The sequence below is a fragment of the Mya arenaria genome, chromosome 14, assembly GCF_026914265.1.
Source record: "Mya arenaria isolate MELC-2E11 chromosome 14, ASM2691426v1".
In the NCBI taxonomy this organism is placed as follows: Eukaryota; Metazoa; Mollusca; class Bivalvia; order Myida; family Myidae; genus Mya; species Mya arenaria.
Window position 1 is genome coordinate 13,478,660 of NC_069135.1, and position 72,089 is coordinate 13,550,748.

The 72,089-nt window shown below is 36.8% G+C and overlaps 2 protein-coding genes across 7 annotated transcripts; one reads left to right on the top strand and one right to left on the bottom strand.

Annotated features, from left to right (window-relative positions):
• Positions 1-28,414: 28,414 nt before the first annotated feature.
• Positions 28,415-43,938, bottom strand: LOC128215790 (uncharacterized). Of its 6 annotated transcripts, none has more exons than XM_052922385.1 (21): positions 43,822-43,938; positions 37,799-38,200; positions 36,940-37,036; positions 36,649-36,758; positions 36,299-36,386; positions 36,107-36,203; positions 35,726-35,909; positions 34,923-35,062; positions 34,106-34,178; positions 33,745-33,867; positions 33,215-33,289; positions 32,425-32,534; positions 32,093-32,133; positions 31,944-31,970; positions 31,518-31,698; positions 30,466-30,631; positions 30,233-30,329; positions 29,575-29,932; positions 29,189-29,290; positions 28,753-28,987; positions 28,415-28,574 (listed from the first exon to the last, which is right to left on the bottom strand). In XM_052922385.1, the coding sequence occupies exons 2-21, from the start codon at positions 38,186-38,188 to the stop codon at positions 28,482-28,484; spliced, it is 2,787 nt and encodes a 928-aa protein (XP_052778345.1). In that variant the 5' UTR covers positions 38,189-38,200; positions 43,822-43,938; the 3' UTR covers positions 28,415-28,481. The 6 variants fall into 6 exon arrangements, with proteins under 6 accessions (XP_052778345.1, XP_052778341.1, XP_052778344.1 ...); XM_052922381.1 differs by lacking the exon at positions 43,822-43,938 and adding an exon at positions 42,940-43,144; XM_052922384.1 differs by lacking the exon at positions 43,822-43,938 and adding an exon at positions 41,685-41,851.
• A 6,729-nt stretch (positions 43,939-50,667) lies between these two features.
• On the top strand, positions 50,668-57,949 carry LOC128216657 (peptidyl-prolyl cis-trans isomerase-like 1). The gene is made up of 4 exons (XM_052923277.1): positions 50,668-50,807; positions 53,074-53,228; positions 54,272-54,340; positions 57,641-57,949. The coding sequence occupies exons 1-4, from the start codon at positions 50,737-50,739 to the stop codon at positions 57,862-57,864; spliced, it is 519 nt and encodes a 172-aa protein (XP_052779237.1). The 5' UTR covers positions 50,668-50,736; the 3' UTR covers positions 57,865-57,949.
• Positions 57,950-72,089: the final 14,140 nt, after the last annotated feature.

Sequence of the window (72,089 nt, forward strand, 5' to 3'; positions counted from 1 at the left end):
AAACGCAGCAAAACAAATTCCAAGGTGAGAATACGAAGGATGAGGCTCCTTCAGACCGCTGGATGTACACAACAGGTGGCCCGTGTATTCCTTTAGCAATGCTCAAGTTGCTCCTAAATAAAACCGACAAATCTGAACCGATGTTTTTCAGGGATGCCATCGCCAGACCTGATGCAAATGGCATTTGGTTCATCAATTCGCCTCTGCCAAGGCGGTCTTACTTTAATTGTATAACTGACATTTGCAAAGTTTTCGATTAGTGCAGACGTTTTAAAAATTGCTCTAACAAAAACTGGATTTATAGCTCTCATTTAAACAGAGCATAGACATATTATATATCAAAATATGTGGATTTATATGTGTTAAACAATGACATGGCTATTACTTAAAAATACGGATGTATGTTATTAATGAAAATGCGATAAACAATAGACATTTGGAATTATTGTGTTCACTACGTGTGACGGACACTGTACGTGATTTTCGCTCAATACAATGGCCAACTACATGGATTTACTCCTGAGCCCCTCACAGCCAAGTGGTCCCCAGGCCACACAGGTGTCACTGATATCTGATGACCAGGACATCGATAGCTCGCCCGATTTGACGGCTTTAACCAGTGTACCCCTTTTGCCTAGCGAGGTGACTCTAAAGTCCTCTCTTGATTGCAACTACGGATTTGATGGCTCGTTTTCGCAATACACAAATACGGTGTCAATAGATCACGCAACTAATGATCACGACGGGTCAAGCCAGCCAAGATGTAATCAGGAGTACTACACGGTCCTTGATAATATACTCACATGATTACCCAAGTCACTGTATATTTACAAACTAATCCAAATGTGTAATGAAAATGATGATGACATTTGTCTGTATCGCAGCATTTTGCATAAAAGAGCACAGGAAAAACAAAACTGTCCTCAAGGTACCCTTATGAATCGACGTACAACAGAAAACGAGAAAAGTTGTTCAAAATACGCAAAAGACTGTCACGCCCTTCAAAATTTTATAAACAACAGAGACCCTAAATGTCTGTCTGATACGTTTACCAAAAACAAACTGTATACAAAGACCAGGGACACAACCGCAAAAGAAGCCAGCTTGACACTGATGCAAAATGAATTAGCGACAGTAATGACCAGAACAAGTCTCCTCACCCAAAAGCTCTCTGAGCTTAAAACGAAAACCGCCTCTCAAGCAGACACTATATGCAAATTAAATACAGACTTAGCGGAAATGAAAAGCTATTGCGCTGATCTCGCGCAGGCGACCAATCGAACAGTGAATTATCATATGCACCTTATACAATATTTAAAGAGTGAAGTAGATACACTGAAGAAAAATGCGTCAGCTCAAAGCTCAGTAAGACAAACGAATATGAATGAACAAGAAAAAGTCCCGCAATTCGAACATTAACCGCCAAAAAGGTAACGCAAATAGAATCGCAAGAACAAACTCAAACTAGAATTGTGGATAAAACACAGGAATTGTTGTATGCTACTGCTCTGAAAAAGTCAGTGCCAGCTGAAAAAGTCACAGCCAAACAAATAGCAGTTCGGGTCACACAACGTTCCCCAAATCAAACCGCCGAACTACAACACAAAAGTGTAGAACCGAAATCTACGCAACAGGAAATACACAGAACATCATATGAAACAACTTTGTCCGAAAAAACCAAGACAAAACACACTTCACGGCGTTCGGACAAAACTCATTACGAACAGAGTACAGATACTGAACCAGTTTTTGAAAGTGTACAATCGGGTCGCACAAGAAGGTATTATGTGAGAGGCATTTCTTCTAACTCCAATCGCTCCGCAGTGTTGAAGTTTTTTACGGACTGTGGGATTAAACCTACTGGTGTACGGTTAATTGACACTAAACGTGGCAGCCTCGCTGCTAAGGTAACCCTTTTCCAAAAAGACTGGCATAAGGTTGAAAGTAAACGGTTCTGGCCGCGTAAAATGTACTGTCGACGCTGGTACTCTGAAAATGAATGGGATTCTCTTTTCTACACCACGGCCGAAAGGGAATATGAACAAAAAGAGAAATTAGATTATTGTTGGCAGTTACAATGAAGTGTTTGATTCCTATCCTTATATTAACAATGTCAATTAATGAATCAAAATCAGCGGTATGTAACATTCTTAATTGGAACGTAAGAGGTGCTATGTCCTCGGCTGCTAGCCTAAGTTATCTTCTAGATAAATATTCGATCGATTTAGCAGTCGTTACAGAACATAAATTGATGGAAAAATCAAAAACATTTTTCAACTCAGTTCATAACGGCTACACAGCAGTGACAGTTTGCGAAAATGTTATGAACGCTCAAGCTAGAAGCGGAAAAGGCGGAGTTAGTATCTTGTATAAAAAGTCGCTCTCATTTGCATCAAAACAAATAATAATACCAGAATGTAGCAGAATTTTTGGATTGAAATTATTCTCAGAAAACAGATTACTTATATTTATATTTGCAGTGTATATGCCCTCTATAAACTATGACATTCAAGACTATATAGATTGCCTAGACCATATGCAAGGTCTGTTTAACAGATACACAGCTGAAGGTGTCGTCATCTTCGCAGGTGACATGAATGCTGACGTCACAATAGGACCTCTTTATGAAAATTCATGTGCACGGGAACTTAAACGGTTTCTAAACAAAAACAACATGTCACGAGTATTATGCAAAGACAATTCTGCATACACCTTCAGACCAACGCTCCGAACCCTCGACTACTTCCTCACCGGGTCATGGCAGTTGGACCTATTTCAAACGTGTGACGTCATCTGTGACGAATGTTGTAGCGTCTCCGACCACCTCCCATTACGGACAGTGTTAAAAATACCGGTGACACATTTCGAAATAAGTGATGTCAATCGGATTGCTTGGAACAAATGCTCAGATAGTCAGCTAACAAACTATTCAGATTTGCTTGACGCATACCTAAAATGTTTAGATGTAACGAATCTTATCGCCGATGAAAATAATATTGAAATAATATACAAACATATAGTTAAATCGATCGAACGCGCATCTCATGCATTACCACGAAGCAAGTTTAATAAACATGCGAAACCATATTGGAATAACGAAGTAAAAGAAGCACATTGCAATCAACGAAAAGCAAGGAAAGAACTTATATCGAATGGCAATATACGCACAAAAGGCAACGTGTATTTTGAACATTACAAAGACTCTAAACGCATGTTTCGACAAACACAGAAACGCGCAATCGCATCATGCAACGAAAAGTTTTACAATGAACTTAATAACGCGGCTTCTTGCGACATGCGGCTCTTCTGGCGAATGATACGCCTTAAGCAAAACAAGGAAAAAGAAACGATAAATGAAATAGCATCAGGAAACAAAACAGCACGTAACCCTATAGACATTTCCACGGCGTTTGGCAGCTACTTCGAGAACGTGTTCACTCTTAAAAGTTCTCAAACTTTTAACACAGACTTCCATGCAGATCTAGACAATAGAGTGCAGACCTTCTTATACTTAGCTGACCGTACCACTGATAACATTCTAGATCGTGACGTCACCCATGATGAAATAAATACTCTTTTTCGAAATCTCAAAAAGCGTAAAGCGGGCGGCCATGACAGACTTGTCAATGAACATCTCATCTATGGAGGTCACACACTTTGTGTCTATGTGCAAAAGTTATTAACAATGATATTGACTGCATCTTACGTTCATATAGACTGCAAAATGGGGATCATTATTCCTATTCATAAGCAAAATAAGCCAAAGAATGAGTGCAAAAGTTACAGGCCTATAACTCTACTACCTGTCATTTACAAGGTATTTGAAAAACTTATACACGATCGACTCACGCGTTGGTCCAAAGTACATGGTAAAAAGTTTCCCAATCCACAACAGAACGCATATCAACGTGAACTGGGTTCGCTGACAGTGTCTTTTAGTCTACAAGAAACAATTGCATCAAATCAAGAATACGGCTCCCCGTCCCATGTGGCCATGCTTGACACTTCCGGTGCCTTCGACAACGTCCTTCACTCCGCACTATTTGTTAAGTTACACGAGTACGGAATACGCGGGCAGACACTACGCACGCTCATTAACTGCTATACTAACATTGAAAGCGTTGTTATTGCAAATGGCGTCCAGTCATCACCATTTCCGGTACTACAAGGTGTCCGCCAGGGTGGCGTACTGTCAACCTGGCTCTACCTCCTGTTTATCAACAAACTATTATGTGATCTGGAAGAATCTCCATATGGATCCTTTATTGGTGACATGAAAACGGGAAATCCAACCCTAGCTGACGACTTAACTCTAGTTTCTACAAATAAATCGTGTCTGCAATCCCAAATAAACATCGTTACATCGTATGCCAATGAATGGGGATACAAACTTAACGAATCAAAATGTGCATATATTATCTTTGGCGGACGCAGGAATTACATCGATTCTGTACTAATTAATGAAACTATTCTCAATTCTTCTGATAGCGCCACCCACGTCGGAATAGTTATACATAAGTCAAACTAATGCAGTTATGCTGTTGACGCAAGAGTGCGAAAAGGGCGTGCATCCATATTTTCCCTGATGACCATCCGTGACGCAAATTATAATGTCAACCCACTTATCATGTCGGATTTGGTCCAGAAGATTACAGTCCCATCTCTGCTATACGGGTCCGAGCTATGGTCGACTCTTACTGTAAACGACATTCTAAATCTGGAACGTGTATTAAGACTGGCTGCAAAGATGTGCCAAAACGTTTCATCACGAACACGCACTGACATGGCTTTGGGACTTCTCGGGTGGTACCCAGTGATTGCAAATGTCGACAAACGAAAGCTGATGTTCTTTCACAAGCTTTGCTGCATGAACGCTAACTACACAGCTAAGAAAATCTTCGACTACAGATGGAGTTCATTCATGTTACGTAACACCACTGGTCAACGCGGTGTTATACCGGATTTATACAATGTGCTGAGGAAGTATGATATGCTGAACTATCTGACCTCTTACAAAGAAACATTCTCGATGCCGAGCAAAACATCATGGAAACGCATTGTCAGCGCACGTGTTAGTGACTATCACAAGCAACAGTGGCTTATTCGTACCAGCGGAGACCCTGACTTTACTCGGTTTACAACGGTCCATCCACTTCCTAGAAGGGCGTCTATATGGGCCGCCGCCGACTCCCCGACTGAAGTACGCAACGCCACGGTCGTGATTCGTTTACTGACGGACACCCGGACAAACGCTCGATCGTTGTGCAGAAGATGCAATGTTGTTACAGACAATGTTTGTGATCACAGGATCAACTCGTGCAACTATTTCAACCAATCAAGGAACGAACTGATAAACAAACATCCCATAGTGTGCGCCGGGTCAGACGTTGATATTATATCACATATGTTTAGTGAACGAACGCTACATACACTTGACCACCATATGGAACAGACATATATAAATGATATGTGCAAATACGTATCATCAGTAATCCGTGGAGAAATAGACTAAGATGTTACAATGTTACTATTGCAAACTGTATATTGACTAGATCACAGTCTAAAACTCTGAAAGACGTATCACCTTATAAATGCTTGTTTTTGCATTATGTTGATATGAAATATTCTTCACATTAAATACATGTTACATGTGTTACATGTTTGTTCGTAAATTGAATAAGCTTAACAATTAAACAATTCATATTTAGCTGATCTCATTAGCAACTAAATATTGTGCTCTGTTTTGTTTGCTCTATAATAATGTAAAGCAATTTGTTTGTCAGGAACATATTTCCTCTTTTATTATTTCTATTTTTAATTTGGTAATTACAAATATTTTAATATTACTAATAAAATCATTATGGGAACTTAAACCATTCTTCCATATCAACATCAAACCACTTTAATTAAAGTGAGACGTATCACAAATACTATTTTCTTTTTACAATGTTTTCAACGTAGATGTTTAACACCGCACAACCTTCACTTGTATTTCGTTTCGATAAGTGCGGGTATTAGTGCCTAACTCATCTAATATTATTTCTACAGTTATCATCCCTTGCCAAATCATCACCAATTTAAGTTATTCGGCAAATCTACCTTATCAACAACACCATTATTAACCTAAACTTCTGTACTCTAGCCATTGCCTTTTTACGATAAACGAGTACTCTTCTTCCTATATTTCCTTTGCATAAAGTTTAATATTATATAAATATTCTTACTTTTGTGTCACCAAATACTAGTATGATTGTGTTTGAGAGTGTGTAATAATGTTATAATTTCTTCATGGCATATTATATATTATATTGCATATAATTTATGATATTTCTATGACTGTTTATTATGTGTAACACTTGTACTATTTATATAATTTGTATTATTTATATAATTAATCACTGTAATGGTGGAAATAAAGAGAATATGAATGAGGCTTCCCTATCGTCATATTTAAGAGCACCCGGGAACGTCCAGAAGAAAGATATCAGTTCAACACTAGGTCTTATTGCATCCTCAGGTTCTACTTCCGCTAAAACTCCCATTGATAAACGCGGTTCCCCACCCCCAGCCTCTGTCGCTTCATCCGATGTTAATATCCAATTTGATGACAATGCACTTGCTGATTTATCGAACAACGATTTTATTCCAGCATGTTTCGTACACCAACTTCTCTTTCAACAAAACGCTTAACAAGTATATTGACTAAATTTGAATTTCTCTCAATCTCACAAACGTTATCATCGCGTACTTCCGCGATATATAATGAGAACGTTGTAGGAGGCGATATTGTTGCTGTTTTTCTTGTCATTGTTACTCTTTCATAACTCCATTTGTATTTTTCTAGCTGTAATACAGTAATGATACGTTTTAATATTATACTTTTCGTTGAAAATATAGAATTAAGACTTATGAAAAAAGATTTTTTCTGCACATTCGCAATTTATTGAGTTAGGTTACGGTAACTGTTCAAATTAACCCAAAGATGAGAACAACGACAGAATGAAACAACGAGAGTTCTTTTTAGAATAATCAATAATCTTTTCATTTTAGCCTAAACGAATATTTGGATAAATGTAAAAATAGTATTAATATTCGACATTTTGCACTTTCTTGCGTTATGGTATTCAATGGCACAGTACAAAATGTTGATGGACATTTTAACATATCTTATGTTCAACACATTGTCATTATAATTTGCAAATGTGAAATTCATAACAAATACAATAGAAAACATAGCTTTTATTTGTTTAATGGAAGAAACAGCATATAAACTTAATTTGAACACGTTTAGACAAAACTTTTGGCGAACTTTAATTTCGCCGTGTGTTCCTGTTTTAATCGATTTAACGTTGTTTTCAAATTGTGTTAGGAATATCACGATGAAAATAGTGTACCGCCCTAGTCAGAATAAATGAGACGTTGACAGTATAGCTCTTGTTAATGCTGTCAAATCTGAAACCGTGTATATCATTAGTGCATCACAGGGTTCTCGTGTCAACAGTATATAATAGTAATTTAATAAGGCACACGACCGCAACGTCGGAATTTATTCCGCTGTATAATATCAGTGTCTGGAGAACAGACGATGTAAAAACTGCAATTACTGTTAAGAAGATCGAGACAGTCAATCAGCTCAACTCGCACCAAGGACATCCTTTTGAGGCATTTTGTTATCAGAGGTAATAGGATTTAAAAAAAAGATATATCCGTTTAACGGCTAATTTAAGTAAGAGATCAATGTCGTTTTTAATCAATTTTGTTCAAACTAAATGAAGTAAACCTGCATTTGACGAACCGAGGGGAAACGTGCAATCTTATTGTCAATGACAATGTCCTGTTGAAAGAGGGAGACGTTTAAACTAGAAGTGTGATCCTCTATATCAGATTTTACAACACATAGACCCCTTATCCTCAGGCAATTGTTGGCACTTACAAGTTCAGCTTTAACCAGGGAAGCATATAATTTCACGAACGCTTAGCGAAAGAACATTTGCTGCTCGGCAAGTTTACATTTATGGACATATCAGTCAATTATGATAAACTGAAACACATCAGCAAGATTAGTTAAACCACCGGGGTTCCACTGGTCAACTCATAATTGTATGCGTGGTTGCTGTTTCATAAATTGGTAATGAGAGATTATAACTTTCTCAAAACACGGAATTTAAAACAAAATATGATACTTACTCCCTGCGGTACATTTGTTATTATTGGCTATCTGGCGATTTTTGGTCAAATATTTCGATACACTTATAATGTCTCGACTTGTGGGCAGATAACTCCTAATCGGAAGTTGATACTCCATGTAATGTGTGTCATTTTCGTTCACAAGAACAAAGTCGTATTATACGTCAAGTACATGAGCTGCGTTCCTCTTTCTATACCCCGCCGATGCAGAAGTTGGGGGTATTATTTTTGCGTTACCCATCATTCAGTCCTACCGTCCGTCCGTTTATCCTTCCGTCCGTTTGTCCGTCACATTTTTGTCTGTCTGGAACTATAGGTCAGATAATGTTCAAATTTTAGTCGGATTGTCCACTTTCATAAAATCTCGACGCTTGTAAATGTGTGTCACATGGGGTTATAAACTAGGTCACTAAGGTCAAATCTTGGAGGAACAATCAAGGTATTTTATCTATGGAAAATTCTTCCACTGCTATAGGTATCAGAAGGTAAATATCTTTTTGATATTATATGTCCATTGGTCTGTTTGATCATAACATAGTTTTGCTGTCCAGAGCCAAATCTTTTTATTGAAGGGTTAGCGAATAAACTTTCACTTTGAAATCATTCAAATTCATAGCCAACTGTTTCAAATAGTACTCTTTAAACATTACTGTTATTTCAAATAATTACAAAGAAACTCAAACTCATTTCCAACGTTAATAAAAGTCCATCTCTCTGCAGTCATATTACATATTGATGTGGGAGTTTTCCACCTTCTATTCATTTCCAATCTATGAATATGTCTAATCAGGTGTGTTTGCTTTGAAGCTAAACGCTGAATTCATATAAAGTACACTGTTTGCAATATATATTTATTGCCCGGTTGTTTGAACATTGCGTTGGGCGAAGAAAATGACAACATCACAGTAAGTGTGCGTGCTAAACTATATTTTTACTAAAGAAATAAAGAAGCTTAATTAGGTGGCCTGATTGGACGATATATATATACTCCCTTAAAATAGCTAGTTTCCAGTAAATAGATTAATGCTCAATGAAACATACTAGTGCAATTAACCAATATAAATAAAAATTGATACAAATTACAAAACAAAATGAGACCTGACAACCGTACATGAGGTCACATTAATTACAACGTATAAATAGATTTTCGTCAATTGTCAAGTCATTAAATAAGACAAATGCAAATTATCTAGATAAGTCGATCTTTATACCATAGTATGTGAACTCGTAATGGCAAAGTACACTATCAAATTGTAAACGCCTGCTTGGGAAACAAATTCGCAAACAAAAGTACTTTTTGGTCCTTGTACTCCTAAATCGATTGACAGTTTAGTTTAAAAGCATAATGGCGCGGTATTGTTCTGCTTTTCGATTATCCTTTTTGTGAGATTAAATACTACTACTACATATTTAAGACGACCTGGTCGTACTGGAACAAACATATGGTTCAGGAGTGGGCGCTCTAGGTGCGTAACCAAACCCCCTTAATTGTTCAACATATCAGGTTGATATGCAAGATATAGAACAGAACAGAAGTTTATTTTGATTTAGACTTCATAGTCTCTCATCATACACACAATCACAAAAGTGTACATACACACAAAAACAAACACATACACATACAAATAATACATTCAAAAAATAAGACAAAACATAATAATACAAAGAAAACAATGTGGAGGGTAGTCATAAATAGTTCAAAAAAACTTATGTTACTCTATTTTTATAGCATATGTATAAATCAACAGAAACCATATTTTACTTTAGGTATTGTTTAAATTATTTCTAATTTTAATCACACAATTTATATAACAAGAAAGGTTGTTAAATACATTCTTATTTTTACTTTTTAACAGTCCTATAAGCTTATACATACTTGGATTCTGCCAGTTATAACGACTAATGTATCTTTTTATTATGTTTTTATATATATTACACTCGAAACTCATCTTCAAAATCCCTGCTATCACAAAATACACATACACGTATTCGATCATGTCTCTCTTGTCGATTTCTCCCGTAACGACCAGTCTATATAGCATATTGATTATGTCAGAATAGACCATTTTAGACCATACAGCATTATTAAGCGCAGCAGTGTATTGTATGCAGACTAGTTATGGTCAGTGGGTAAGCCCTATTGATTCTTGGGTCAGTAGGTTAAATGTAAAAGCCGTGTTAACTTAACCAGTAAAACGATTTTCTTTGCAATAACTTCTGAAGAACTTCTCATGTCTTTATACCTTGCATGTATCGTGTGCTGGCCTTTAGTTAACCCTACTGACTTCTGATCCTATAATCCGTGCCAGGAATATTGGTGATGACCAAAAAATACCCGTTTTGATTTTGACATCAGTTTGGCATGGGCTACGGTCAAGGTAATATTTATTTCATAAAAAGTTGCCTTTAATATATCCAAGATTAATCCTAGGGTAATCAAATAAAGGATTATTGTCGGGTTTATTTTGAGATAAGCAGGTCAAAGTCATATTGACCTTTACTTGAATAACGTCAATTTACCCAAAAAGGTTGATCAAACGTTGGGTTCAAGGTTCAATCACCATACTCACTGTAGATTGAAAATGAGACCGGTAGGGCTTCATTATTTATGGCTTTAGTTTAAACATATTTATTTTACAACGATTGTGAAACAAGTTATTACAGCGTTACATTGATCACTCTCGTTGGCACGATTTTACGCGAGAGTGTGGTATTGTGTTGTGGGGGAAACAGGAGATCCCGGAGTAAACCCACTTGTCCGGCTTGGTGACAACATACCAAACTCACATGCGCCCAAGCCGGGAATCGAACCCGGGTAGCTAAAGAACTTCAGCGAACACGTTATATATTACCTTTTTGGATGTGTTCGCTGAAGAGAACGCCGTATCCAAACCCTACCAGAATTAGTGACATTTTTATGTCACGCTGTTATTTCACTTGTATGCATTGTACAGACAAAATAACTGTATCATCAGGTAAATGAAGTGAAATGTAGTTCACAAACACATTTTCAAAACCAAAAAAACGCTTTAAAGATAGTTGATTTAGCATTTTAATAAATCCTATTACAAGCATTCCTTATCTAGGTCATAGTTGTGTTCAAATTTAATCACGTGACACCAAGATTTTCAGAAAATACCTATGTGACCTACATTTGACCTCACAAATGTAGTGATTATATTGCTGTTATTTTTTCTATTCCGAATAATTAGTAAATTACTAATAACAAATTTGGAATAAATAAATTGTTTTTACTTATCAAAAGGTATTTTCAGCCTTACTGCAATTGGATTCAACTAAATGAACAATGTGAACCTTATGCTATAAATAGAATCCATCGACGTCATCATGGTCATGTGACCGCATTGCATCATCACACTCAATTGATTCTGGTTGACTTTACTATGGGGGTTACGCCATAACTTTAATGTGTTGTAAACATCAAAAAAATAAATATCAACATTAAAGTTATGGAAGCCAGAACTAGAACCCGGGTCGCCTAGGTGAAAAGCGAGTGCGCTAACCACTGCGCTAACCGGACAACCAATTTATTTTGTTGTTTTGCGTAAACGTGTTTAAAAAGCAATAAAACGTAAAAACAGATTTAAGAAACTTTTATTTTTGCAACAATACCTTTTCCAAAGTCTTAAATGGGAAACAAATATTTTCACCGTAGATATCTACAATAGTTTTAAAGAAACATTAAATTTCCAATCGTAATACTTTTTTAGATATCTACAAAACATTTTATCTCCAATCTAGTTCAAACGTAATGATATTCTAAAACAATGCATCGCCGTCGCTTGGATCTGAAGTGTCATTTTGAAATACACACTTAGAAACATGCCTTTAATGCCATTCATGTCGGCATGAAAGTAATTTAACGACACTATATTGCAGTTGTCATATAGAATATAATACAAATAACAGTTTCATTTGTGTTGATACACAATGTTGCGCGTATATGTGGTCTGCTTATTACGAGGAGACTAGAGTACCTGGAAGAAATCCGGCTCGGTGACAACGATCGACTGGCATACGTCCTATACGAGGATAGGAATAAGTGTATCAAAAGCTTTATAGAAAATCAATAAACAGTGCTTTGGTATTATTTTATATCTAGTGATATATGTTTTATATATGGTACGCTTCCAGTTGTTGAAAAGAGACATGCTGCATTTGAACCAAGCCTTGTTCTTTGCACATTTCAAATTTGTTTTATCCGCGCAGACAGCCACATGAGGGCTTTCTTATACTAGTTTATTTAGGTCAAACAATTTGCCACCTAGGGCAAATGTTTGTGTACAAAGGCAGATATCCAAATGGATGAATTTACCCTCTGGGACAAATGACACATGACAGGCAGTTAGGTAAATCTACTCTCTAAATAATTACCGTCGACTGATTCGTGTGTGTCTCAGATTTAAGGAAGGGTTAAATATTAAAAAATTCGACAATTGAGCAAATGGTTTATTCTGTATCGGTATACCCGTGATCTTCAAGATGGAATAGCCCTTCGGCTCCCTTCCGTCGCAATGACAGGAATCCAATTACAATTTGCCTAATACTGTCAAATAACATCAACAAACTGCTCACGATTGGAGTGTGAGTGGATTGAGACTAACTTATATATGTATAACCTTTTACACAGCCTTGACTAGAGAAGTAGTGTTTGCAAACATTGACCATATGGCTAGTTCCCTAATAACTTAAAGCCTCAGTGCAAGTTAGGATTATATAATTAGAGATAAACAATAAATGTGAGTAAATAATTATGATAGAGTCTCATATAATATCTATTTTATTTCCGAGGTCCACACGATGTGTTAGTAAAAGGAAATGTTTGGAAAATACCAACGAAATTCCAAATTGGGTCACTGACTCACTATATGCTAAAGCGGTAGATAAGTGGGCGGAAGATATCGCTTCGTTAACAGAACCAAAGAAGTTGCCTTAATCACGCCTGCGAAACAGTGGCTCCAGCTCTTTTAGGAGCTGTGTATAAAAAAGAGCCAATGACACTTCCGAGCTAGAGCAAAAGAACGGATATCATCTTAAAACGTAAGTATGACTCGTTATTTTATCTAATATCACAATTATGAAGGCTTAATTGAGAAATCGGGGAATGCAGTGCCATTTAAATATGTTTAATCTTCACAAGTATTTCGATTATTTTGTAAACATATTGTTTATGGGTTTATAAAACCGATTCTCCCATCAAACACATGCATGTTTACAAACGAAAGTAAAACATTTCCACCAATTTTCAGCTGAATTTTTCTCAAGAAGCTTACATTTAAGATAAAACCAGTATTATCGAGTGCTTTTATTTTGTCGGGAATAAAAAGACCGCCTGTTTACCGGAATAATCATGTTTATACTCTTTTTCTGGGTTGAGCTGGAGCCAAAAGCCAGGGAGCTGGAGCCAAAGCGTGGAGGCTGAGCCAATACGCTGTATAATTATGCACGTTTTGATGGGAAATATCGGCAAATTCCGAACGCTAAATTCTTTATCAATAAAGATCACTTAATAAAAAATGTCATATGTATTACTCCTCAATATGTTCCAGGTCAGACGTGCAGCAAAAACTGGGATCTATTTTGTTCTGTAAGATATATGTGATTCATTTATTTTCATATAAAAAAACTGGGCTAAGATAGTAATAAGGTGTTTATTTCTTTATGTTATCGTAATAATAATGCAAACCCGTGTTGTGTTATATTATGATAAATTGATTAAGCTTGGCAATATCTGCATTTTAAAAGGGTTAAGGGATTCTAAAAAGTGTTTTAATCAAAGTCGGATGGTAGAGAGAGAAAATGCGATGAACTTCCATGTACAACTTTTGAAACGTAATGTAAACAAATACATTAGTTTTTCAATGACAAAAAATGTACACTTGAACCAGTTAGTGAATCGTTTTAAGTCTGGCGTTGTGGCTGTACTATCGGGTACCATCACTATACCCACAATGTCTAGCTACTAACTTTGTCAATCCTAAATGAAAGACCACACACACACACACACACGCACACGCACACGCACACGCACGCACACGCACACACACACACACACACACACACACACACACACACACACACACACACACTGATATATATGATTTTTTTATTTATATATTTAGCAAATATTAATCAAATGTACAGAAAATAAAGAAAAATAACACTAACACGTATTCAATCCGATTGGTGTACTAGCGGTCATTTAATTTCTATGTTGATGTAATTGAGCACATAGTTTACCAGTTTTTCGTCTGTTTAATCTTTGTTAAATGACACACTTTCCTTGATTCACTACAATTAATTTATTTTGGAATCTGATTGGAGTAAAAAAACTGGTCAAGAATCAGTTACCATATAATTATAAAGATGTTGTAAAAGGATTGTTTAGCTCCATCGACATTTCTGAGATTGCAACGCCCATTATCAGATGAATTGCATAAAATATTCATAAATAATTATATATTTTAAAAAATACAACAATATCTTAATACTTGTTATAAATCCAGAACTTAAACTATTCCAAATATGCCGAGTTGAGTGCATTATTATACAGCGTATTGGCTCAGCCTCCACGCTTTGGCTCCAGCTCCCTGGCTTTTGGCTCCAGCTCAACCCAGAAAAGGAGTATAAACATACTTATTCCGGTAAACAGGCGGTCATTTTTATTCCCGACAAAATAAAAGCACTCGATAATACTGGTTTTATCTTAAATGTAAGCTTCTTGAGTGAAATTCAGCTGAAAATTGGTGGAAATGTTTTACTTTAGTTTGTAAACATGCATTTGTTTGATGGGAGAATCGGTTTTATAACTCCATAAACAATATGTTTACAAAATAACCGAAATACGTGTAAAGATTAAACATACTTATATAGCACTGCATTCCCCGATTTCTCAATTAAGCCTTCATAAGTGTGATATTCGATAAAATAACGAGGCGTTCTTACGTTTTACGATGATATCCGTTCTTTTACTCTAGCTCGGAAGTGTCATTGGCTCTTTTTTATACACAGCTCCTAAAAGAGCTGGAGCCACTGTTTCGCAGCCGTGTGAATGGACTGGAGAAATAACTTGAGATATACTGATCATTTTCAAATGAAGTTTCACATAAAAACAAGAAAAAAATCGATGCATAGTATCAGGTCGGCGCAATGAAATTAAAAGGAAAAACGTGCATGCAGATAACCAAAAACGGTTATTATTTCAATGATAATATTTTGATTTATGTTGGGTGTACATAGGGTGCTCGAAGGACATTATGGTGAATAATATTGTTACAATAGTTTAAGCCCGGAATTATAGATATTCTGGGTTTTTTTCCCCAAGCTAATCATCCTGTTAAAACTAAATTATAACAAAAATATACATACGTTTCTTCGGATGAAATAGCATGAAATTCACCTTTTATTTGTACCATATATACATCAAAGGGGAATTATCTTGAGTTCATTCTTTCGAAGGACATTTTCAAAACAAACAATTAAGCTCAAGGTTAATTTTTCAAAACTCGTCATTTTTGCTGTCACCAAGGAAGATTACTGCGTAGGATGTTTACAAACATAAAGGATATTTTAATAGTACCGTGTAACCTTCATCTAATTGATATCAATCGGAACACCTCGGCCTGTATCTATCTCGGAGATGGCCGAGTTGTTATTATGATTGAGTTGGTATTTATAATCAAAATTTTCAAAATGATAAGCAGGGCTATTATAATTTAAGTTTTCATTATCAATTAAAATGTAAAGTTTTATAAAACAATTTAAACTTCATATTTAATCATGCAACGTGGAAACTATTGAAAGCATTGTTCTGCAATTTATGAACTAGTCCCTAAGTTGGAATATTTCTAAAGTAATATCAAATATAGTCGGCGCCCTTCTGGGCGCCGACTAAGAAGGGCGCCTACTAATTAGACCCCTGATACAAAAATAAATGTGAAGTTTTTTCGAATGAAAAAAAAATCAATGTTATCTAATGAAAAATCGCAGATTGGTTCTCGCTCATCTTTGTTTTGTAAAATGCACTTTTTTTATATATGACGAGTGTAAAACCCAAAACATCTTAGTTAAAAATGCAAATGATAAGTATATGAAGCATTATCAAAATATTCCCGCAATCATTGCTCTAGAATATAGTTGATTGGGCCACTACTTTTATATAAATTGGTTTACAAAACCGGCGGGTCTAATTTTCCGAAAAGTACAAAAAAAAATAAAAAAATGAATTTCACTTTTTTTTTCAAAATTATTTTCCCGACCGTATTGATTTTGGTGCGAAACGAAAAAAAAACGAACAGATAAGAGTTCGAATGCAGTAGATATCGACTGGTTTGTTGTTCCGTAGCCGTATTCGCAGATTTATAGTGATAGCATGTGAGCCAGTCAACTGTTATGGCAGCGCCGTTGGCAATGGCGGAATTGACGATAGCAGTCATTCCTTTTATGAAATAATTAAGTTAAATATGTAGGAGTTGTTAAAATAACAATAGCAAAATACATTGGCAAATTTAACAGCCGACACAAACAATAACTGTCACGTGATTGTTGTTTTTCCCCGCAAATTTAGGTCATGAAAATATTGTTGTTATAGATGAAAAATAAGTGGCAGCGGCTGCCATCGAATAAGTAGACACAAATATCTGTAAATTATGTGTGAGAAAAAATATTTTTATGACATTTTATGTTTAAATATCAAATAACAGTGCACTTAGTGTGAGTGGTGAAATCGAAAGTAAAATTTCTAAGTTGACACCGGTGACCTAGTTTCACAAGTTCGGTCGGTTGTGTTTATGGATTTTAAATCACAAACTGGTTTGGCAATACTTGTCATTGAGTCAATGTTAACCTTGTGTTTATTCTAGATTACATGTTTATTCATGTTTGGGTTAATAGTAGAGTAAAAACAATGCAAGAGTTGAACACATGTGTCAATGACATTTACTAATGCCAGGAGTTGTGTGCAAATCATTAAGATAAAACAACACGGAAAACTATTTTGAATAAGTCCATTTTAATTTGTAATGAACTTGATATTTCACTATAAATGAGATGTGTTGTTGTAACCAAGGAATACTCTTTAAAATGAAAAAAAAAACACTCATGAAGTATAGATGCCCTGTGAACGCATGATACACAAATTGGCGGAGTTGGGAGAAGATGAAAATATCCGATACATAATTATGGATTTCACTGTTACTACATATGTATCATTGGTACATAAAGTTAAGTCACATGCTAAATTTATTATTTTGCTATGTGATTTTTATGTACTGATGTGGTAATTTGCTGCAAGATTTGAATTTGAAATGGATTTGCTGAACATCGCATGGTAAATATCCCGGTCCGAAAATATCCGGACTTAGCATGGATTGGGTTACACACAACTAGGACCCCGCATGGTAAAGGTTATTAAAACTCAAATCTAGGTCTAGTTTGGTTTTAAGTTTTTCAGGAATTGTTTGCACAATATTAAAGCACAATGTCTTCATACAATATTACTTCCTTATTTACAAAATGGAAATTCACTTTATTGACATTTTCCAATATTGAAATAACTGAAACAATGCTTAGAAAATGTAATGTGTTGTCTTAATACAGTGCAATTCTTGTGTATTTTAAAGCGTTAAATTTGCCTTCCCTTTTTTTCCAATTTTATATTGGTCAGTTTTTAAGTGTTCTGCATTCACTTTTGCTTTAGCATACCCTTAAAGCTAAACAAATGTCCTGCCGAGTAATATTCAATGTATCTTTGATAAAAAGTGTAGTTTATACATGTAAACATGTTTTATAGTCAATTTCATTGATGTTTTATATGCACAGTATGTAAGATTTAAACTGTGTGTTTAATTAGAACTTTGAAACTTTGAGTGTATTAAAACATGCATTAATAGCAGTTTAAAAATGTAAAATGTCAAGTAAATGATATAAATTTTCAATGTGTTTATGTTGTTCTCTGATTTTCACCCTTTAAGAGTATGTTTTGTGACTTTTTTCCTCTTTTTTTTTCTTTTTTTTTTTCGACCACCCGGTGGACATTTTTTCCAAAAATTCTTGTAAACCAAAAAATAAAAAAGGAGTGACCTTGGGTATAAGATCGCACTTCCTGAATCTGTGTCAGGAATCCAGACGGAATTTTTATGATAACTGGTCCATCAACGGAAGCTCGCACATATTTCTAAGACAGTAAGTTATCAAATGCAATTTATAAACCACAATTACATGAGGTAAATGGTGGCCACAAATAATAAAAGTACTGCTGTTTTGATGTTGTTAAATCTAAAAGAAATAAAACTACAGAATCGTCAAGCCAAATGGCAACCTACAATCATAAAAATGGGTCATGTTGTCTAGTGAACGGATTACTAAAACGAGAATTCGACTTAGATATAAGAAAAGCATAAAATAGTGCCGTGACATAGCTTATAGTCCAGCATTATATAATATATTATATAAAATAAAATATATATTGTTTAGTAAGAAGCAGAAATAAAAGATACAGTCTTTTTATAGCAAAATATGTTAAATAACATAATTTCCTGCATCCGTTTCTCTGTAGTTGTATTAATGAAATAAACTTCGAACATAAGTCGCCGGTGTGACTTCATTTTGAACTAAAATGGGCATTTTAGCATTTAATGCTAACTATAACATTGTAATAAGCTCATTGTTATTAAAACGATTAAAATTGTAGATACTAATGTTGTTGTTTTAATGCACGACATAAAGCCCGTTCGCCACGTGACACGAATAAATCATCAACAATGTCCGTTTGAAGCGCACAGGGTACTGTTACAAAATATTACTCGAAACCCGGCTTCGAACTTTTAAAAGGTTTTAAAATCAGTAAGTACCCGTAAGTGCCGTTAGCAAGCCGTTTTTAAAAATAAACGCTTTGTTTAGTAGTTCTATAATAAATTCAAGAGCAAATGATATACAATAAAAATGTAGATTTCCTTAATGTACAAATATGTATTCTTGGGTATTAACTTTTCATAGAATGTGGCTTATCTTAATAATCTAGTATGTGTCAAAACATTCGTCAAAGGATAAAATGCATGAATCGCTGCGGATTGTCATTGTCTTAAAAAAACAGGCTGAACAACCAAACATCAGGGGAACGTTATCAAAATATATTGTTTCATTTTACCTTCGCATAGTACGAATACTCTTATTAAAACAATACATGAAATAATTAACAGAAGAAAGACCCCCCCCCCCTTAATATACTACGCGAAGGGAGCATGGCAACACGTTAGAAGCGATATGCATGGTTTACACCAGAATCACAGATTACATTTTCCACAATTCATGATTAACATTATTCGAAATTGTTTCGGGTAAATCGTTAATCCTTTAACCACGTTCAGATTCTTAAAGTTTTTTTGTTGATGCAGGGGACACATACAGATATTCAAAGTTACGCATTAAAAGGTGCGCCCCTAATAATTACCGACATAATGGTTTAAGGATACAATAAAGTGTCAAAAACGACAAAATAACGTGCATTCATTTAAATATATTTAACGTTATGAAACCTACATGTAGTTATACATGTGTGTCGCCTGCGTCACACACTTTGAAATCACCTTGGCCCTCCCTGTCGACAGCACACTTTTGTTCCCCATCGGTAACGTTTGAATGACTTGTTGAAAAGTTTTCGTTCATGATCAGAAGAAAAGCAGATTTGGGGATCAGTTACCTAAACCAGAAATGGGTTTCCGATCACTAATGTTTTTAATAACTGGTGTCATTTCTTCAAGCTGCACTCTCACAGATTGAACGTTTTGACCATTTCTTTTTTGTCTTGGAACGAGCCAATTTTCGAAAATCCATGGAAAACAGTTATATAAGACTGCTTGCAAAAATTAGATCGCATATTTTTATATTTAAGTTTAAAAAGTGTTATGCATTTTTTCTTAAACCGTTAGTAACGCTTTAAGCCATAAAACAATGAATTTCGATCGGAAAATCTACGATCTGATTTTTTGTCAGCAATCCTATATCATTGGTTTGCAGATATTTACGCAATAATTTCCTTTTCCAAGACAAAAAAAAGTTGTAAAAATGGTATATCTGTGAGAGTGCAGCTTTAAAACTGTCCATGCCCCTTGGTCTTGGTCAGAAGACTACCCATATTGATACTGGCACGTGTTGGTCAACGTTTAAGGCCACGATGTCCTTAATTACAAAACTGGTGTCCGGTTGGACGACGTAATCAAACGCTGTGTAATCAGGTCAGCCATGATGTCCATAAATGGCCTCTACTGATTTTTGGGTTCTGGTGACCTGGATAACGGTATCCGAGTATCAAAATATCCAAACGGCCGGATCCTACGGTTTTCAGACAAAGAGTGATTACAGATTATGACTAGTTGATTGAGTGACCCCTATTTTAACGCCTGTCTTAGGACAAGAATGTAAAGATGCTCCAGGCTGTAAGGCCAATTAATGGAATTAAATGCTCCGTTAAATATGGCTAGAACGTTTTAATCCTTTAGTCTTTTAAGTTAGTCAATGGTCAAGGTCATTGTTACATTTCAATAAACAAATTATTTATCAAAGACTTGATCCTAAAGCACTCAAATTTAGTAAGAGTATAGAAAATTATACAAGTCAAGTCAAGTCAAGTTTCCTTTATTTCACTCATTCCAATACAAACATGGATAAATGAGGTAATATCAAATGATAAATGTCACAAAGGCAAACGAGTGAAATGGGTACATTTAAAGGTTTGTTTTCTTATATTACAAACGTTTGACAATGAATATTATATATAGTAAATTACCAGTGTAATCAATCTGGTTATTGTCACATACATTAGTGGATAAATAAATAAATGGAGAGTCAATAAAATATCGTAGCAATTAAAAACAAAATGGCTCAAATTTTGTATAAGTAAGTAAAGTAAGTAAGTAAACTGTTTATTATTGTGACATGTGCAATTCAAACAAAGTAGTAATAACATATATACAAACATTTGCCCCGACCCGTTGGGTCTATAGGTCACCATATGTAAAGTGTAATATAAGTAACATAAGGTATATAACATAAATTGACTAGTAACATAACAAAGTTGGTATTACAGATACAATGTGAGTTCCAGGAGCGATAGTTAAATGATCAGAACAGAACAGAACAGAACAGAATGTTTATTTAACTTAAGCATATACAGCTCATCGTTATAAACACAAAAATAAATACACCTAATCAATTCAATATTCATAATCAAATCAATATTTCATGCATGAAAAAACAAAAAAAGAATAATTTGCATTCTATTACTTACAATCGAGTTACACAATACCACGAGAGAGAAAAAGCAGACTTTAAATTACTAATTTAGCAGAAGTGAATGTGAGGAGGTCTTTAGGGGTGAATTATACATTCAAGTCTCTTATTTTAAAAGCTTTGGTACAAAAAATAGCTAATCTTACTAACAGAGATTTATTGTCAGAATTGAGTAATGATATAAATTTTACCATACTAGGATGTCTGACATAATATCTAGGAATATAATTCTGCCTTATATCATTATAAATTGGACAAACTAATACAAAATGAAATTCATCTTCAATATCGTTTAAATTACACAGTGTACATTTTCTATCTTGTCTGTGAATATTGTTATGTCTCCCAAGTTCAATGTTTAGATTATGGGAGGATAATCGGAGCTTAGCTAAAATATTTCTATTTTTGAAATTTTCCATTAAAACAATGTAAGTTGATATTTTAAATGTTTCCTTGATTTCCTTAAACAAAATCAAATATCACATTAGGCGTACATCATAGTTCGTCTTTTCAGGTAGGCATTTACAATGTATTTGGATAGTTTCCTAGAGTTTGAGGACATTAGAATGGATAATTTACTGTCTATATCATGGTTGACTAGTTGTCGTTCAGGTGTAACAAACGTAGATCACTGTAGCGATTGCATTCAAAAAGAAAATGTTTCTCGTCCTCAATATGATTTTGCTGGCATAATCTGCATATTCTCTGATCCAGTGGTTCCCCAATATAACGTCCAGTTTCCACTCTCAATGGCAAAATTCCAGATCTAAATTGACATAGTAATGATCTTTCATTCTTTTTCAAGTTAAGGCTTATGTATTCCTCTAATCTAAATGACGTTTTGAAGAGTCTATGCGTACATAGTTTGGGGACGTGCTCGATTTCTCTCTTCCATACATCTGCATAATGGGAATGTATCAAGTCTTTTGCCTGGGGTAAATTCACAGCTGATTTATTGTCAAACGTATTTGAAAGTCCCACTGCATAGAATATTTCCTTTATTTCTTTTGTCCAATTATTCCTATGCATATGATTGTTGTAATCAGCGTTAAACACTTTTTTGGTAAGTCGCGTGTCATTCATTAGCACAAGCCTGTTCCAGAATCTGAACACAGAGTGCCAGCGCCGGTACATACTTGGGAGCCAACCCGTGTCACCGACCATGGCGAGTATCGGCGTGAAGCGGTGAACACCAAGGAAATATCTCATGGCCCTCTGTTGGACGTTGTCGATAGGCTGGTACTTTTTGTAACCCCATATCGATGAACAATAATCCATGATTGGGATGACGCACGAGTTATAGAGCTTTTCATATGTTTTAAAACCAAGGTCTTTCAAATGATGTACTTTGCTGATAATGCCGCCTAGCGCACGACCAGCGGCCTTACCTAACGCATCACAATTGTAGAAAAAATCACTTTTTTCGTGAAATATGATCCCTAGATACTTGTATCGATCGACAGTTTCAAGAATATTTTCACCAATTTTAACTGGAATATCACCCTTTGTTCTACCGTTTAGAATATATAAATTATTTAACTGGAGGAACTCAATAAATCGGTTTCCATAAGTATTAGCAGATTTGTCACAACTTTCTCTGTTTAACTCTACATGTTTGGCGCACTCAAATTGATTTATCTCGTGTATATACTCATCATATATCTCTTCGAAATGGTTAACTTTAGACAAATCTTTGTCAACTGGGATAATATCGTATATATTTTTAGTTCTACTATTGTTATCCCCAAATATACATATAAGCTTATATTTAGAGATCAATTCATTTAGCTCTAATTGAATATCATTAAAAGGGTCTTCAACAGAGTATAAAGAATATTCAGGGGGGACATAAACAATACCACATAAAATATCTGACTCAGAATTTGCATACTCTTTGTCAATGCTAAACCATAAAACCATTTTACAATCAGTGTCAATAACATGTACAGACTTAGAAATACTTTCTTTAACTAAAAGAGCTAGGCCACCCGACTTTCGGGTATTTAATACGACACTTCGTCTGTTCTTTGTGAAAACCACAAAATCATTAATATCAATACAATCAATGTCATCTAATTTTGTTTCTTGCAAGCCGATAATATCATGATTGTTCAAAATATCGTTAAATTCAGGACAAATAAGCTTTGATTTCAGTCCACAGACATTTAAAGATAAAAGACGCAAATTTCCGTTATCACCTTCGTGAAAACCGTTAGATAGTTTATCATTTTCATCAAATTTACGAGTACCGTTAATAGGTGGTTTCAAAATATTACATGTAGTATGGCTATTTGTATAATAACGGTAATTATAACTATAATGCAAATAATGTGCATAATAGTTATTACAGTATGATAAGTAGGCACACATATTCATGAACAAAAGGTTCCAAACATTCATCATTACTAAATATTCACCATGATTGTTAACAGAAGACAAATCACTATTTGCCGTGTGGTCAACAGACCGACGAGCTAAGTCACCACTGTATATTGGGTCAGAGATCAAGCATGACTCTCCGTGACTGTCCTATAAACGGGACTCTTCGATGGTCGGAGATTCTTCGGGGGTATCCATAGGTTGCGCAGATGATATGTGATCGTCATGGACACTATTTATTGGCGGCCCAGTGTAGCTTATCGGAGACGCTGAGTTGTCCGAGCGCTTGATAACACATTCTTGGTCGAGTGGGGAAACCGCTTTGCGTTTGTTAGAATTATCCGACTCCATTGAGGCAAAGCGATTCGGGGTTTCGTAACTCGACAACGGTCGATGTACCTGGGACAGCGTCTGTGGGTCGTAATAGCTGGGAGGGGCCCCATGCACTCGTTGGCCCGATGGGTGGGTTTTGGGTTTGTGGCGTGTAGTAGGTATTATGCGTCTGGGGTCTGCAGCATCCCATGTCCGTGAAATGGTGCCCGAGGTGGGGACTGGGGCGCGGACCGTGGTCCCTTGTTTGTCGGTCGCAATGTTGGCCGATCGCGCATACCCGGTGCAGACAACTGGTGGCCTGAGCGCGAGAAACTCTTTGTTTTGGGGTCATACAGCCAACTGTTTACGTACAGCCGGTCCCTTACAATCGAGACCTTGTTTCCAGTTTCACCGTATTGTCGAGCTAGTGGATATAACACTTTTCTCTTTTCCTCTACTTCTCTAGGGAAATGTTCATAAATCTGATGTTTTCTCTGGGATTTGTTTAGGATGAGGCCTGCTTTGCGAATTTGCATAATGCCTTGACATCTGTATCCGGTTGAAGACAATCCGTAAGAAGTTGTTTTACGAGTCTGGCACACATGTGTTTCCACGATGATCTTTACGTAACAAAGGGTCATATTTCTAGTCGAAATGGGAGCAGAAAATGTCTTTCCTTCATGATCAATGACAAATAATACCTGATTACTTTTATAATTTAAAAAAATGTATTTAAATCGTGCAAAAGAGTTTTACACACAATGTTTTTGTCATGATTTTAGAAACTACTATTTAAATTTTGAGGTAAAAAAGGGAAGGGACATTATTCTGGTCGAAATGCACACGCATCACACAATTCATACTTGACGGTCATCTGCGCATGACGCCTGACCATCTATGAACGGTTTGAGCAGCTCCTCCAAAAGGTCTAATAGGGGAGCATAACAATTTGCTTTAATTGAACTTTATTTCGAGAGAAAAGATAGCAGTCGCCCTATTATTTCGGGGCGAAATAAAGGCATAACACTTGATTGCGGTTGACGTATTTTGCTGATCATATTACAAGATATACCTTATTTAGACCAACCTTGCTGGAAAGGTCAAATAATTGCATAAAGATACATGGAAATATAGCCGTCAGTGTTCAATATCCCTTAAATAATGCTTATCAACGAATCCATAAGGAGAATTGCAAGGTTTCCCAAAGTCTATTACCCATGTGACCACAAACAAATGTAAGTCGATTCTTAAATTGCATTCCATGAAATGAAACCGTGGGTATACAACTTCTTAGAAATGGTATCGGACTAGCTCGACCTTCGTTAAACAAAGCTGAATCGTAATATACCTAAAAATCAAAGAAAATAAAATAAATCGTAAAAAAACTGGAAATGACAGTTAAGTAAAAGCTGGGATGATGAATGAGCACTGTCGCAAACTTGTGATAAACTTAGTTCACTCCTAATGATCCACGTAATAGCCTCGGATTACAGAATATGTGACAGTCGTAGGCCAAATTTGTTTATGAGAGACACTCATAACGTTTTGTAAGAATAAAGATTTCGGGGGCTTTCGCCTCCTCAAAGTTGAATTAAGGTACACAAAATCAATCAGTCAACGGTCACATCGTACATTTTATGCAATATCCATTATCCTGTGCAAACATGCTGAAATTGAAACGAAAGTGTAAAATATGGCCTTACATTATATATTAATTTGTGAAAGGAAGAAATAATCTATACATATATACTTTTGTACTTAAAATAGCAAAATAAGGAGAAACTACTGCAATTAAGGGTGATTGAACTTTAATTAAAGCTAAGTGCATTTGTATCACTTAGATTTGATTAAAAAGGTTCATAATGGAATGTTTAACTTCGTCTTTGAAAAGAAATACATACGTTAATGTGGTATTGAAATCTTATGCCAACATTCTTTGACAATCTTTATTTAAAACGGCGCAATACGAATGCCCTTAAAACCATGCCGAATATAAGCGTTCGATTCGAATCCATATATATTTTTCTTGTTCTTAGAAATGGAGTTATACTTTTATTTTGATTTGAATATTTTCTAGCATAAACAGGCAAAGGGGATAATATGTAAGTATACTGTAATGACCTATGTCCAGGCTCTAGCTCATTTTAAGCACGACGAGTGCAGAACATAACATGCCATGGCTACATTTAGTCCCCTTCAGTGTCAATCAAACACACTCATTCTTATTCGGAGACCTACTAACACCGATACACCTATCGTGACGCACGAGCTCACATAAAACACATAATTCCGGTCGATTCTGTGTCAAATGCATCTTTATTGTACTGTATTTTTCGGTTCCATGTCTATCAAACCCATATATACAAGTTTAAGCTGAACCTTTTTAATCTCCCCTGGTATACCGTTGTGAGGACAAAACTGTCACTCCAAAAGTGTAATTGTTATGCTGTATGTTATGTCATTCTTTTGTTTAAAACATATTTCTGTTAATTGAAACCAGTTTCATAATTTCAGCGTTTGCCTATTTGCAAATTATTTGTTAGATGTTTTTACATCTGTTTTTTGAAATATGCAACTGGGCCGCACATTATAATAGAGCTGATTTTTAAATATGGTTGTTAATAGGAAGACGGATACTTTGTCTGAGCTCGAAGGTGGTTTTACCACAGTCCAGCAAACTTTAGCGTTGTTGCTGTTTTACAACATATTGATTTTAATTTTTCGGACTACACATACTGTGTTATTGCATCAAATATCAGTTAAGAAAAGAGCAACAGAATAAAATCGTGAAAAGAACTTTGGTTTCGTGAAAAGGACTTTGTTATGGACTTTAAAAAGCTAATTCCCCATTGTGCCAAGTACAGTAAAACTCACGGCACAATATAATTCAATGTTTTAAAACAGTTATTGTACATAAACATTCCGTTTAACTTAATGATTTGAATCAAACAACCTATCAGGAACTGGAAAATAGAATGTTTATTTTAGATGTTTTTTAAACTAACAAACCGCTATCTCAAATGAAACCTATGTCTCAAATGTTTTACTGATGTTCCAGGTAACATCAACTATCAATATTATAACATTATATTGCATTTTACCAAACAGTGGGTAATGGGCTTGCAATAAACAAATTGTGTGTGGGGGGGAGTGGGGGGGGGGGGGGGGTTTAAGGATAAAAAAAATCGGCCAAGAAACGTGTACAGTCGAGTTATAACTATGAAGTTTGGAAAATAGGAATACACATGTATATACATGCAAGTACAGTTACAACATGCACAGATATACCATATTTGCCGAGGAAATACGAAATATTGTGGATAAATTCAACGCGTTTGATTGTAAACATTGCCTTCTAAGCTACAATCCGTTCAATAACCTTTTTATCTGTTAAGTTATGGTACCAAACTAAGATGTCGATCGAAGAATTTGTTTTTCGATACAAACTGGACGCATAGATTTTTCAAAATTTAAAGAAAAAGTCCACTTACCAGGCAAAAGTTGGTACCTGAATCGGTACTTTTCATTCTAAATCCGCCATTTTGTTTGCCATGAAACATTTTTCTCACTTAATTTTTGCATGAAACGAAATTACGTCCTCCTCCTTGTAAGTACAGGCATTCATTTTGTATCCACTTAACAACATCGACGAACACTTAAAGGTACTTCATGTACCAATATACCCGGACTTCATTGTGAACTGCAGGGGTAGGGACAGGGTGAAGTGCGCGCCAAACTCCGCTATAAAGTTCAATGCTGTTGAGGACAGATCTCAGGTATTTTATCCCCGCAAAATGCGGATATTTTATGATGGCCACTGACAGTTTTCATTTCCTGTTAACAAAGCGTCTCGGTAATAGAGATCAGGAATGAGTGCGGAAAGGAACCGGGGCCAGAAACACCGAAACAACGACGATGTATTTAATTTTTACATTCATGCCTAAAAATGATTAGGGTCGGCGTTGAAAAGATAGGGTCGGTCGAATAACCGGAAACACGGGGTTTCTTTGGTCTTATGACCGGACATTGCTTTATCTATGGAGGAAATTAATCGACTCAACTTTGCGCTCAGACTTTAGGGACTGTTATATAATGCATCAACCAATCGTTTGTTTGTACAGTGTATTTGTATGATACACCAGCAAGTTCCTCCATGCTAATTGTGATGTAGTTGAGTGAGTTATCGTACGCATAATGCATTAAGAGACAAAGAGAACATGTGTTGCATATTTAACATTTATTTGAAAAAATATGTAACAAAATAAACAAAAAATAATTGCACTTTTGGACGGACATTAGCACATCTGGTTGAGGAGTATCTGGGAGTAGGCCTCGTTCACCTCTCCCTGTACCGTGTACCCGCCAGCACCGGACTTCAGACGCGTTACCTTTAAACAAAGGATGTTTGAAGCTTTTTTATTTTCCTTCTTTCACTTTCGCAGTTTTTATGTATAGGTACTGTTATCGATTAAACTGATATCAATTCAAAGAGCTCAATTGTCAACATAACGGCATCCAGCAACTAAACAGAATATACACAGATAAGTGAATACAATCTAAAGTTACCTTGTGAAAATGGCAGGCACATTTCCCCTCCAAGAAGTCTCGGTACCTGGTGGCCGTCATATTGAATGTAGCTACAACTTGAAGGCCGCTCCGCGCCGCGTGACTCAGCACCTCGCGCTCCCGGGTCGCTAACGCCTCATGTGCACGTGCCGGCACGTGTCTCATGGCCTCCACACGCTGATGGAATCCGGCGCCCAGGCCCTTTACAATAACCTCGATACCAGATAACCCTTTCCTGAAATTACACATATCGTTTGTAATTTATATATTTTAATATGCAACAAAGTATAAAGGCTTTAAGAACTTTGTGACTCAACATCGGCAATTTAAGACTAGAACTTATACTATTTTATTTAAAGGTATATTTACATATATGAATATATAACACATCTTCGTGTTTCGTCACTACAATTTCCAGCAGAAGTCCCCTACATACCTTTGTAAAGATTCTATGATGAGATCTATGTGTTGTCGGGCGAGCCACTGTACCCCACCCACCACTAACACTGTGTCCGTGCTGTTCTCAATTGGTAACGAACTATAACAGAAAAAGCATAAAATAGAAAGCATGGTTTTTATTAACCAATCAAGTGTTTAAATTAAAATCATAAATTACGTTTTTTAGCTGATCAAAACAATTACAGTAACAGCAAACATCAGTATATGACAGACTGTTTTAATATCAGATCTTCTAAACATATTTCAGTAAGCATAAGTTAACGAGTTCATTGAAAATATAGGGAAAGTGAAAACATATATAAACACATGGGTATAAGCTCAATGAATATAGGTTTAAGGATGTCATACTATCTGAAAGCATACCTTCGGATCAGCTGGTAGAGAACTTTCCTGAAGGAGGGTCTATGGTCGGCCGGGAGCCAGAAATGTGGATAGTAAGCGAACGTCACCTTCGTCCGGTTGTCGTTCACGTTACTGTACGTCTTGATGCCATGTGTCTTGTCCAATGCCGTCAATGTGCCGTTGATCTGCTCTATGATGTAGTGCGCGATGCCCCTATTGGTGGAGTCTCCTATGAACATGAGCGTCCGGCCGGCGAGGCAGCCTCTGAGCGCCTGCGGAGGCAACTTCTGGTAGCTGCAGCCATCTGGTCGCCATTCTGCGCGGCTCCACTGGCAGTCAGACCCTTTCTCACAGTGGCCGCATGGTACAACCCACTGACCTGAGGATCAATTGTGAACGTACATGTTATGATGATAAAAGTACGGCTAAACACACCATATGCTTTGGCCGGTGGAAACAGATTTGTTGTAGATTAAAACCTAGCTAGCAAATGAAGTACAACGATTTCATCGTTACGAATTACAACAAACAAGTATTTAGTTAGACAAAGAAAGGCGGGCGATAAATTTAGAGTTTACATAATACGTTTACCTTAAACATTATACTAAGCTGAACCAGGTAGAAGAGGTTAAACTTCAATGTAAAGTTGTTAATGGTTAGAATACCCTTGTGTTTGTACCTGGCACATCACCAGACTGACACTGCGCCCTGTGTGCCTGGACGGTGTAAGGGAAATAACCGCAACTCGACTCAGGGTCATACCGCATACTGCAGTCCTGAAACGAACAATATGTGCAGCGGAAAAAATACTAAGGCAAAGTTTGCAGTTCTGTTGTATTGGCGAGAAATACGGAAAGATATGTTATCGTGTTGATACAATAATATATTGATTCTAACCATAGCACTACATACCTGCTTAATAGCACATAGTCTAGTTGAAACCAGCTCGTCAACTACCCGCTGTCGTCGGTATATGTACAGTGTAATCATGGTGACCACTTTAATCTCCGGGCCGCCCGTGTCCACCATGTAAATCGCCACCCGGTTTTCCCCCAGTCCCACAGTGATGTTCCTGGGTCTGGAAAAACAGTTCGATGAATATCAGAAATGTAAAATACAAATATCAAGAAAAATGTACGCCATTATCGGAATATACCATCATACGTGTTAAGGGCATTCCACAGTGCAAACGTCGCTTGAAGGATCAAAATTAAAAAAACGTTTACAAAAATTAATAATTTAGTTTTGATGTTCAATATTAAGCAAGCATAATTCATATATCCGTTGCAACATGTGTAGCTGTACTTAGTAGGCGAGCAAATTTTACGAAAGAAGAATTTATCAGATTTCCTATCAAAAAGCATTTACATTTTTCCCGATATGTCTTAATACAAAATAAATATGTTTGTGTGCTAAGATTGTCAGTGCACACCAATCAATAATGTTTTAAGGTTTGTTGGTGATTGCAGCTATTTTAAGAAGATGTTGGCATTTGTGCAACCAGAAAATGAATTAAATCCACTATTTTTATTATTTAATTAACTATCTTTCTTATTTGAAAGCATACCTTTCAAGAGTGTTGAATTGGTAGTCTGGGTCATTTCTTTTAATGCTGTTTGATTCAAAACCAGATAATATCTTCTTTTGTAAAATTTGGTTAACTCCCTACGATCCCAAAACATGTCACAACGAATGTATGTTTAACTGCCGAAAACAATCGTTCCTCAAGACTAAATAAACAATGAACTTCTGTTACATTTTAATTTTTGGCCTTCCCCGCCCACTTTTGTTCTGTGGAAGACCCTTGCGATCGAGTACTGGATAACTCACTGTACACTAAATAATGTATATCATGATATATAAAATATGATCCACTGGTCGTATTCCTTTTCAAAGAAAGAAAAACAATATATAAGAGTGTAATAGTCGTTTTATACACAGAAACACCGAACTGCCGGTCTCACCCTGCACTACCGTGCTTCTCTTCTAGTATAACGCGGCACGCGCAGCCTTGTGTCGACACATGCACGCGCAATACGATAACGTCAAAGTCCACGTGCAAGGAATATTCACGTGCGGATACCGCCTGGACTTCTGTCGGAGGCTCCGTGTGTATGGAGTCTATCTGGCCGCAATCAGAGCTGTCTGAATACAAGATAGCCATGATTCTGGAGGTTGTAACAAACGGTTATTTTCTTTTTCATTTCTACAATATTCAGGAAAATGGTATCTACGACTACATTTTAAATGTACAAATATGATTACTACTCGATATAGTTCAAACACACTTCAAATTCAAAATGCCTTATCTTAAAATATGTTGTTTTTTTCTAAACATCTAACTGGACACGTGTTAATCGTGTTTAATAGACAGACGGAAGTTGTATTACCTTCATTGCACTTGACGGCGCTGTAGTCTGTTGAAAAGAAACAAAACTGGGGGTAGTAACAGTTGGCTTGAATCTAAATATACTGAGAAAAAATCACGCGAGAAGTAAAGAGAGAAATGATTTTTTTCTATTACAGAAAATGAACGTACCGACATTCTGGTATATGTCTTCTTCACTGGTAACAGAAATCCTGCAAGCAATAAATAGTTATTTGGTTCTTTATATTTTCGTTTAAATCAGCCTTCGGAAATATAATAAGTTTGTAATTCAGTATTTTTTTACTTAAACTTGATACAAATAGCGCATGAAGAAAATGTATATCAAGGAATACAAAAGTATAAAAACAATTACAGGTAAAATCAATTAAGGAAACAAGAAATATAAGGACTCTTCGATTGATATCTACGGGGCAAAGATTTTGAGTCTATTATATAATAGAATGTGTTACTTAAATTCCTACTTTGTACATAACGGCACCTACTCAGCATTGTAGTGTATATCGGAACGCGCCCGCCGGTCCTGTCGGCTGAAATGATCCAACACCCTGACCAGTGTCTCTTCCGATACCGCGCTACCCGTCCGCTGAGGAAGCTGAAATTATATCCCTTGTTAATTTTCTTTAGCTTAGTCGTTAGACGATATACACTAAATAAGGTATGAAACTGGTGAAAGTAAAACAAAAATAATAATAAATATAAACTGCTTTCAACTAGACCCTTTAATAGTAATAGTTAAAGTGTATTTATGATTGGCTTATTCCTTATGGCGAATGAGTAAACATAAAAAAGCAAAACATGAAATACTTAAAGCTTGTTTCACGAATATATACGCTAATGAACAATGTATTGGCATGCATTTATGTTGCTTGAAGTTGCTGTACGAAGTGACTGCGGCTCCTGGGTGAGCTTTAAATGGCTCGGGGCAAGGTTGATCTGAATCTCTTGCACAGGCCCCTGGTATTGTCGAACTGGCGTCTCAGGAAGGATGCGTCGGAAAAGCGAATCTACTCTAGCGAAAATTTATGCTCTTGTGTTGAGTTTGTTCGAGTGTCTTGCATATCCGTGCACCGCCAAATAAACCGCACATTTATACCAACAAGTGACAACAGTATAAACTTGGCTATTGCAACATCTATATTGTAATTGTGCTGATAATAAGACATTATGAAACTTTTCTACGTATGTTATTTTTTTTTTAAATGCGTGACATGAATTATGTTCAAAATGAAGCAAATCTGCGCTGATCAATAGGTCCGCATTTTAGACACCTACCGCTATCCACGTCGCTAGGGACCGCATCTCCCGTCGTCTTTGGATCAAGGACGCGAGCTCCGCGTCAGGCACCGGCTAAAGCAAGTCAGAAAGAACGGAATGATGAATAATTGGTCAATATGCACACTTAATGTTTCCGATTATTAGTTTGTTTATTTGAGTTTATCAAGGTCTGCCCGCGCCCATTGACTGCATTATGGCTTGACCCCGCCGTGACGCCATCACGACTTAAATTGTGTTTAAATGCCATAAGTGACATGAGATAGAAGTAACAGCAAATCGCAGTCAAATCCAGACATTGGAAGACTTGAAGAAACAGAGTGAGATACAAGAGATCTGGCTGCGATACCCTAGCTCTTTGCGAAGAGACCTCTTGGTTCTTTAACGTGCTCGGTGTAAAGCATCGATACACGGAATACAACTTCTTTGCTAATTTAGCGTTTGATTGATTTAGTTTACCAATTAATTTTCGATCGAGTGTGGCTGTATATGCCTGCACAAATGTCGAGCACCTTAAACATTAAACGTACCTGCAAGTCACCTAGAACGGAACCCGACAGTGCAGCAAAAAGGTCATCATTAACGTCAACGTCTGACGTCATAGCCAACAAAACCTCGTGGACGGAGACGTCAATCTCCCGTATGTCATACATCTGAGAAAGTGTATACTCAACTTATACTTCAACCATATGTAAACGGTTGGCAGTAAATTATAACATTTTTTTCAAAGTCATTAATATCAAGTAAGAATATACCAATTATTATATATAGAAATGCATTACGATTTATTTGATTCATGGATTTGCGAAGCTGATTAGGCAAGGCAACTTTGTTCAAGCGCATTTATTACGTGAAGCCACGAGGAACGAAGTATTGGGGAGTTATGCTTGCCTGAATGACATAGCAGGTGTTCAGTGTAGTACATATGACGTCTACATCAAGCAAGCGGAACGTTCTCGTGCAGCTGAAATGTATAATAAAATATGTTTACCAATGGAATACTAGATCTAAATAAGTTATGCTATTCCTTCAAGAATTGGATCATAGCTCTTAAAGTGACTCGCACATGTTTTTGGACCATAAATTATTTTCTCGGTAATGCATCTAAAAACACTTATTTAATGATTATTTTACTCTATGATTTCGAAATTGCAGACAAAAAATACAGTTATAGCATAAAAAGTAGTTTGATTTTAGTAGGATTCGAACCCACGCCGGTAAAGTCAAGAAAAAATAAGAAAATAGCCGTGTAGTCCACACGGCCACCGGGACTTTAAGAAGAGCAGTAGATATGTTGACCTGTTAAGGATACATTGATAACATCGTGGATAATGCCAATCAACCAATCTCTCAACACCACAGTGGTCTTCAAAGACTATATTTGAGCAAAAATCGACATTTGCCGAAGGGTTCAAGCTCTTGGTATTTTTCCTTATGATTTTCCACACTTATTTTCCGTAATTAAAAAAATATGCATCTAACAAACAATGAGCGAGACACTTTAAATACACAAACTCAGATGTATGCCAAATTAATGTTAACAAGGTGAAATGATAATCAATAGTTTATTAACTTATATCAGTATACCAAGTATCAGCACAATGATTTGGTTAAAGTTAGAAATCTCTAGTAGTTCCCATGATGATTTTATTACAACCAGTTGTTTATTAGCCTATTATGCGTTGATTCGTCAATAATTTGTACCCACATCAGTCCAATTTCTGCGCCGTCCTGCTGCACGACCCGGATGGAGCGCTGGATAAGGGCCAAAAGGCGGCGCCACCAGCCCGATACAGCTCCCAGACCTTGGGATTCAGACACCCACTCTAGGGCGTCCTCAACTGGCACCTAGGGTGTAAGTAGATCGATTAATCAATTAATAAAAAATAATAATTCGAAAAAAAAGTCAGACAATAAGTCAATCAGAATAGTAATCAACTTCAATTTAATTCAAGATTCAAGTTCACCAATAGATTCATTAATCTCCATGCATCAATCAATCTATCGATCGTTCAATTCATAACTTAATGCATCAATCAATCATAAAAGTCAGTCAATCAGTCAATCAATCAATCAATCAATCAATCAATCAATCAATCAATCAATTAGTCAATCAGTTTGCCCATTAGTCAGTCAGCCTAGTAAACAACTTAATAAATTGTGTAGCAAAAAACTGCAAATAAAAATAGTATTAAACTAAATATGATGTATTACGTCACCAAGATATAAGGTTTCTTAAGTAATTAATAAATAATGGCTGTAACAACATTCTTACTAAACATGAAATATGTACTTTGATAAATGGCTGTAGAGTCCCAGCATGGGACGATGGTTTAATTGCGTATGTAATCCCTGCAGTCATTAGATAACGTCAGTCTCACAGGGCGGTGAATTAAAACTACAGAGTTTTCTATTTCCTTCAGGTTGGAAGATCGCACACACAGTAATTAAATAATTTCCAAAACATTTCGACAAAACCGAATTCAAACATTTCGGGGGGAAGCAACATACCTGTGCAGATTTCTCCGTGGCAATATTTCCTCGCGTCACGGGCACAACCCCCAGAAGCGGCCGCACATAGTACACCGGAAGTGGTCCCGGGGCCGCCAGCACGCGCATGCGGATCACATGACCAGTCATAAAGGGCACCGGTGGTGCAGGCAGTTGCCATGAGGTGTGGTGATCAAGCCTATGTCTGAAATCGGTTGATTTTGAAAGAAAGTCTCAACGATACTCAAACTATAAAACAAAAACAAAAATTATATTCAAAGTATGACAGTGTGAATTATTAGGCACAGTTTGTGCTAACGTAAGGAACAGCGGTTGTCTTCATAAAGTTGAGAGTCCCACTTCATTGGTAACGAAGCCATGTATTAAAATATCGACACTTACTGCACTCTAAAAACGAAATGGGAGTCGTTTTGGGGTGCTGTCTTCTCGTGGTCATGCAGTCCGCCATAAATCGAACACAGGTTGAGGAGATCTTCACCTGAAATCAGTATGCATGCATTTATTCTGTCAAACTTAAATATTTCTAGAATCAGATTCAGAAATGTGATGACAAACTTTTTCAATATATCCTACCTGTTTTTTTCCGGGTTGTTTTGGCTAGCCGACACAGAACGTCCGCCGCCCTCTGGTTACTTGTCGCACCCAGCCCGACCCACAGGACCTGGACATTGTATACCAGATACATGTCATAAAGAATCGTATTATAATGATAAGATATATAAATACAACCAAAACATAACTGTTGTGCTATGATACAAAATAATCTTGTTTAAGGATAAAAATGGTATGTTTACCAGGCACAAGCTAACAAAGAAAGGGAGTGTTCAGCTAAGCTTGGTCAAAAACCCCTCTGTAGAAGAGCATTGAAAAATGCCAAACAGAAACTCCGGAATCACACTTCTACCTTTCCCACCCCTTGATACCTTTTCTCCTTTCCCTGGACAGTTGTGCATGCAGGCGTCACCCTCGGGACACAGCGTCACGGACCAGTTACCCTGGACCACCGTCTTTCTATCAACCCATTGTAGCCCGCCTGCAGGAGAAAACTATACATGAACACTTTCATACAAACTGTAAAAGTTTGTGCGCTATTTAATTTGAAGCAGAGTATTTTGACAATTTTAAGTTTACCTTAGATTATAATATATAAATAACAGCGTTTAAATTTACAATAACGAATAAACTGTTATAGCAATAATAACGTCCCATAGTACCTGGTTTCCCGCCCGCCGTTGTGGAAACGTTCGGCAGATTTAGGCCTTCGGGTACCAACACCGCTACAGCCTTGTGGGTGCGGATTGATTTTTCCAGCTGTCATAGGTTAGGACACAAGTTGTACATATATATGTCTGTATCACTCAACGTTTGATAATGTCAATAATTATTTTTAGATAGAATGGTACCTGACGTGACGTTACAGCAGTGGGGTTTAGCATGCGTCGACTAACTACATGTATTAATAATTGTTACGTTTAATGCATATGTTGCAAATGTGGAACATTATTGCAGAGACATATCACACTAAAATGGTAAAATGTTACTGAATATATTTTGCAAAGACATATCACACTTCAAAGTTATGACTTTTCTGGATATATTTTGAACAGAGTGACCATTATCACACTAAAATGTTATGGCTATTTCATAACAAAATGATGTGAAGTAAAAAAATGCAATATCTTCTAAAAAAAAAAAAAACAGTTGACAACACTCTCGCGGAAACATGTCGCGTATTTGAAAGACTTCATATTTCCGACTCGAGTGGCCGGCACATTCTGATGACCGCTATCCGTCGTTCTGTAGATGACAGGAATATGACACCTGGGTATCTCCTCACTTGTCAAGTTTTCAATAACTCCAGCCAAACATGACACATTCCGAAAACAGCTTTTGCAGGTGACTTATGAGCTTCATAATGAAGAATTCACGGCCTCATATTACAGCGTTGTTGAAATCAGAACTGACCTTTCAATTGCAATAAAGGAGAATGAGAATTTTCTTACAATCCATTGTTTACTGCATCGCACCCTTAAACAACAAAGTACTTGAAACGGCTTAACTATTTAGCTTTACCTTGTTTATCCGGTGTCGGAGGTCAACCAGGCTCTCCTTGTTACCGGCCTGAACATATTCCTGCTGGTTTAAACGCCGTCGGTTCGGAAATGATTCTCCCACAAACTTTTCGTCGGCTAATCCACCATTATGGGTATCACTAAGCATAACGGATTCCGCAAATTTGTATTCGTCTCTGGTATATTCGAAAAATCCCTTAATCATGACGTCATTTTGATTTCGCGTGTCTTCATTATCGCTGACGTCATAAGTAACGAGGCGTGGTCCATGGAGCGCTAGATTGCCGTGGTAGCCGAGGTGGATGTTGAGGAGAAGGGAGAAGGATGCGACGGCCGCGATCAGCACGAGGAGCGGCCGTGACCGCGCCGCTTGTCGCCTGCACGGGAACATCACGCCTCACATCTGAAATTAGATTTATTGCAAGTTTATTAGTCATGAATACGAGAATGTTTTAACGAAAACTGTTTGTAGTGTTATTGGATGTTTAGGAAATCATCAAACATACCGCGCTAAAGATGTATCAATTACTCTCCATACAGACTGCTAACATGAAGACTGGTTAAAGGTATCATATCGGTAACTTTTACGCATAGCTACCTTATTTAATATTTACGCGTGTTCGTTTACACTGATTAGTTTATTATATCATAGTGTCGCCTTGTTTTATGTCGATTTGAGACATGACGTGTTATCAAAATTACGTCAACTGGTTCTCTTTATTAACTTGATATGTTGGCTTTAAAAAAAATATTCGACAAATAAGGTTAAACACGTTATGCCGACACTTTTTCGTCCATTACTGCGACATCTTCTGTTATGACACGATAGTTTTATAAGTCGAAAAAAATAGTCGAAATGACTACTTCACCATGTCATCTGAATATACGATACACTCAATATATTCAATAGTTCATCGAGTTTTGTCGACAAAATAATTTTTCGTCAACTCGGCATAAGAACATATTACATGATCAAATCATTAGCATATATATATACGCGTCCATACTTCTGACAGCATTCATACGCGTCCATACTTCTGACAGCATTCATACGCTTCCATACTTCTGACAGCATTCATACGCTTCCATACTTCTGACAGCATTCATACGCTTCCATACACACTACCTGGCCATGTCAGAGCAGAAAACGATTGGGTATGCGAATAAACACCTCGCACGGGGTGCGGATATTTAGATTCAAATTAATTACTTATATTCGAAATGAAAGCTGCCATAAATCATTGCCAAAAGAGTGCCTCCCTAAACGTATAACGCTATATTCATTTCATAAGAAACAGTTTTTATATCCGCGTAATCTGGTACACGTTGCGTTTGTTTTATGGTTTTCTATCTGCCTGCAACAGATAAGATTCAACAGATGCAGACGCAAAATGTTTCAAGCAAAAACAAGCTCTGGAAATAAAACCAAAAAAACTTACTCGATATCGTGAGATTTAAATTTCCGAAATTTTAATACAACTTGTCTACACCAAATATAATTGGCCAAACACTAAATCGTGAATACAAACAGAAACAAGTTTGTCTTTAATCATCTCAAAAGGGCATGCCATGGTTTTTTTGTAAAGATACCTGCAACCGGAGTAGTAAAACATGCGCGTCCCCGCTATAGGATTACCATTATAGGATTACAGTGTTACTAATTGAATTATACAGGCTATGGCGTAACAAGGCAGGTAACAATGAGGAGAAGTACCTTTGAAGTGACTTAGTCTCTAATTATTGCAGACAAGTACTAAATGTAATAATACGACTCTGTATTAACGCGCTAAGCTTTTTAACACTCGAAAATACTTTTACCCTTCAAAGATAAAGTCGTCTTATTAAGAATTAAGATTATGATCATTTGCCACAAAAACAATGTCTCGAGCGACATGTTTATGGGGTTTTCGATTAATTCAATTCGTTCTGGGCAATAAAGCCCGTCGTTGCGGCAAATTGATACGCCTTTGCCCAGGTGAATAAACAAGTAATGAATCTTAAGTGGATTTTAACTTTTATGTTGGTGGAATAATAGCGCTCAGCCAAAAAGGTCATTAGTTTCGGGTATTGTGCAGCATAAATCAGGCCGGTCGGTAGAGAGGGAAATATCATGTAAGCCCATGGTCCGTCCACACAACTCCGTATGATTGAAATGAAACATTTATACAAAACACAAAATGTCGAGCTCCCAACAAACGAGGCTTATCAAGTTTTCTGACCAGGGAGGTCACCGAATAACAGACAGACGGACACACCGACATTTTATTTCGACTATATCCATAGTAAACAACACAATAACCAATTGACGTAAGATTAAATCATTTTAACAAAACTAATTGCAAGGCTTTGAGTTTTGATTCCTGTAACCAGCTGCCTTGTTACGTAATCTGCTCATATCAGGCTGTTGTAACGCTGATAAACTGGGGCTGATTATCTCAAATTCACTTCCACTGTATCAAAAACATAAACATTTGAATATTTAAATTTAAAAAAATGAAATCTCGCACACTTATTTTTGTTGATTGAATCGTTAAGAAAATGCTTATCAAGGGTGTTTTGAATTCAGTGGGGCATAAAAACATGCCGATGTATTTACGTCCATGGAAATTGAAATTTCCTTATCGCACAGAATACAGAGTGAACAACAGGGCAGAAAATACTGACAGCAGTAAACCACGGTAATGTCAGGTGCGCCCATCTTAAGCTCGGCTGTCACGTGCCCTTCGCTAAAACAGTTTTAAATGAACGTGTCGTTTGTCCAAGCAACCAAACACGCTAATATACCATTTATAAAAATAATAAGCGGAAGTACAAATCCCTTCAAGTCGCATGCATGCGTAGACGTATTAATAAATCTAGAGACGAGCGCAAGCTTATGTCTCTAAGCTATTTACGTATCTCCAAAACTATTAAACAAATATTCCATCTATTTCATTACAAGATTGAAATAGTTTATGTTTTGTAGATCCAATAAATCTGAGTCATTTCTCCCTCAGTATCGAATGTATAGTGTTCTCCGGAGCGAGTGTACATACATGTACATGAACACATATCTCGTAATCAATTCGCTCAGCTCAACCATCTCTCACTTAATAACTTTGTCATAAAAACGACCTGTAATGACATTTGTGGTTAAAATGTGCGAAATATAGTTATAAAAAATGCCGTAACTTACGATTGAAATTAACAACCGAAAAACATGACATTGACAGTCGTCCATTTATTATGCCTGTATTCTTTACAGTATTGGCACGTCGTGTTAAGTGTTCTCGTGTATGGTATGACCAAGACTGACCAAGACTGACCGTGACTGACACAGAATCAAGAATGTACATGTATATGGGTTTTGTCATCAGCTAATGCAAACACACTCCATATTTATACAAATGTTAATGGATGGAAATTTTAATTAATTCAACAATCAAACGACCTTTTACGCTATGTCATAGTGGCGACATCTTGAGGGCGTCCAAACAAACGATTAAATATGAACCGTATCTATGGAAACTGTTTACAAATGGTCATAATGTTTTAAAATTTGAGTGTCATTAATCACCTGACCCGTGCTGTCGAGTGCATTATGTGACACATTATTGCAAGCTTATATAAACTAGTGTGATAGTCGACAATCTTCATTTTGTTTAAATGTGTCTATAGTATTGTTATAATTACAGTGTATAGATAGGTAAGTAGTGATTCCGTCTGTAACGAAGCGAACGAAACCTGTTATCAAGAGCTGTTCTGTCAAATTAGGAAACATTGCTTAACATAACCTTTGAAATTTGAAACGTCCTCAACGTATAATTTGAATGCGGAATACCACAATACTAGTTTAGTACAGAAATTGTGACACAACATGATTACTACAGTGTCACAATCGACATTACCTTCAATTCGCTTTTAATTTAAAATCCAAACATAATTCGTGTTTGCACAGAAATGTAAATCAGAAGAGAGGCGTTAATCCAAATATCTTTGAAAAATCCCCGTCAGAACACCTCTAGCCTGACAGTAATGCATTAGCAGATCATATCCTGGCTTCTGATGGATTCCATTTTGAATAACGGATAATAGCGAAGTGAATATTTTAACAGAAAATATACAGGTGTGTCGGGATCCAGTGGCCATAAATTTTCCGACAACTGTGACCCGTGGCTACCAGCTAATGCTCACCATATATTACTGTGACACAATGTTACCGAGGCGCCATGCGGTTAACCACTTTAAGGACCTTTCTTAACTCCCAGTGTTGCTCTGATAGTTTTTGCATTGTTTCAGAACAAGACAACCCACCGCCAAGTGGATTATTTTCGGTATTAAAACAATGCATGATTGTTCCAATGCATACTAATATAGTCGGCAATAATAGCCTATCTTCTTCTTCTAAACCCACTTTCAAAGGAGATTATCAATTTAAGCAAATATCTGAAAATCACACCTTGGCTTTATTAAAGTTTGGATATGATATTGCATTACATCTAGCTCATGAACTTGAACGCTTTACTGTAATTACATACACAGTCGTACTTTAGAATGTTAAGACCGCTGGTGATTTCAAGCAAGAAAAATAAATATATATGTATACATTTTTGACACCGAAGTAATTTTAGGTAACACGAAAATGAACAGGCTATCATTATAAAGTGTTGCTATATAAATCATGATGTTGTACACTAACCCAGTAGCTGGCGGCCAACAGAGTGTTACGAGTCGGTATCCATTTCACAATCGCGCCATATCATATTGCATTGATCATTGAGGTAGCGATGCTAAAGCACTCTTTTCATTTAAACATTAACAATTAAACTGTTTGAATAACAAAGAAGACAAAATGTTAATCAATGTGTGTGCTTTCATATAATTGTAATATATACTCTCAATGGAAACCGGTACTTTAACGTACTCCTTCCAGTTGTTTCACATTGTTTTAAGTAACATCTACAACAGCCGTACAAGTTCCCATCTTTGTGCCAGTTTGTACTAAATTACAATTTTCTGAACTTATTTTCCTTCAGTTTGAAAAGTTTTTGAAAGTGTTATTTCAATACCTCGCATTGTTGCTTCAATAAAATCCACCGACGCATAACAAATTCCAAAAGGTATTTGCAGATACTTAGGATAATAACAATATTATGAACCTACCTTAAGTAACAATAAATCCCTCTGTACAAAGGTGAATAATCAAAGTGAATAGCATTAAAGTGAAAAGTTAGTATCCGCGGCTAAGTATTAATCCAATACTCTGTGTCCACTCAAACGAAAATGCGGCCGAGTGTGGTCAAAAAGTATAGTCACTTGATACGCTCCGTAGTGTTCTGAAGAACTTTCAAATCAGCTATAAAACATGCGCTAACAGGGGTATGGTTAGATCAAATGATAGAAAAAGATACGCAATTCAGTTATCAAATCTTTACGTGCTTTTTCGAAAAACAGACAAACAGAACGAGATTACAGTAAGGTGATACCCGGTGTTTAAGGGTCGGGAAACAAGGGCTGTGTTACGGGGACCCCGCCCCTAACCAGGTGTTTGATGTTTAGACTTCAAAGCCCCGGGGGTCATGTGATACAGCCAGTCTCAGTACACCACACGTCATAATAAGATCATATTCTGTTATCATTGTTCAAAGAGATGTTTTGACTCTAGGTAACAGTAAACCTACCTTTAACATGAGAGGTGAATGGGCGGAAATACGATGCAAATAAAACCATTGTCTAACAAAACATTGTTTTTCAAAGGCCGATTTACATAATGACTTAGCATGTTAGTTGCGTACATTTATCATATAACATTACAACATGCTTTAAAGCTGTCGACTGCAAGAAAACAAAACAAAACAAAAACAAGTCTATTCATACATGCCAAAAAAATAATATTTCTTAACGACTTGTAATTGATGTTAATGGAGGTGCCATATATCTCGGCAGCCCAGCAGATAAAGCCCATTATGTGGCACATGATGTGGCCAGTTAATCTCTGGACAGAAACAGTGCCATTGACGGATATAATCTTGGCGTTTTACTCACTTGTATACCTTGGTAAATCTCCGGATACTGCGATTGCTTTTATGTTTGACACAAAATATAAGTAAAATATGTTTTACCATCGTCTAAATAATTCTAATTGTCTTTAAGTAATTAACTTTCACATTTGATTCCACAGTATTCCGTATTATATCCGTAGTAACCGAACAAAAACTAGCTATGGCTATTTTGGGATACTATTCACGCACACTATTGCACTTTATGGGTCACAGCTATTAATTCAAGCACAATTAACAGTATTATCCAATTCGAATTAATATCGCTGGGTTGAAGCTGGCAGGCCAGTTAATACTACCGACTGCATTAGGTGTGTTTAACCATCCAGCTACATTGAGGGATGCCCGGGGGCGCAAACATAGACCACCGACAAAGGACAGGCTACTTTGATGTTACTGGTCACCCCGGGGGACATCAAGCAATACACGTAATGGTGTAATGTTGACAGTAACATTAATTTACAATTGCCTTTCTCACTTTAAAACGTGCATCCTAAAATGCAAATTTAAATGATTATATATGTGTATAAGCTTTTAAATGGCATAAATAAATGTGTATGTCGAAATTATTATTGAAGTGTTGGCCGGTTGATGCGAACACGGCGTCAATATTTCCATCACGATGTGTCAACGACACCAGTACCCACGTCCAATATTAAAGGATTGATTCTTATTTTTTTGTGCGTTCATGCAGTATTAACGCTCGGCCGCGATTTTGCATATCCATGAATCGCGGTAGCGATTCTTTGCAAATATACAAAATCGCGGCCGAGCGTTCATACTGCATGAACGCACAAAAAATAAGAATCAATACTTATATTTACATTTTTCCTTTCTATTTGTTATTTTTTTCGCTCTAATAGTGTTTGAGAACAAGTCTTTGATTACAACAAAGGGAAATAAAACGTGTAGATCGAATGTAAATGGTAAGAGCACGTGTCGCCCTTGGTGTTCTTTTTATCCTCTGCATAATAAATAGTCCATATTAAGTAATTAGCAGAAAAAAATAAATAGTCAAAGATTTTTCTTTTAATCATCTGGTAGTTTCTGTAAAATATGTGGAGGTAAAAATGATTTTGGTTGAAATATGTTCATTTTAATCAAGAGTATTTTCGATACATTTTAACTCATGTTTTACATATGCATGACCCATGTGAGTGGGCATAAAATGTGGTCATGGTGATTTAATGGATAACATCCAGTTCAAGGTAATTATAACGTCATAATTTCATTTTTTTGTTATCTTTTAACTTTTGCAAAGATATTGTGTTATGATGTGCTATTCTTCTCGAATTGTCCATATTAAGACGTTTATGTTCGAACTCGCGAAAATACATGACACTTTGACAGTCTCATATCATTTCATGTATTTAAATGTAGACGAAGATATCGCCTAATTCTATCGTAGAAATATATTCAATGTCTAAATCCGATAAATGATCATACATTTGTCTTGGAAAGAAATCGCCGAACTCAGATTCATCAGCCATGTTTGTTTTGACAGTTGTTGCAGACCGTCGGAACCGTAGTAAAAACCGCGTCAATTTTTATCTGTTTTTATTATTTGTTCAATGCGTGTTCTTTTATTATCAAATGCAAATTCAAACATTTTCCAAATGATATTTGTAGAAAAAGTATTTCATTTAAATTCTTCGTAAAACAACACAACAAGCATGTAAACAAGCCGGCATTCACACAGAACATGTACCCAGCTATGTTTAGCAATAAAGTAGATCGTAGTAAGATCACTAAGCACAGTGATTCACCAGCGCCCAATCAGAGGGTTTCTTTCTTGCCAAACTCCGCCTAAAAAGGTCACGAAAGGTCGACCGGTTCATGCAAAATGAATACAATTTTTATTGTTCAGAAAATCAAGTACGGATGTAAATATACGTCTAGTACTGATATGCCAACGTCCAATATACGTCTATAACTGATATGCCCTTGTTGGGAGAGCCACCAAATCACAACGTCCAGTCGACGGCATCGGCGTAGCTCCAATAGGCACGGTAGGCCCGGGCCTACACATCGTTTCCAAAATTGAAAAATACAAAACGTCCAATTCTGCTATAAAAACTGAAAAGTAAGGGGGTGACAGCTTATGCCTATTGATATTCAAGTTAACACTCAAGGTTGACTAAGTTTGTTTTTTCCAAAAAGTTTGGTGCCTATTTTTTGAAGACAGTCGAACCGTTTAACAAATCGATTCGATAATATTTTTACAGCAACCGGCAATCGCATGATTTCAATGAGCGTGTGTTTAACTCGGTTTTGTTTACGAATATAATTTGCGAAGCGGGAGTATATTTTGAATGTCATTCAACATGTATTCCCCTTACTCCGACCCTGGAGATTCCGATGGATCGTGGAATTATGACTTCAAACTCAGACCTTTATCACAGAAGTGGAAGTTGGTCAGTGATTTCAAATTTCCATCGAGGTACGTGTGGGTGACAAATGTTTAATCGGAAAAGTTTCGGAAATTTCGGACAAAAATAAAATATTATTATCTTAGTTTATCATAGAACAAATGGTCGTAAGGAATTACATTATAACCTTAATATTTTATATTTTGCATTTTCCTGCTGTATGGATATATTATGTTCGTAGTTACTTTTTAGTTTAATAAACTTACACGCATTTATGTAAAACAATAACGCTACACTACAGTTCTACAGTTCATTAATAATCAATCCCTCCTTTCCTTTTATCACAATTGCCTATTCACCTTTTCATCCGTCAAGAAAAATGTATAAATATATACTGCTCAGTACTATGTTTTACTGTTACATTGCCCTTCCGTTCGTCCGTCAGATCGTCCGTTCGTTCACCCATATATCCAATTATGCATACGCCTGTACACCCGTAAATACAAAAAGCTATATTTTGTGGTTTGGGCTTTGGTCAGGGATAGGATTTTAGGGTTTCATTTAATTGTTCAGTCTGTCATTGTTGGATAAAACCATACAACTTGATAGTGGGTTAAAAAATATTGTGGGATTAAAAAGATAAAAATACAAGAACCCAGAATATATGTCTCGTCTCGTAAGAACGACCGTCCTAACACAATCCGTCCGTTCATCCTTCCATCGACCCATTAGTATATCCATCAAATTGTCCTTCCGCCCATCTCTCCGTTCCTGTCGTGATTTCATTCCTCCCTCCATCCACCCGTACGCAAACCAATCTACCCAACAGTCCGTCTTTACTCCGTCCATTAATATGTCAATGCATGCCCGTTAATACAATATCAAAAGATTTAAAGTTATTTTGTCTATAATCTTTGGTGGCATATTTCTGCCGTAAGATAACCTGATAGTGGTTGCGAATTGTTTCGTGTTAACCATTTAATTTTCGCGTTAATTATCTAGCTATCTAGTTACTAATCGCGATACTTTCAGTTTCAGTTTGATAGATATCATAAGACTAAAACGCCTTTAGAAGCCAGCTGCTGTTTCAACGCATCTATCTCGCTAAAAAGACGCTTCTCATCTCCATGGGCCCTTTTCTCTTCAACTTGCCGTCGTAAAATGTCCCTCTCTTTCAGCAGTTCGTCGAAGTCAAATTCGTTCGATTTCTTTGTCGATTTTGCTCTTGGAGTACGTTCTAGCAATTCCCGAGACAATAGCTCACCCTTTTCCTCTAGGTCGCGGATGGAACCCTCAACATCCACCGCGTTCTTCAATCTCGCACCACTAGACGCCATTTTTCAAATTTAATATCTTATATCTTCAAATTTAATATCTTAACAATGACCGCTCGGCTGCAGGCGCGCTTAACAATGATTTAAGCGCTAAAAAAGCGCCACCTATCAGAGAATTATGGGAAAGGAGTGACGTCAGAGAGCGCTTAATAAATATCGTATTTATGTCTAAATACTTAAAACAGGCTTGGAAGGAATGACGAAATTCTGGCAAATCATCTTGCAAATGCTCAATCAAACGCAAATTACACTTCGTCGGATATTCAAAACGCACTGTTGGGTATCTGCGCCGATCAAGTTGTCAGTACAATCATATCTGATTGTAAACTGTCTGGTTTCTTCTCTATTATGGCTGATGAGGCAACTGACTGTTCAACAAAGGAACAACTTTTTGTTTGATTTCATTTTGTTTCAAAGGTAGAAGAGAAGCATGTCGTTCGTGAACAGTTTTTAGGGTTTGTCACTTGCACTTGTCAATAAAGGGAGTATATTTGGCACAATGCATACTCGAATATCTGCAAGGCACTGGCTTAGATATTTTGAACATTCGGGGCCATTGTTATGATGGCGCAGAAACATGGTGGCAAGTGCTATTGTGTTTAAGCACTCATCCGGATTACCACTCGCTAACTACACCCATTGTAAGTCGCATTGCCTAAAGCTGTCATTGGTCCATTGCTCCAAACTTCTATGCGTCAGAACGATGATGTCTACAGTGCAGTGCCTTTGCGTTTGACTATTCTGCAAAACGCCTCACAGCATTTGCAGATGAACTGGCAGAAGACGTTGTTACAAAGCAAGCGATGGAAGGCCGACAAAAGTTGAAGACCTTGTGTGAAACAATGTGGACGAGCAGGGCAGATGCGCTTCGTACATTCAAGAATGCCTACCGCGTTGTCTTCCATGTCCTTTATCAGGAAGCTGTGACCTTAGCTGACGAGTACCAGGTACATACTACCTGTATTTGCATGTTAATTGCATGTGGTTGCCGATAAATATATGTATTGATCCATTGGTGCATATAGCAAAGCTTTTTAACGCAATAATTAACAATTCAACGGAACACAAATGATAAAAACGTATTTGTAACAGTTCGAAATGCATCGTGTTTTTGCCAGACTGCAGACTGATAATTTAAAAAAATGTGCTACCTGCTTTGATATTTCGATATACATTTAATGAGATCCGTATTCAGATATACGCGGTAAACTTCTATTAGGTATTTTCCATTCTTTTAACGAATGGTTTAATCGATTCGGCCATTAGCGATATCGATCGAATGTTATATTTTTGTTTTACCTAGATTTACCCAACAGTGCCACGACAAGCAGCCAGACAGAGGAACATGGCGAACTATGGTGTACAGGACCCGAGTCGGTATTGGAAGGTTTCAGTCTTCTACGTTTTTGTTGACCACCTGCTTTAAGAAATGGATACTCGTATCTTGAAGAATGAAGAGCGCTTCCAGGCTCAATGGTTAATACCGGCCGAATTTGAAGGTTTCCAGCCGGCCAATGTGGTCAGGATCTACGAGGCCTATGAACCAGACCTACCCAAAACTCAGCAAGAGGTCAGCGATGAAGGAAGGAGGGGGATTCTGCGATAGCAGGTGAATGTTGCCTTCGACACTGCTGGCGACACTCAACAAGACATCGGAGGCAGCTTATCCCTGCATATACATTATACTACAGATACTGCTGAACATGCCTGCCACATCCGCCTCATGTTAGCGCTCCTTAAGTTCCATGAGGCGTATCGAGGCATACCTTCGTTCTACAATGACCGGCGAGAGGCTATTCTCACTTGGCGTCCTCCATATTCATCGCGATGTTGAGATAGACATAAATAAAATCATAAACACTTTTGCTTCAGTCAAATGCGGGAACTTGGATTTCATTTAAAGACCCTCGATATATCATCGTAAATAAAACCAACTGGACACGCTTGTTTAACCATTACATATTTTCCATTTTGAAGCTTGTTTGACAAATTAGTATCAAAGCTTTGTATTTCAGTTCTGTTACTGTACATCGTAAGACAAAAATAAATTTTAGTCAAGTGCATTACGAAGCTATTTTTGATGACTAAAACGGCTCCAGATACACGCCAAATCGCACCATATCGGATCTATAGTTTAAAAAAAAAAAATCGAGGGAGGTCCCCCAAACCCCACTACCAAGTGGGCTTATACTTCATAATAGGCCCAGCTACGCCCCTGGACGGTCAGGTGCACAGACAACTATTTCGGACGACAGTGTTTAACGTGGCCTTTATACCACGAGTTATTAACTGATTTTGCAAACAAATGGAATGACTGACGTACCGACCCGAAAAACAAAGTTCATCTTCTAGTCAAAGCAAACTACTAATTTGCCTCAAAGCAAACTACTAATTTGCCTCTTTTTCAAAGGAGGTATATCTTAACCATAACTAACATGAGCTTAATCAATATAAATACAACCATGACTATATTAACTACTTATATAATCCATTATACAACTGTCAATTATATAACACTACGGGATTATTAGCTTTGATAATATGTGGAAATACCGTTGATAGAATACGATTGATAGTTGTATTAAGTCCAATGACGTGAAAGCAGCTCATAAAAAGTTGTTGATGTTTTATGTCCGAATCAAGACTGATTTTGCCCCGCCTTCATACTTTTAAGTCTCTGTTGGTACATTGGGTAGCTTCAGATTCTCGATATAGTTATAAAAGATTTTGTATTAGCAATATTATGCACCAGTCAACTGTAACCTCAACCCCTACCCCAGGTCCGGGGAATAGCGCGAACTTTGGCTTTCGGTCAAGCCAATCCCAGTTAAAATTCCCGCCCTGCAGAGACAAACTGCTGGTAAAATCCCCCTAAATGCCCCCCGCAACCCGGGGACATCCTATTTAAGGTCCATTCCCAGCTATTTTCGGCGTGAAAACAAAACCACCTCATTCACTGGGCAGTGCGGGGCCACCTGGCAGGTAAAAACGGCCCATTTCCCCCGCTATCCAGGGTAAACAACCGGACTTTGGGGGCCGTGGTTACTATTGACTGGTGCATAATAATAGCTATCTGTAACCTCTGTTAAATAACTCGTCTAGTTTTTCTTTCGGTTTAAACAAAGAAACAAAGTAACGAGTTCTACCGCTGCGGGCACATAATTGCCGGCTATTTATGTATTTTTGTATTTTAAAACAATGTCAATCTCAACAGGTTCTGGAATTCCCCCTAAAACATGGCAACCACCAAATGTGACGGTGGAAACAAGGTAGATTTTCGATTGATTCAATATATTTTGAGTAAATCCACGAAAACTCTAGCTGTTATGTTATTCGGTTGTTATATTTTTCGGATGTTTGTCGACAACAATTTCTTAGCTCATGCACTTTGTCATTGATTTAGAGACTAAGATTATTGTGTTTATTGATATGATCATAAACACTGTTATATATATTAGTTCTCTGTTAGTCATTTTCTTCGACCAATTCTCAGTTGTTATAAGAAAAGAGTCAATAATCACATATTTAATGGAGATGCGAGTGAAGGATGTCGGAGACTTCGTACCACTTCACTATCGTACCACTACTATATCGTACCACTCTTGGAGACATCTTACCACATATGCACTATATAAGGGTTTTCTAAGGCGATTAGTAGTTGCTAATTAGGTGCTAACATGGTCGTTAAAGGAGACAATTGGTATATTGAGGTTAAGAATGGTGTGAAAAACAGGTATAACAAGTGTTATACGATTATGTAGATTTATTCAAGTTCATGGAAATTTTTCAAATTATAGCACAAATAATCATACAAACCAAACATTAAAACAGCACATTACATATACAATAATGAAATGCAAATACAAAACTTAGATACATAGATAGATGGAAGATTTATTATCTTATTTACATAAGCACACCAGAAGTTAAAATGGCAAATGATCATGAATACAAACAGATATCACATACAGCACATTACAAAAAAATATGAATATCTATTAAGCAAGCTGAAACACTTTAATTGTTTTTGCAAAATTTCAACATTATTAATAATGACATTAGGAATATTAATATGCTACATACATTAAATAGTATAAAAATGGCAGGTGAACCGTGTTTACTATCCCCCAATATGTTGAAACGTGTGAGGTTAAAGACGCAACAGATCCCTTTAGAGAAAAGCATGCTCGACCTTGAAGGGGTCCACTGGTCTTTATACACATTAAATTCTCAATCCACACAGAGCCCTGGCTTTGCTAATTTGCATATTACCAACCAAGTAAACATACATACTATGAACGTTCTTTCGTCTATAACGGAATGTTATTCTATGAATGCACATCCTCTGCCTACAGTTGACCGTTACATTATTATGAACGCAAATCTGCCGCCTACAGCGGACTGTTTCATTACTTTTCCCTCCGACAAGACTCTTCCCGAGTCTTGGCGTGGGAAACTCGTGGGTAAGGCAACACCGATTCGGCAGTTGTCAACATCCCACGGCTGCCACATTTGTAACGTGCGATGTTAACAAACACCTGCAGATCCCTTCAGAGAAAAGGATGCTCGACCCTGAAGGGGTTTGCTGGTCTTTATATACAGTAAATTCTCAATCCACACAGAGCCCGAGCTTTGCTAAATTGCATACTACCAGCCAAGTCAACATACATACTATGAACATACTTCTGTCTATAAAGGAATGTTATACTATGAACACACATCCGACGCCTACAGCAGACCGCTGCGGCTTACAGGGGACCGTTACAATGTTTTATGTTCTGAATCAGGATAAGTTTGAGTTATAGCAGATTTTGTGTAAAATCTTTATAATTTAGAAGGACTCATATGCTTTGCTTGGGCCTAAAAAAAAAAATTGTTTGGTTAGGGTTTCATCCTTCTCAAAAATACATGTAGGTAGGGTAGGTAGGCTTTTTTTTTTTTTTTTTTTATTAGGCTTGATATAAGAATATCATTTTCATCATTGGAGAATAGTGTTAAAGCTATCTTCTGTATAAGCATTTAAGGTTTAAACTACATATTGAAAATCAATTAAAACAAAAACGAAAAAAAATAATTTTTTTTTTTTTTTTTTTTTAGTTTTTCATTTTTTTTTCAAACTGACTATAAAAACGGTAGGGTCGGCGCCTATTCCGTAGGTAGGGTCGGGTAACCCGAACCAAATGTATTTTTTTTTTAGGCCTTGCTCCCATATTTTTATACTTAAGAATTTACACTTAGTTCAACTAATTCAACTTATGGGGAACCTATTTTAGAAGTCATGTCTTCTATGATACAAAACTGCTAGTCTTTATGCATATGCATGGCAGCATCTAGTTCAGCATCAATAAGGAAAAATACAGTAAACATCTTTTTGTCCTTTGTTAAATTTGTACATGTATTTGTTAAATCTACAAGCATTTTTATCATTGTAGATTAAATGCTAGTATTTGGCTAAAAATTTGAACTCTTATAGTAATGGAATATATATTTATATATATTGAAAATAATTATTACAATTTCTGTTTATTTCTTCAGTATGGGAACACTAGTAATAGAGCTTTACTGGAAACACGCCCCAAGCACCTGCAGAAATTTTGCTGAACTTGCAAGACGAGGGTATTACAATGGAGTCAAGTTTCACAGAGTTATCAAAGATTTCATGATCCAGGGGGGAGACCCAACTGGCACTGGTGAGATTCAGATCGCACAAGAAATACGAAATCATTTTATCAATAAATTATGTTGTTTTCAATCAACTTTAAACTCATAGTAGTTTTATCAAAAGTAGATATCAATATTTTTAAGCTTTATGCTTTAAGCGAGTTATGAAAGGGTGCTGAACTCTTCTGCCTTCATAGAATCAAATTCTTATGATTGTCCTTTGTTTCGATAAAAACTTAATATGATTGTGAAAACAAACTTAACATATTTGGCAGTATAAACCTAATATTACTCTGATTAAACACAATTCCAAACCCTTTCTGTCAAATTCAAAATTAAATTCTTCTCAGCCCAATTAAAATTGCACTTAGCTCCATTAGCACCCTGTCTCTTTTATGATGAACCCTGTGCTGCAGAAGAGGGACAGGGTTCTGCAAAAGAGGGACAGGGTGGTGGTGCTGCGGAAGAGGGACAGGGTGGCGGGGCTGCGGAAAAGGGACAGGGTGGCGGGGCTGTGAAAGAGGGACAGGGTGGCCGTTTTGCGGAAGAGGGACAGGGTGGGGGTGCTGTGGAAGAGGGACAGGGTGGCGTTGCTGTGGAAGAGGGACAGGGTGGCAGTGCTGCGGAAGAGTGACAGGGTGGGGGTGCTGTGGAAGAGGGACAGGGTGGCGGTGCTGTGGAAGAGGGACAGGGTGGCGGTGCTGCGGAAGAGGGACAGGGTGCTAAGGGAGAAAAGGGCACAATGTATACGGCTGTGAAGAAATTGATCCATAAGAATTTCACCAAAAATGTTGGAATTTTGTTTGATTAAAGTTATGTAGGTTTAAACCACTTAATATTTCATGTTTGTATGTATGTATAATCTTTTTATGAGTTCTTATAAAAAAATTGTGATTAATATTTAATCTTAACCACTTAATTCTAGGAAGGCAGAACTGAGAAGGATGACTCTGATTGTCTCCATGAGTGCCGAAGGGTGCAGCACCTGGTTATAAATTCTTTAGCTTAAACCCAGAATGCCTAACAATTATTTATAACCTGGAATCAATAAAGGTCATGATTCTTTTCTTAGGTCGCGGGGGTGCCAGCATTTACGGCAAGGAGTTTGATGATGAAATACATGCAGATCTCAAACACACAGGTATGAATAAAAGACGTGATATATTTAAAATGATCATGTGTTTCTGCTGTTGTTTTTGGACGCTCATTTTAAAAAATGAGACATATAATAATTTTACCTGTGGTGTATGAGGAAGTGTCCGTTATGTTGACTGCTGGATAACTTCAGAAGCATTTGTCTTATCATATGTCCATGTTTAGAATGTGTATTGGCAATATATCTTGTATAAGATCGATATCCAGCCATATCGCTATAGTCGCCTTTTAATTATAGAAATTAACTCAAAATCAGTCTTCAACTCCTGTCCAAATAGTACTAAACTTTTCTGATGTGCCAAATGTGTTAGGGAATTATATCTTGGACAAGTTCGATAACCGGCCATATCGCTATTGTCACTCAAGAGAAATTGCCCTTTAATTATATATATAACCTAAAATCAGTCTTGTCTGATCAGTAACTCTTGAAGTCTGTTTCCAATCATCACCAAATTTGGCCAGTATGTCTATGGGTAAAATATCTTAGCCAATTTCTATAACCAGCATTATGTCTATGGGTAAAATATCTTAGCCAATTTCTATAACCAGCATTATGTCTATGGGTAAAATATCTTAGCCAATTTCTATAACCAGCATGTCGCCTCAGTCACTCCAGAGTTATGATCCTAAAATTATCTTTACAGTTTCCACAGTCCAAATTTGGCTCAACATGGGTGTATTTTGTGACTGTAGTTGCTCTTGTTTTATATGCCAATCGTATGAGGGAAACCTGTGTCTAGTGGGAATGCCTGCAGAGGGTAGGTGGCAGTCAAAGGCATCCACAAGAGTTGTCAGCTGTCTTACTCTGGCAGTTGTACACAAATCATCATTGAACGTGGTCACCATGTCTATAGGCAAAGTTTCTTAGACAAGTTTAATTACACGGTGGAAAGTCCTAGTCACTCTAGAAATATGGCCATTAAATTGATTAAATTAATATAATTGACAATGACAACTCTCTAACTTTGTAGCTGTACACTAAAACTTACCAAAAAAGATGACAATTGCTATAGCAAAATTTCTGTACAATTTCAATAACAAGTCAGAGAGTGAAGATATATCACTGCAGAGCCATGTTCATTGAATTGACAGTACATTACAGATTTGATATTGTGTACTCTCTAACTTTGTTAAATGAACACAAGTTTGGTAACTACTCAGAAGGTCGCAGCCACTCCACAATTACAATTAATTGACCAAACATCACGAATATGCAGTGTCCAATAAATTGTATGCTAATCATTACCAAACTTGATAATAATGTTTATAGTAAAAATGGTAACATTTAATGCTCTTGAATCAACAAAGAATCAAGAATTGGCAGTTTGAAATATTTAAGTGTATTACATGTATGATAATCAATATATCTGGTTTAAAGGCTGTATGTTTGTTTGTGTATGAAAATATGTTCATTTTTTTTTGGTATTTATCAGTGCACATTGAATAAATTTTACCTTTTTTTATATTACAACTTTCAGGTCTTCTGATTTTTGAAGAAAAAGGTTGTGTTACTGTGATAGTCTTGGGCGTTGTTGTCAGCGTGCACAAACATTAACCATAACTGAACAACCTAGATATTTGAATGAAACCTGGTACACATAATGTTGTAGACAATACTCACATGCACAGCAAGGCCCATAACTCTTGAATACTTACCAAGTTATTCCCCTTGATTGTTCGAAGAAGTCATGCAATATATTTTATTTTGGCCATAATTTAATAACCATTCAAAATATATATGTATGATACTGTGTACAAATGATACTTGTAAATATGCACATGTGTAGCAACGAACATAACTCCGTTTTTTAAAATTGTCTAGTTATGTTGATAATTGAAGAAGCCAAGTGAAAAGCTGTTAACTCTTGAAGATGTTAAAGTGAAAATTTATATATACATATCATTGAAAATGGGCACTCGTGTAGCATGGCCCATATCTGTTGCATAAATGAGTGCAGAGTTATGTCAATTATTTGACTAAAATAGTCAAGGGTTGATGTTTGCTATGCAGCACTTTGATATTTTACATGTTTTATGCCCAACAACTGCCATCCATGTTTTTTTGCATTGTACTGATATGAAACTATGATTCGGGTCCTTTGAATCCTAGTGAGTATTGGTAATATAAACTTGATTCATGTTTTTTAGCTCTACTGGCCAAAGGCCAGAAGAGCTTATGCGATGGTAATGTGTACGTAGTATGTGCATCCGTGCGTCTGTGCGTCTGTAAACAATTGCTTGTGAACACGATACAGTCTTCAGTTTTGATTGTATCTCGATGAAACTTGTACAGTATCTAGATATCCATTAGAGCTCGGTTCCTTTCGAAAACCAGCCAGATCCGCCCATGCATGCCTAGATTATGGCCCTTGATAGTATAAAAAATGCTATTGTGTAAACAATTGGTTGTGAACACGATACAGTCTTCAGTTTTGATTATATCTCGATGAAACTTGTACAGTATCTAGATATCCATTTAAGCTTGGTTCCTTTCGAAAACCAGCAAGATCCGCCCATGAATGCCTAGATTATAGGCCATGGTCATGATTTTTAGCCAGGTCTGCATGAGCGAATTCTATTTTTAGCCAAGTTTACATGTATATGTTAATTCAAGTCTAGAGTTAAGGGAGACAATTTGCAAGTCTAGGATTTTGAGAGAAAATTTGCTTTTTGCTTCTGCAGTTGATTTTGTGAATTACTCTGCCTTGTTCTTGTTGAAAGCCCAAAGGCCATTTTTTAGCTTTAAGTTCTGTAGTTTGCGCATTCATCTTAACAAAATTGGTTGTGAATGTTTAAGTTATGCACCTGGTGTCATTACTGGCCACACCCAGGGTTCACAGGTTTGGTAAACATAAATCTGGAAAGGTTTGAAAATCTTTTTGTGTGTTCGTGCATCCATCTCAGCACAATTGATTGTGAATGTTTGTTCAAATTGATCAATGTTGTCCTAGGATGCCCTTGACTTTGACCTTTTGACCAACTTTTTTTAACTTTTAAAACTACAGAAAATTTTACTATGAGTACAGTTTTGAAAGCATTTTTTTGTCAGATGACTTTTACTTGGCACATATTAAAACAGTTCATGCAACTAATCTGCTTACAATACTTTCTGGGCTCAGATGTTGAACGTGCTACGTTTTCAGGTAACCCAAACACAAAACATAAACTATATGTCTGTTGCCTTTTACCCATACATACATGCTCTGGATTGATATGACCACAAAAGCCATGCCAGTAGAGCATAGGCCCTTTTGGGCCTCTTGTTACTCATTGTTGTTGTTTGCAGGGGCAGGTATTCTGTCTATGGCCAACAGCGGTCCCGACACAAACGGTAGCCAGTTCTTCATTACTCTCGGACCAACCCAGTGGCTGGATGGAAAACATGCCATATTTGGCCGCATTAGCAATGGCATGACATGTGTTCAGAGAATCGGGCTCGTGGAGACCGACAATGGTGACAAACCAGTGGACGATGTGAAAATCATTAAAGCTTATATCACACCAACCTAGTAATAAATGTTATACCAGTCGCTTGTTCTTGTTCGAGGTTAATTTCCATTGTATGCAATTGTAAAAGTGCCCTTCCATTTAATGGCAATCCATCTACTGTATGTGTTGATATTTTACTGCATGCATTTTGATTAGGTACAATGTACTGTGTTCTTTGATTCAATTAAGACTAAAGTAATATACAACCTCAGATTATTGGAATTTGAAACATAAAGCTTCAATTAAAAACTAGCATCTTTGCTGTTCAAGCAGTGTTTTAGAGGGCGCAAAAAGAAGAAAAGATAACAATACTTTACTAAAGACTGCTTCCATAGTTTAAACTTTGGTGACATGTCACTATGCTTGAATAATTACATTAAATCATGACCTAGACGAGTACCCATACCATGGTTACATTAACATAGATGACGGATTACATTATTACAAAGTGCCAGCCAATGTGTAAATTATTCCATTGTGAGGACATTATACAGAGACCACTTTAAGACGTTATGCTCCATTCGAGTCTAAAATTTCGTTTAACACACATTAGGATTTCAAAATAAAACAGCACATATCAGTTCCTCACATTTTAACATTGAAAGCTTTGGGTTCAGAAGTCAAAAGTTTACCTAGGGTCGAAGTGTAAATTATATTAATATTTTATGACAGAATGAGAACATTGTTTTGGATTTTTAGCTCGACTAATCGAAGAATAAGGAGAGCTATACTACTCACCCTGGCGTTAGGTTTTGCATGTAAGCACCTTTAAGTCATTATCTGAGTAAATACATCAGTTATTGCATTGAAACTTTGGATAAGTATTCCCAACTATCTTACATACTAAATTAAATTAATGAAGTTAGATAACAATTATTTGAATGTAATGCAAATAATAGGCCTTTATTATTCGACTTAGAAATTCTGGTTAAGGTTTTGCGTGTAAGCACACATAGGTTTATATCTCAGGAACTGCTTGTGGTATTGCATTGATACTTGATACATTGGTACTCAACCATCCAACCTACCAAGTTAGATAACTCTAGTTTGCATTTAATGCAAAATAATTGCCCTTTTTTATTCGACATTAAAATTCTGGTTAAGGTTTTGCATGTAACCACTTTTAAGTCAATACCTCAGCGAATTCATCATGTTTTGCATTGAAACTTTACACACAGGCTCCCACCTATTTAACCTTCTTATTTAATCAAGTAAGATAACTCTATCTTTTATAATATATAATTTTTGCCCCTTTATTATGCGACTTAGAAATTCTGGTTAAGGTCTTGCATGTTAGCACACATAGGATAATATCTCAGTAACTATTTGATGTATTGCATTGAGACTTTTTACAATCGTATTCAACCACCCAACTTAATTGAATAACCAAGTTAGATAACTGTATTTTGCAAATAATGGCCCTTTATTATTAGACTTAGAATTTCTCGTTAAAATTTTGCATGGAACCACATTTATGTTAATATCTCAGCACACCATTGCATTGAAATCTAATCTAACAGTGATCCATGCATGTTTCGCCAAAACTTTTCAATCCTTACATTGAAAAGCGGCGGAATAGTCGAGCGCGCGGTCTCTTTGACAGCTCTTGTATTACTTGCAGTGCATATAAGGTTGCTTAGTACTCCACACCAAGGTTCCTAGCTCAAAGATCAAGGTCATACACACATATATTTGTTTGTCAAGACTTCAGAATAACCCTGAATGAGCATTCAACTATTTGAGACCGAACTGTGGGCAGCACGGGTTTCTGGTTCAAAATTTAGTTCACAAAACTGGGATTTACATTATTATGTGTATTTAGGCTAGGCTGTAGCTAGTTCAGTACAGAGCACCTTATAAATGTGTTATATAGATAATTACTCATTAGTATCAATTGAGCAAAGCTTTTAGCTCGACATTCTTATGAGAGACGGCTGTTATAGTCACACTCATGTTGACGTCGACGTCGGTACGGCTTGATTTGAGTTTTCCATGCACGCCTCCCTTCTGCACGTATCTGCACTGACCATCCGTAGTGGTATCATACAATAAAGTTGCCCCATTTTTACCGCATTTTAATTCGAAAACCAGTCGAGTGATTGTCAAACCCTTGCTGTCGGCGACGTTGTGTAAGAGGAAACACTTGAACCTTAGCGTTCTTTTGGCGGCGCTCTTGTTTTTTGTTGAATTTAATGTAAAAATTGCTCCTTCCTGACAAAGATCAGTTTGATTAAAATGCTGATGCAAGTCACTTTAACGCATACAATATGTTAATGCCAGTAACATCGGAATTGTTTTATGCTTCAATGCTCTTAGAAGTAGTAGTTTATAAAGCCATTTCAAGGAAAAGAACGATAAATGTACATACATAAGTCAACAAAAACGTAAGTCAGAACCGTTTATTACATGTGAAAGAATTATCTTCGTACAACTATGTCTTCCACCAATAAATGGTTCGTCATGTAAAGGTTATTCGCGAGTTTGCTAATTGATGTATGGTTTAATCATCACCGTTCTTATTAATTACTTCATTTCCGCAGCAAACTGCTTCAGCCGGATCGTACACCTCCGTTCCGCAACAAAGTGTACCATCTCCATACATTCGTTCCTGCAACGCCTCGGCACAACACACGTGCACTCGTGGATTGTAGGCCGTCTTGCCGCAGCATTGCGTTTGGTCACCACGTTTGTGATTGACTCGCTGTGAACAACACACTTGGTCGTCAGTGAAGTAGGTTTTCTTTCCGCAGCAGCAGTCATCGAACGGTGTATTTTTGCGAACGACAGTACTATCACAACACAGGTATTCCTTTGGGTCATACCGCTCCTGTCCACAACACATCGTCTGGCGATCGGATTTAAAACGTTTTTGTTTCACTCCATTGCAGCAAATCTCTCTTCCTGAATGCAGACTTTCTGCCCCGCAGCAGTCTGCTTCCCATGTGTCATTATCGGCTTTCCTGTACGACTTACCGGTACAACACATCTCAGTTCTTGTATCTATTGTCATATTTCCACAGCAAGCATTGTCACCACCTTTTTGTTTCTGTACGGCCGCGCCATTGCAACATATCTGTGTCCGCGTATCAATTGCAAATGGTCCACAGCATTCAAAATAATGAATGTCCCCATAAGCCCTTGGAACTCCACTGCAACACAGCTCTGTTCTTGGATCTATGGAGTACGCACCGCAGCAACCTTTGTCGTTCGCGTGTCTCTTCTGAACCAGATTCATATTGCAGCAGAGATGTGTTAAAGGGTTAAAGCTTTCTTCGCCACAGCACTGAGAGTTTCCAGTAATTTTGTTACTGACTTTTCCATTGCAACATACTTGGTACATTGTGTTCATCGATGCCTCACCGCAACACCAGTTGTCGCCAGACGCAGATTTAGTCACTACTCTGCCCATACAGCATATTTCATTGATAACATGGAATGCTTTGTTCCCACAGCAACTATACATACTTACATTCGCACCACGTTCGACTGAATGCCCGTCACAGCACAATGCTGTTTCTGAATTAATCGTGGACTGTCCACAACATTCGTTGTCTCTATTGTTCGCTTTCTTTTTAACTTTATTGTTGCAACAAATCTCAGTGTACATGTTATAGCCCTGTCTCCCACAGCAACCCGCGTAGCCATTTGCCTCAGATACCTGTCCATTGCAACAAATGCTTTTAAATGGATTAAAGCTGACGCCTCCGCAGCATTCTGAAACGTTGTACTTCGGTTGTGGCCTGTTACTGCAGCATATTTGCGACGAAGTGTCGTAAGTTGTTTTCCCGCAGCAAGAGGAACCTTTCCTTATACGAGATTTCGACCTGACCACACCGTTACAACATACATGTCCCACAGGATTGTACGGGACGGTAAGGCAACACCTTGTCTGTTTTCTCCCTTTTCTTCCTTTTCGTCCTCTTTGAGACCTTATCACACCCCCGCAACATATTCTCTTGTAAGGATTGAACGATTTGGTACCACAGCATTCAGACACTCTTTTCCCCCTCATCCGCCGTTGTACAGATCCACTGCAGCAGACTTGCATTTGTGGATTAAAACTGTGAATTCCACAACAACAAGTGTGGTTAGTGTTTGATTTCATAATAACCGTATTTGCCTTACAACATATTTGAGTGCTTGGATTGTATGACGTTCTTCCACAACAGGAGTTGACCCTGCTATCACCGGGAACAACCTGACCATTGCAGCACATTGATGTACGCTGGTCATAGCTAGTTTTGCCGCAACATGAGCTATAGTCTCCGCCTTGCCTGTTCCGCAACGCATTATCACAACAGATATGTCTGAACGGGTTAAAGCTTAGTTTTCCACAACAGCAGGATTTTTCCCCGGCTGGAGCAACCTGGACCTGACCGTCACAGCAGGTCTGGCGGGGATAGTCGAAGTCGTGCTCCAGGTTCCCGTGTCTACAGGTATGACATCTCTTATCGTAGACTGTCTTCCCACAACAAGCAGTAACCTGCCGTCCTCCGGGTACATAGTTACGAATCTTGCCGTTGCAGCAGATTTTCTTAAAAGGGTTGTAACTTTTCGGGCCACAGCAGCGGGTCATGTTCGCGTTGTTGGTGACGATTGGTTCGATGTTGTGATCACAACAGACATGTGTGTCTGGGTCATAACACTCCCGACAACAACACTCCGTTCTTTCACCTGGAAAGTATATCTTTGTTGAACCGACTGCATTTGAAAAAGCTAATGCATGAAAACACCCTGTGTATTGTTTTACGATATCAATAATGACTTTGGTAAAACATGTTTTAATGCAGTCAGTACTGTAATGCTATCATGCTATCATCAAATCTTTATACATTTAAAGAAGGCGAACATGCTAGTTGTCTGAAGTTCTGAACCAAGTAAACCTGCAATTAGTTCCTGCAGATTATCGTCGGCACAGCAGATGTTTTTGTAGGGATCGTAGCTAGCTTTTCCACAACACTGTGTGAATGCTCCACTCACGCGATGATTGATGACGTCATCACAGCAAATGGATATACTCGTGTCAATGATTGTTCCACCACATTTAGCTATAATAGTATATTACATTGTTTTTCATGTAAGGAATAATGTACACGGTAGTTTTTTTTACGTGTTTATTTTTTTGAAAATCTCATGTATTAAAGATTTAAAATGTATTTTGTTTAATTCTTGTCAAAAGATATCAATGTAATAGCAATATCAAAAGTGCATAAGGTACTTGGTTTTGAAACATGATAGTTGCAATTTTTAAAATTTAGAAAATTAAATTGGTTGTACGTACGCTTGTGCTCAAACTATAACGTAGAACAGTATTCTAGTTTACCAAATACCAACACTTTACCGTACAGAATTATTCTACTGTACCAACACTATACCGAACAGCAGTAATCTAGTGTTCAAACGCTATACCGTACAGCAGTATTCTAGTTTACAAACACTATACCGTACAGCAGTATTCTAGTGTTAAAACGCTATACCGTACAGCAGTATTCTAGTGTTCAAACGCTATACCGTACAGCAGTATTTTAATGTTTAAACGCTATACTGTACAGCTGTATTCTAGTGTTCAAACGCTATACCGTACAGTAATATCCTAGTGTTTAAATGCTATACTGTACAGCAGTATTCTAGTGTTCAAACGCTATACCGTACAGCAGTATTCTAGTGTTAAAACGCTTTACCGTACAGCAGTATTGTAGTGTACTAACTACCAACACTATACCGTAGAGCAGTATTCTTGTGTTCAAACGCTATACCGTACAGCAGTATTTTAGTGTTTAAACTCTATACCGTACAGCAGTATTCAAGTGTTTAAACGCTATACAGTACAGCAGTATTTAAGTGTTTAAACGCTTTACAGTACAGCAGTATTTTAGTGTTTAAACGCTATATCGTACAGCAGTATTTTAGTGTTTAAACGCTATATCGTACAGCAGTATTTTAGTGTTTAAACGCTATACCGTACAGCAGTAGTATAGTGTTTTTAAAAACGCTATACCGTAGAGCAGTATTCTAGTGTTCAAACGCTATACCATACACCAGTATTTTAGTGTTAAAACTCTATACCGTACAGCAGTATTTAAGTGTTTAAACGCTATACAGTGCAGCAGTATTTTAGTGTTTTAACGCTAGACCGTACAGCAGTATTTTAGTGTTACAACGCTATACCATACAGCAGTATTTTAGTGTTTAAACGCTATACCGTACAGCAGTATTATAGTGTTTAAACGCTATACCGTACAGCAGTATTCTAATGTTCCAACTACCAGCAATATACCGTACAGCAGTATTCTAGTGTACCAACACTATACCGTAGAGCAGTATTCTAGTGTTCAAACGCAGTACCGTACAGCAGAATTCTAGTGTTCAAACGCTATACCGTACAGCAGTATTTTAGTAATTAAATGCTATACCGTACAACAGTATTCTAGTGTTTAAACGCTATACCTTACAAAAGTATTTAAGTGATTAAACGCTATACCGTACAGCAGTATTCTAGTGTTTAAACGCTATACTGTTCAGCAGTATTTTAGTGATCAAACGCTATACCGTACAGCAGTATTCTAGTGTTCAAACGCTATACCGTACAGCAGTATTTTAATGATTAAACGCTATACTGTACAGCTGTATTCTAGTGTTTAAACGCTATACTGTTCAGCAGTATTTTAGTGATTAAACGCTATACCGTACAGCAGTATTCTAGTGTTCAAACGCTATACCGTACAGCAGTATTTTAATGTTTAAAGGCTATACTGTACAGCTGTATTCTAGTGTTCAAACGCTATACCGTACAGTAATATCCTAGTGTTTAAATGCTATACTGTACAGCAGTATTCTAGTGTTCAAACGCTATACCGTACAGCAGTATTCTAGTGTTCAAACGCTATACCGTACAGCAGTATTCTAGTGTTCAAACGCTATACCGTACAGCAGTATTCTAGTGTTCAAACGCTATACCGTACAGCAGTATTCTAGTGTTCAAACGCTATACCGTACAGCAGTATCCTAGTGTTTAAATGCTATACTGTACAGCAGTATTCTAGTGTTCAAACGCTATACCGTACAGCAGTATTCTAGTGTTCAAACCCTATACCGTACAGTAATATCCTAGTGTTTAAATGCTATACTGTACAGCAGTATTCTAATGTTCAAACGCTATACCGTACAGCAGTATTCTAGTGTTCAAACGCTATACCGTACAGCAGTATTCTAGTATTCAAACGCTATACCGTACAGCAGTATCCTAGTGTTTAAATGCTATACTGTACAGCAGTATTTTAGTGATCAAACGCTATACCGTACAGCAGTATTCTAGTGTTCAAACGCTATACCGTACAGTAATATCCTAGTGTTTAAATGCTAAACTATACAGCAGTATCCTAGTGTTTAAATGCTATGTCGAAAAGCAGTACCCTTATGTTTAAATGCTACACCATACGGCAGTAACTATGTGTTTAAATGCTATACTGGACATCATTATACTAGTTTTTATATGTCGTATCGTACAGCAATAGCCTAGAGTTTAAATGCTATCCATATATCACTAATACAAATACTGTTGTTTAAATGTAATACCATACAGCAGTTTCCTAGTTTAACATGTAATACCCTGAAGCAGTATTCTAGTGTTTAAATGCTACAGTAAAGCAGTATACTAGTATTTAAATGCCATACCGTACAGCAATGTCCTAGTATTAAACATTCCTTCCCGACCAGCAGTATACAAATGTATAAATGCTATACCGTATAGTAGTGTTATAAGACGCTGCCTGAAGGCCGCGTCTATAGGGATACATGTTTGCAATTGTAAATGGGGAAGTGTATACGGATAAATTTTAGTTATGAAAAAAAGAAGATTTGTTAATGATATCAACTCTTATTCAACTTTACTTAAAATTTGTCACCAATAACTGTTTTGATGCGTGTAAAACTTCAAAAACGACGTATAAAACGAATAAGCCTATTGTTTAAAACAGGAAATTAAAAAAGTTATTCTCTGCGTTTTTGTATTGGGGAGCAGGACTTTTCAACCCCAAGACTTTTCAACCCCTTCTCAAAACGAAGACTTTTCAACCCTTAGACTTTTAAACCCCTATTTTAAAGACTTTTCAACCCCTACCTGTTTGGTCCACTTTTCAACCCCTTAAACAAAGACTTTCCAACCCCTAGTTGAAATATTTTAATAGCCATATTGAAGACTTTTCAACCCTTTTATCAAAGACTTTTCAACCCCTATTTTAAAGACTTTTCAACCCCTACCTGTTTGGTCCACTTTTCAACCCCTAAATCAAAGACTTTTCAACCCCTAGTTGAAATATATTAATAGCCATATTGAAGACTTTTCAACCCTTATATGAAAGACTTTTCAACCCCTATTATTTTTGTAAGCCAGGTGTTGTCTTTTTCATTGTTTTTTTTGCAAAAAACTTAACAAATTGTTATTTAAATACAATTAAAGATTTGTTTGTCCATTTTGTTCAACTTTTCTCCAGAGTATTGGATGAAATTTACAAATTCTTTGATTTACTAAGCACTTGATGGTTACTGTTTTTCGATATGCATTTTTTTTTTAATCTGACAAATAAAAAACATCTTATGTTACACTTATGTAACATTTTATCAACACCTTTTAAAGGCATTTAGCACTTAGTGATAACGTTTATTCTCTTCCCTAGATTTTTGATGATTGGCATAATGTTGTTTATTCTCTGTGTTAAAATGTTTCATCTTTGGTTGACATATTTAACTATAATTCCATGTTATTCTATTTGTAATTTGAATGCATTTGAAACTCAATCTAATACATTTCTTAAAACTTTGAACTCAATGTATACTTATGTATTTTTTTAGATATTTTAAAATATTATGAAGAATTTTATTTGAAGTTCAACCCATTTTATTGTCCTTTTTATTGATGTCAAAATGTTTTTAAAAAAAGTGTTTAAAAAAACTAAAAGAAAAACAAATGCTGTTTCAATTAATTTAGGGAGCAGTACCATGCACATGATATATTGTGTGAGGGTTTCCTCAGGGAGATAGGGAAGATTTATGGCTAAGCGACTAAATAGCTAAATGGACAGTCGAGCATTTTTTTTATTTATTTCTATGTAAATATTTAATGAATTATTGTACTATCATGTGTTTCAAGTATGCATATTTTGTATGTATTACATATTTTCTGTCTGTTATATTTTTAGTCTTAATATTTTCTTGATTTTTAAAAGAAATTTCAAAATAAATTGTTTTCTGTTTATAGTTTTTTTTCTTAAAAAGGTGAGAAATTAAGGGGTCGAAAAGTCTGCGTTTTTTAGGGATTGAAAAGTCTTTGTTTTAGGTGGGGTTGAAAAGTCTTAGCACTTTTAGGGGTTGAAATGACAAAGGGGTTGAAAAGTCTTTGATTTCACAAATGACAAAGGGGTTGAAAAGTCTTGGAGTTGAGAAATCTGACAGCCTTTGTATTGACTGGTCGCCGGTCATACGAGTTCGTTATTTTAGAAATTTACTTTCAGTGAAAACGATTTATATACACGCTGTGGTAGTAAATAAGCATGTGTGAATTTACGGGCATACTGTGAATAATAGTTTAAATTATGCATTTGATAACACATATAAGTGCCTTAACACGACATTAATTGACTTATTTTAAATTTAAGTGATATAAAATGGAAGTACAAAGCTTAATTCACACGATTTAAAACAAACATTAATGAATAAAAGTAGGCCGAAAAGGATCAGGCCGAAATGATATCTCGGCCGAATCGACCCGACACCAATAATTTTATCGGTGATAATGCAATGTACTAGTCTAAATAATTTACACATGCCGGAGACGACCGAGTAACTACGATCTAGAAAGTTGATAAACCGTCATAGTTCGGCTATGTCCGTCGTGTTTATTCGGAATATTAACAATTGTATATATTGTCACATGACTTTATGATCCACCGCTCGTAAAAATTGGTCACATGGGGTCAAAAACTAGGTGACTAGGTTCAATCTGGAACACACTAGAGACATTATGTTTGGTCTAATATCCATGAAACTTAATCAGAATGTTTCATGAACATCAATAGATATATATTAATACTCAATAAAACCCATTCAGCCGCGTCTTTGATGCCTAGCATCAACATTTGTCTTGTACTTATGTTTAATTGTTATGTCGTACAGCAGTATACTAGTGTTTAAATGTTATACCGTACAGCAGTATACTAGTGTTTAAATGTTATACCGTACAGCAGTATACTAGTGTTTAAATGTTATACCGTACAGCAGTATTCTAGTGTTTAAATGTTATACCGTACAGCATATTACTAGTGTTTAAATGTTATACCGTACAGCAGTATACTAGTGTTTAAATGTTATACCGTACAGCAGTATACTAGTGTTTAATTGTTATACCGTACAGCAGTATTCTAGTGTTAAAGTATACCCTTCTGCTTGTCCTGCGGTTCAGCTGAAAGTTAAACGAAACAACATCAGTAGCTGATATAAAATGGTTTGCAGAATGAGCGAATACATAATTTGTACAATTGTTTTATGACTTACACTTTTTGCATATTTACATCATTTACATACTTGTAAAACTGTTGTTTTTTAGTTATTTTGCGTTCAAAGATATAGATTCTGATAAAAGCCCGTTGGTTAGGATTTTGTTCTGTATTTGTTTTCTTCTTTAAAATTTCATTTAATCACATATAACGCATGCTTTTCGAGCCCGCATAAATGTCATAACGCCGGTTTAGTGAATGTCAAAAGTCAAGGTCACGTCAAAGGATCTTTGGTAAGAATTTCTTCAATTTTAGCTTGTTAGGACTATAATTTGGCCATGCATATTGGATTTTAAAATTACGTCGCACAAATGTTTACCATTAGAAAGCATGTTGCGTTGACTCATATATGTAGATCAAAGGTCAAAGCCAAGCTCAATGGCCATTGGTCAAAATTCAATGTGGATTAGTTTGTTATGCTAAAAACTTAAAAGGCAAGACACAATTATGTACATCAAAGATCAAGGTCACACCCATGGGTCAGTTGTCAGATGTATAACATGGTGGACATCACTGTCATGTATAACTATCCACTTTAAAACAATTAGATTCAGAGATTAAGAACAACTGTCGTCACAGCTGTTTCATGAATGTGACAGTGGTGGGGTGTACGTTGATGGCGTCCCGCCGACCAACATTTCGTGTTATAAATTAATTACTTAATTAATAGTTTGAATGATATAAATATATTTTGTTACCTTCACAGTACGAGTCCGGTACCAGCAGGGTGGAATGTGTCTCTAAAATGGAAAAGAAGCATCGATAGAAGAACTGCGTAGAACGTTTATTCTAATCCATTAATTCAAGTGTTAGTTCATACACTTGTTTTTTTTTTTGTCTTCAGATATTCGAGCTCCAAATTCAGATATTCGAGCTACCAGTCAGAATTTGCCATTGACCGTAGTGTTATGTTTTATGTCTGGTGAATCCATATAATGTTTGGTATCACTTAAAAGGGTGTTGATATTTTACTGATGACTTATAAATAAATAAATATACACATGACGAAAACAACATTATTAATGAGATATTGCAGTCTGTGTTTCTTGCTTTTAACACAAGTAAAATCGAACGTGAAATGACCTATTTTGCCGGGCCGGAATATCTTATTTGTGATATTTTTTTCTTTATCTTCTCATAGAATCCTGCCAAATGATAGCAGAATAAATAGGAAGGCCAGCCTCCAACATTTACATACTTGAACAAGTGATGACTTATGTCTATTCTTCAATAGTTGCTTTGATAAGGACCACAAAGAAAGCTCACTACAGCAGAGTCCATCACGAACGCCGGCGCGTGGGACCACGTCACCATTCCGGCACACGAACCAGACCGGGTGGAAGACGCTCGTTCCGCAGCAGCACGAGAGGTTTCCAACATGTGGCCGTATCTCGCCTAAAACAGAATGGTGAGACCAATATTATGGTTTATACATTTTTTTTACCAAGATTGTTATTGATATTCCTAAATGTGCCGTCTAACAACTCGGTTTTACATGAGTACATGTAGAATGGGAACCCAGTTTGTATCTTTTATATTTGTTTGCTATACCAGAAGATCTGTTTCGTATTAGTTTTATTTCACTCTTGAATTTCTGTCTGCAAGAAACCGGTGGTTCTATCGAGTTTTCATGTGTGCTAACGAATGGCTTCCTTTTTATTTTGTTTCAAACGTTTTTGTCGATATCGTAATTGATATAATTATTGACGTACCGTTACAGCAGATGTCAGTGGCGGGGTCGTACCAGCGATGCAAGAAACCGCCGGGACACTCCGCACACCGGATGTCGTAGCTCCGCTGCCCACAACACTCCGTGAACATATGCCCGCCGTACAGTTCCTGTACATGTGTAGTATGAGACGCTACATGTATGAAATACACCGTTTCTTCTTGCCATATGTAGTTATTTTAGTTTACAGTCGAAACTCGATGGCTCGATATTCTAGGGACCAGCCAAAATACTTCGAGCCTCGAGAATATCGAGCCAAGCGGGCTTGCTTACAGAATGTTATTTTTTTATTCGTTACAAAAAGTATTGTTTACGTCGTATGTTATTGGCTACGCCATCTCCGCAAGAGAAGCGAAGAGTATTTATTGAACATCATTACAATCGTGAAGTTCGTAGCATGACTAATTCGATACTTATACAATATATTTTGATTTTTTTTTAATTATTATAAAAATACATTTATGCGAAAACAACAAACAAGCAGTTTTAAACAGTGCGTAACACAACTATAGCTCATAAGGCTCGTAAGATATCAAAATGCATAGAAATTTATAGATGGATAACAATTAGAGACAGAACTTAAAGTGATGTCATGTTAAATCAACCTGTTTAACCATTTAAATTTGATAATAATTATAATACCAGTCAAGCTATTTAAATCGATTAGCGCCTTGTGCTAAATGAAGCCAAGCAAACAAATTAAGGTGTGAGATTCTTAACTGAACCCGCGAAAATGACATCGACCCAATCATACAAAACAAAGTGTGAAATTCTAACTTGGGAACGCAAAAATGACTTCGAGCGTGGAGAAATATCGACCCTCAAGATATCGAACAATCCGATCGAATTTTATATGAACAAAGAGTAAAAAAAGTCGGTCCTTTTAATCTGGTTCGAGCCAACGAGGATATCGAGCCATGAGATATCGAGCCAACGAGTTTCGACTGTATAACATTCGCATAAATATTTGCTACTGATTAAAGAGAAAATTATTATAGCAACTTGAAATAAAATCACCATATACCATTGAAAGTGTCATAACAGGGTTTTAACCGAAGGATCACGTGTACGTTTTATTATTTTGGAGACTGCATTTCCGGGATAAAGCCTAAGTGCCTCCCATATGACTTCATATACTATTTATATTTAGTCTGAATAAGTTCGGCTCATCCCGATATATATACGTACATCCATGTTTCCCTGGCAGCACACGTGGTGTTCGGGGTCGAAGGCGCGCGGACCGCAGCAGCGGGTGTTGCCCGGCGGCCAGGTTACACGCGCCTTGAGACTGCCCTCGCAGCAGATGAATTTGTCGGGATTGTAAGGAGTCCCCCCACATACTGATGCACATAGAGGTGAGTTGCATATAGTGTGTGTGTTCAGACAAATGTTTCGTTTTATTTCACAATCGTGTACACTATTTTGGGTTTTACGCAAGTTGTAAAAATAAATCTAGTCCTTGATTTTTTTCGTTTAACTAACGAAGTTAACAGCATGATAAATTTGCATATTTGTATACTTGCGGCCATTGTTTTAGTCCACGCAGATTACATCAAGTGTATTATACTACCATCATAAACCATAGCGCTATTCAAAGCAGCCGCCTTACACATCATCCACAGTAAATTAAAAGTACATGCTACCCACCTGGTCTATTGAGGCAGCACTTGCCCATACCGTCCGGGTTAGGCGGCATGAACCTGCACGTAGTTCCCGACCGGCATTGGAAACCCGCGATACCGCCGCACGCGCCGTCCTGTCCATGCTCACACAAGTCTGGAAGAACAGAAACTGTGATACAGACGGATATGCGTCTCTGTTGGATGTTTAATATGATTATTCCATGCATAGTTGAGCTCAGACTATACAGTTAATAATTACGGGTAATTTAAGACGCGTTGCTGTCAACGATTACTCCATATTCAGCTCATTGTATTAAAGAAAAGGCTTAGGTCTGATAAATGTAC

Bases quoted from the DNA above. Each gene is read 5' to 3' on its own strand.
- LOC128215790 (XM_052922385.1), bottom strand. From the start codon at position 38,188: ATGTTCCCGTGCAGGCGACAAGCGGCGCGGTCACGGCCGCTCCTCGTG. The intron at 34,179-34,922 runs GTGGGTACAAAT...TATACATTTCAG, and splicing joins GGCGCAGAAATTGGACTGAT to CTGCACGAGAACGTTCCGCT. The intron at 30,632-31,517 runs GTGAGACCGGCA...CTGTTTTTCCAG, and splicing joins GAGAAGCACGGTAGTGCAGG to ACCCAGGAACATCACTGTGG.
- LOC128216657 (XM_052923277.1), top strand. From the start codon at position 50,737: ATGTCAATCTCAACAGGTTCTGGAATTCCCCCTAAAACATGGCAACCA. The intron at 53,229-54,271 runs GTGAGATTCAGA...TTCTTTTCTTAG, and splicing joins GGGAGACCCAACTGGCACTG to GTCGCGGGGGTGCCAGCATT. The intron at 54,341-57,640 runs GTATGAATAAAA...TGTTGTTTGCAG, and splicing joins TGCAGATCTCAAACACACAG to GGGCAGGTATTCTGTCTATG.